The 71,707-nt window shown below is 37.5% G+C and overlaps 4 protein-coding genes and 2 non-coding genes across 7 annotated transcripts; 2 read left to right on the forward strand and 4 right to left on the reverse strand.

Annotated features, from left to right (window-relative positions):
- Positions 1-2,711: 2,711 nt before the first annotated feature.
- On the reverse strand, positions 2,712-10,177 carry LOC116900573 (olfactory receptor 4F3/4F16/4F29-like). Of its 2 annotated transcripts, XM_032902297.1 has the most exons (3): positions 9,902-10,177; position 9,567; positions 2,712-3,379 (listed from the first exon to the last, which is right to left on the reverse strand). In XM_032902297.1, the coding sequence occupies exons 1-3, from the start codon at positions 10,169-10,171 to the stop codon at positions 2,712-2,714; spliced, it is 939 nt and encodes a 312-aa protein (XP_032758188.1). In that variant the 5' UTR covers positions 10,172-10,177. The 2 variants fall into 2 exon arrangements, with proteins under 2 accessions (XP_032758188.1, XP_032758187.1); XM_032902296.1 differs by lacking the exon at position 9,567 and having other exon boundaries at positions 2,712-3,385; positions 9,907-10,171.
- Positions 10,178-18,607: 8,430 nt separating this feature from the next.
- Positions 18,608-18,738, forward strand: LOC116902605. Its single transcript, XR_004388192.1, has one exon. It is a non-coding gene; the product is annotated as a small nucleolar RNA SNORA17 (small nucleolar RNA).
- A 9,019-nt stretch (positions 18,739-27,757) lies between these two features.
- Positions 27,758-28,702, reverse strand: LOC116900575 (olfactory receptor 4F3/4F16/4F29). The gene has a single exon (XM_032902298.1). It carries the CDS (start codon positions 28,694-28,696, stop codon positions 27,758-27,760), a length of 939 nt encoding a protein of 312 aa, XP_032758189.1. The 5' UTR covers positions 28,697-28,702.
- A 9,036-nt stretch (positions 28,703-37,738) lies between these two features.
- Positions 37,739-37,866, forward strand: LOC116902585. Its single transcript, XR_004388177.1, has one exon. It is a non-coding gene; the product is annotated as a small nucleolar RNA SNORA17 (small nucleolar RNA).
- A 15,438-nt stretch (positions 37,867-53,304) lies between these two features.
- Positions 53,305-54,231, reverse strand: LOC116900576 (olfactory receptor 4F15-like). The gene has a single exon (XM_032902299.1). It carries the CDS (start codon positions 54,229-54,231, stop codon positions 53,305-53,307), a length of 927 nt encoding a protein of 308 aa, XP_032758190.1.
- A 14,879-nt stretch (positions 54,232-69,110) lies between these two features.
- Positions 69,111-70,058, reverse strand: LOC116900577 (olfactory receptor 4F3/4F16/4F29-like). Its single transcript, XM_032902300.1, has one exon. It carries the CDS (start codon positions 70,047-70,049, stop codon positions 69,111-69,113), a length of 939 nt encoding a protein of 312 aa, XP_032758191.1. The 5' UTR covers positions 70,050-70,058.
- Positions 70,059-71,707: the final 1,649 nt, after the last annotated feature.

The following is a 71,707-nucleotide window of genomic DNA, read 5'->3' on the forward strand; positions in this document are numbered from 1 at the left end:
GTTTCTCCTTGTGATTTTTTACTAGTAGTCTTCACATTTTCCAATGACGCCATCCCTGTCCCCTCCGGTTGTGGTTTCTCCCTTTAAATACCCTTTCTCCCAGCCTCTCAGGATCGAATTCCACTGCCCCTGCGTGGGATATGAGTCTTGACACCAGTGCACTGGTTCCTATTGATAAACCTCATGTGATTACAGCAAGGATGGTCTTGTGCGAGTTCTTGGGGGGTCGCGTCATCCTGAGACTTGAGTGAGGGTCTCCCTGCTCCGGGGGTCTTTCAGAAGCCAGCACCAAATAAATGCTGTTCTTTATAAGACTTGCCTTGGTCATGGTGTCTGTATTGAAACCCTAACTAGAACAGAAATTTGTACCAGGGACTGTGGTATTGTTGTGATAGGCCTGACCATGCTTTTGTTTGGAAGAACATAGATTTTGGAATTTTGGATTTGGATAGCAGTGGAATGCTTTAAATAGGGCTTAAAGAGCTATCCTAATAGGTAAGAACTTGCGTCTGAGAGTAATTTAAATTGTACAGACCTGGCCCAAAAGGTTTTGCTGGAGAATTTCAATATGTGGCAGAGACTGTTTTTATGGTATTTTGGTGAAGAATATGGTTATTTTTTGTCCTTATCTTAAGAGTCTGCCTGAGGCTAAGGTGAAGAGATTCAGATTAGTTGCATTGACAAAGGAAGTCTCAAAAAAGCCAAACAGAGACTTTGTCCTCTGGTTAAGTGTTATGAAGAACATTTTGAACAAGCATAGCAAGCTTAGAAAGGAAAAAAATATATATGGTTTGATTTTTAAAGGGGCACCAGAAATGAAGTCCATGTCCTAGGAGATAGATTAAGGAAGTGTGGTTTGGGGGAAATTTCTACCCATCTAAATTTTGATCGAGGCATGGTGGTACACACTTTTAATCCAAGCATATAAAGCCAAGCAGGTCTCTGAGTTCAAGGTCAGTCTGGGACAGAGCAAGTTCTAGGTGAAGAAAAGCTTAAGTCCAGGTGACACCTTTAATCCAGGAGACAGGCATGCATGGTGTCTGTAAACAGCAGTAAAATCCTAAAACAAAGATTTTGTTTTATTTTACAAAGTTTATTTTATTATGTTTTGTTACTACCTCTTAGAAGCCTCTTATTTGTAATGAGAGACAAAAAGGTAATGGACCCAGGTGGAAGAGGAGACAGTAAGGAACTGAAAGAAGTACATGGAGGAAAATGGTATATGAAACATATGAGAAAACAGTGTATTTTCAATAAAAAGTGAACAAATTAAAGAGACCTCATATTATTATCTTGACAGCACATCTGAAAACTCTAAAACAAGAAAGAAAGAAATCCAAAAGGAAAGAAAACAGGAATGAAGGCAGGAAGGCAGGAAGGCAGGAAGGCAGGAAGGCAGGAAAGGAAGGAAGGAAGGCAGGAAAGGAAGGAAGGAAGGAAGGCAGGCAGGAAGGCAGGAAGGAAGGAAAGGAAGGAAGGAAGGAAGGAAGGAAGGAAGGAAGGAAGGAAGGAAGGCAGGCAGGAAGGAAGGAATAACATCCAACAAAAGTAGATGACAAATAATCAAACTCAGGACATAAATCAATACAATAGAAACAGCAAAAATACAAAGATTCAATGAGATTAAAAGTTGGTTCTTTAAGAAAAATGAATGATACCGATAAACCTTTTTCCAAATTAACTAAATGTCAAAGAAATAAGATTCAAATTAATAAAATAAAATATAAAAAGGGTAGCATAGCAACAGAAAATTCAGTGGTTCATTAGGAAATACTTTATTTGGAGTTTTTTTTCCTTTTATTTTTCTTTTACTGAAAATACCTTCTTTTCTTATACAATATACCCTGGTTATAGGTTTCCCTCTTCTACCCCTCCAGTTTCTTTCCCAACTTCTCTTCTGTAAAACAAAAGGTTTGATTTTAAGTGTAAGCACTGAAATAATCTGGCAGTTGTATTACTTTATCCTAGTTAGTTCCCAATAATGACACTGAAAAACCAAGATTTATTTTAAATCTTCACTGTAATACCTGGGATAGCAGACATCACACAGCAGTGGTAACATGACCTAGCAGAGACAGCCAGGCCTCAGCATGAGTCAGCAACAGGACCAGCAAGGATGCCAGTTCTTAGCTGTGCCTCTCCAAACAAGGATCAGCAAATACACAAGACCAGGAAGTATTGTACAGTAAGCTCTACCTGTAGCCTCTCTCACAGTTCATTGAGTCCTATTTATTCTCCCTCCAAACATCAGATGATTTCCATGGGTCTTGTCTCATCAAGGGTCTTGGCTTGGTACATGAGTCTGTCTTAGCAAAAATCGACCTGAGTCTATATCAACTGACATCATTCAGACAATCAGCCCAAGTCTGCAGAAGTAGAAATTAGTTGCAAGAAATTGCTAGCACACCACCAAAAGTTTTTCCATGGAGTCAAAACAAGTAGAAATCAATAGTAAATGTAAGGCAAACCAATACAGGCCTGTCTTTAACAAAAAGACCTTCACCATGCATCCTTTCATGTGGTTGTTTTAGAGAAACAACCTTTCACTTGTGTCCACTTCAGGAGAAGACTCCACCAGCAAAATACCAGAACTCTTATGTTTTCACTTCAGTTAAAAAACATGAAACTCACTAATTATTCACACCACTGATTCCATTTCAAAAATGCCTCATACAACACATATTGTTATTCAAATAAAGATATTATACTATTTATGAAATATTTCTAAAAGTTAATAATGCTTTGAAAACTCTCTTTATTGCTACCTTCATCTCTTTATTTCTGAATGTATAGATGACTGGGTTCAGAAAAGGAGTAAGAACTGCATCAAAAAGAGCAAGAAATTTGTCTATCTGGGAGTGAGGATGGGGCCATGTATATATAAACAGAGTGGGACCAAAGAAAAGAAACACCACTGTGATGTGAGCTGAGAGAGTAGAAAGGGCTTTGGATGAACCACCTGAAGAATGTTTCCAGACACTGAACAGGATGAAGATGTAGGAGATGAGAAGCAACAAGAAAGAGCCAACACAGATGAACCCACTGTTGATGGTGACCATGAACTGCAACTTGTAGGTGTCTTTACAGACCAATCTGAGAAGTCTAGGAAGGTCACAGTAAAAGCTGTCCAGTACATTTGGACCACAGAAGGGTAAATCAATAAGGAAAGCCAGCTGGAACAGTGAGTGGCTAGTGCCTAGGCCCCAAGCAGCAGCCAGAAACAAAATACACACTCTTGGGCTCATGATGGTAAGGTAGTGCAGAGGCTTACAAATGGCCACATATCTGTCAAATGCCATGGCCACAAGGAGCACCATCTCCACTCCACCAACTAAATGAATGAAGAAGATCTGAGTGATACAGCCTCCAAAGGAGATGACTTTTTTTTTTTTTTTTTTTTTTTTTTTTTTTTTTTTTTTTTTTTTTTTTTTTTTTTTTTTTTTTTTATTAACTTGAGTATTTTATATACATTTCAAATGTTATTCCCTTTCCGGTTTCCGGCAAACATCCCCTCCCCTCCCCCTTCCTTATGGGTGTTCCCCTCCCACCCCTCCCCCCATTGCTGCCCTCTCCCCAACAGTCTAGTTCACTAGGGGTTCAGTCTTAGCAGGACCCATGGCTTCCCCTTCCACTGGTGCTCTTACTAGGATATTCATTGCAACCTACGAGGTCAGAGTCCAGGGTCAGTCCATGTATAGTCTTTGGGTAGTGGCTTAGTCCCTGGAAGCTCTGGTTGGTTGGCATTGCTGTATATATGGGGTCTCGAGCTCCTTCAAGCTCTTCCAGTTCTTTCTCTGATTCCTTCAACAGGGGTCCTGTTCTCAGTTCAGTGGTTTCCTGCTGGGCATACGCCTCTGTATTTGCTGTATTCTGGCTGTGTTCTCATGAGCGATCTGCATTCACATTTTGATCATCCGTCTTGAGTTTCATTTGTTCTAGGCATCTAGGGTAATTCAAGCATTTGGGCTAATAGCCACTTATCAATGAGTACATACCATGTATGTCTTTCTGTGATTGGGTTAGCTCACCAGGATGATAGTTTCAGTTCCAACCATTTGCCTACGAATTTCACAAAGCCATTGTTTTTGATAGCTGAGTAATATTCCATTGTGTAGATGTACCACATTTTCTGTATCCATTCCTCTGTTGAAGGGCATCTGGGTTCTTTCCAGCTTCTGGCTATTATAAATAAGGCTGCGATGAACATAGTGGAGCACGTGTCTTTTTTATAGGTTGGGGCATCTTTTGGGTATATGCCCAGGAGAGGTATAGCTGGATCCTCAGGCAGTTCAATGTCCAATTTTCTGAGGAACCTCCAGACTGATTTCCAGAATGGTTGCAGCAGTCTGCAACCCCACCAACAATGGAGGAGTGTTCTCTTTTCTCCACATCCTCGCCAGCATCTGCTGTCACCTGAGTTTTTGATCTTAGCCATTCTCACTGGTGTGAGGTGAAATCTCAGGGTTGTTTTGATTTGCATTTCCTTTATGACTAACGATGTTGAACATTTCTTTAGGTGTTTCTCAGCCATTCGGCATTCCTCAGCTGTGAATTCTCTGTTTAGCTCTGAACCCCATTTTTTAATAGGGTTATTTGCCTCCCTGCTGTCTAACTTCTTCAGTTCTTTGTATATTTTGGATATAAGCCCTCTATCTGTTGTAGGATTGGTAAAGATCTTTTCCCAATCTGTTGGTTGCCGTTTTGTCCTAACCACAGTGTCCTTTGCCTTACAGAAGCTTTGCAGTTTTATGAGATCCCATTTGTCGATTCTTGATCTTAGAGCATAAGCCATGGGTGTTTTGTTCAGGAAATTTTTTCCAGTGCCCATGTGTTCCAAAATGCTTCCTAGTTTTTTCTTCTATTAGTTTGAGTGTATCTGGTTTGATGTGGAGGTCCTTGATCCACTTGGACTTAAGCTTTGTACAGGGTGATAAGCATGGATCGATCTGCATTCTTCTACATGTTGACCTCCAGTTGAACCAGCACCATTTGCTGAAAATGCTATCTTTTTTCCATTGGATGGTTTTGGCCTTTGTCAAAAAAAATCAAGTGCCCATAGGTGTGTGGGTTCATTTCTGGTCTTCAATTCTGTTCCATTGGTCTATCTGTCTGTCTCTGTACCAATACCATGCAGTTTTTATCACTATTGCTCTGTAATACTGCTTGAGATCTGTGACAGTGATTGCCCCTGAAGTCCTTTTATTGTTGAGGATAGTTTTAGCTATCCTGGGTTTTTTGTTATTCCAGATGAATTTGCAAATTGTTCTGTCTAACTCTTTGAAGAATTGGATTGGTATTTTGATGGGGATTGCATTGAATCTGTAGATCGCTTTTGGTAGAATGGCCATTTTTATTATATTAATCCTGCCAATCCATGAGCATGGGAGATCTTTCCATTTTCTGAGATCTTCTTCAATTTCTTTCTTCAGAGTCTTGAAGTTCTTATTGTACAGATCTTTCCCTTGCTTGGTTAAAGTCACACCGAGGTACTTTATATTATTTGGATCTATTATGAAGGGTGTCATTTCCCTAATTTTTTTCTCGGCCTGTTTCTCTTTTTTGTAGAGGAAGGCTACTGATTTATTTGAGTTAATTTTATACCCAGCCACTTTGCTGAAGTTGTTTATCAGCTTTAGTAGTTCTCTGGTGGAACTTTTGGGATCACTTAAATATACTATCATATCATCTGCAAATAGTGATATTTTGACTTCTTCTTTTCCGATCTGTATCCCTTGACCTCCTTTTTGTTGTCTGATTGCTCTGGCTAGAACTTCAAGAACTATATTGAATAAGTAGGGAGAGAGGGCAGCCTTGTCTAGTCCCTGATTTTAGTGGGGATTGCTTCCAGTTTCTCTCCATTTAGTTTAATGTTAGCAACTGGTTTGCTGTATATGGCTTTTACTATGTTTAGGTATGGGCCTTGAATTCCTATTCTTTCCAGGACTTTTTTATCATGAAGGGGTGTTGAATTTTGTCAAATGCTTTCTCAGCATCTAATGAAATGATCATGTGGTTTTGTTCTTTCAGTTTGTTTATATAATGGATCACGTTGATGGTTTTTCCAGATATTGAACCATCCCTGCATGCCTGGGATGAAGCCTACTTGATCATGGTGAATGATTGTTTTGATGTGCTCTTGGATTCGGTTTGCCAGAATTTTATTGAGTATTTTTGCATCGATATTCATAAGGGAAATTGGTCTGAAGTTCTCTTTCTTTGTTGGGTCTTTGTGTGGTTTAGGTATAAGAGTAATTGTGGCTTCATAGAAGGAATTTGGTAGTGCTCCATCTGTTTCAATTTTGTGGAATAGTTTGATAATATTGGTACGAGGTCTTCTATGAAGGTCTGATAGAATTCTGCACTAAACCCGTCTGGACCTGGGCTCTTTTTTGGTTGGGAGACCTTTAATGACTGCTTCTATTTCCTTAGGGAGTTATGGGGTTGTTTAACTGGTTTATCTGTTCCTGATTTAACTTCGGTACCTGGTATCTGTCTAGGAAATTGTCCATTTCCTGCAGATTTTCAAGTTTTGTTGAATATAGGCTTTTATAGTAAGATCTGATGATTTTTTGAATTTCCTCTGAATCTGTAGTTATGTCTCCCTTTTCATTTCTGATTTTGTTAATTTGGACACACTCTCTGTGTCCTCTCGTTAGTCTGGCCAAGGGTTTATCTATCTTGTTGATTTTCTCAAAGAACCAACTTTTGGTTCTGTTGATTCTTTCTATGGTCCTTTTTGTTTCTACTTGGTTGATTTCGGCTCTGAGTTTGATTATTTCCTGCCTTCTACTCCTCCTGGGTGTATTTGCTTCTTTTTGTTCTAGAGCTTTTAGGTGTGCTGTCAAGCTGCTGACATATGCTCTTTCCTGTTTCTTTCTGCAGGCACTCAGCGCTATGAGTTTTCCTCTTAGCACAGCTTTCATTGTGTCCCATAAGTTTGGGTATGTTGTATCTTCATTTTCATTAAATTCTAAAAAGTTTTTAATTTCTTTCTTTATTTCTTCCTTGACCAGGTTATCATTGAGTAGAGCATTGTTCAATTTCCACGTATATGTGGGCATTCTTCCCTTACTGTTATTGAAGACCAGCTTTAGGCCGTGGTGGTCCGATAGCACGCATGGGATTATTTCTATCTTTCTGTATCTGTTGAGGCCTGTTTTTTGACCAATTATATGGTCAATTTTGGAGAAAGTACCATGAGGAGCTGAGAAGAAGGTATATCCTTTTGCTTTAGGGTAGAACGTTCTATAAATATCCGTTAAGTCCATTTGGCTCATGACTTCTCTTAGTCTGTCTACGTCTCTGTTTAGTTTCTGTTTCCATGATCTGTCCATTGATGAGAGTGGGGTGTTGAAATCTCCTACTATTATTGTGTGGGGTGCAATGTGTGTTTTGAGCTTTAGTAAGGTTTCTTTTACGTATGTAGGTGCCCTTGTATTTGGGGCATAGATATTTAGGATTGAGAGTTCATCTTGGTGGATTTTTCCTTTGATGAATATGAAGTGTCCTTCCTTATCTTTTTTGATGACTTTTAGTTGAAAATTGATTTTATCTGATATTAGAATGGCTACTCCAGCTTGCTTCTTCTGACCATTTGCTTGGAAAGTTGTTTTCCAGCCTTTCACTCTGAGGTAGTGTCTGTCTTTGTCTCTGAGGTGAGTTTCCTGTAGGCAGCAGAATGCAGGGTCCTCGTTGCGTATCCAGTTTGTTAATCTATGTCTTTTTATTGGGGAGTTGAGACCATTGATGTTGAGAGATATTAAGGAATAGTGATTATTGCTTCCGGTTGTATTCATATTTGGAAGTGAGGTTATGTTTTGTGCTTTTTCTTCTCTTTTGTTTTGTTGCTAAAGACGATTAGTTTCTTGCTTCTTCTAGGGTATAGCTGCCTCCTTATGTTGGGCTTTACCATTTATTATCCTTTTGTAGTGCTGGATTTGTAGAAAGATATTGTGTAAATTTGGTTTTGTCATGGAATATCTTGGTTTCTCCATCTATGCTGATTGAGAGTTTTGCAGGATACAGTAACCTGGGCTGGCATTTGTGTTCTCTTAGGGTCTGTATGACATCAGTCCAGGATCTTCTGGCCTTCATAGTTTCAGGCTTAAAAGTCTGGTGTGATTCTGATAGGTCTGCCTTTATATGTTACTTGACCTTTTTCCTTACTGCTTTTTAATATTCTTTCTTTATTTTGTGCGCTTGGTGTTTTGACTATTATGTGACGGGAGGTGTTTCTTTTCTGGTCCAATCTATTTGGAGTTCTGTAGGCTTTTTGTATGCCTATGGGTATCTCTTTTTTTTAGGTTAGGGAAGTTTTCTTCTATGATTTTGTTGAAGATATGTACTGGTCCTTTGAGCTGGGAGTCTTCACTCTCTTCTATACCTATTATCCTTAGGTTTGATCTTCTCATTGAGTCCTGGATTTCCTGTATGTTTTGGACCAGTAGCTTTTTCCGCTTTACATTATCTTTGACAGTTGAGTCAATGATTTCTATGGAATCTTCTGCTCCTGAGATTCTCTCTTCCATCTCTTGTATTCTGTTGGTGAAGCTTGTATCTACTGCTCCTTGTCTCTTCTTTTGGTTTTCTATATCCAGGGTTGTTTCCATGTGTTCTTTCTTGATTGCTTCTATTTCCATTTTTAATTCCTTCAACTGTTTGATTGTGTTTTCCTGGAATTCTTTCAGGGATTTTTGTGTCTCCTCTCTTGGGCTTTCTACTTGTTTATTTATGTTTTCCTGAATTCTTTCATGCATTTTTTTGCATTCTCTCTGTAGGCTTCTTTACTTGTTTATTTATGGAAGTTCATCATGTCTTTTCTTGAAGTCCTCCAACATCATGGTTAAATATGATTTTGAATCTAGATCTTGCTTTTTCTGGTGTGTTTGGATATTCCGTGTTTGCTTTGGTGGGAGAAGTGGGCTCCGATGATGCCATGTAGTCTTGGTTTCTGTTGCTTGGGTTCCTGCGCTTGCCTCTCGCCATCAGATTATCTCTAGTGTTACTTTGTTCTGCTATTTCTGACAGTGGCTAGACTGTCTTATAAGCCTGTGTTTCAGGAGTGCTGTAGACCTGTTTTCCTGTTTTCTTTCAGCCAGTTATGGGGACAGAGTGTTCTGCTTTCGGGCACATAGTTTTTCTTCTCTACAGGTCTTCAGCTGTTCCTGTGAGCCTGTATCTTGAGTTCACCAGGCAAGTTGTTTGTAGCAGAAAAGTTTGTCTTACCTGTGGTCCTCAGGCTCAGGTTTGTTCGCGGGGTGTTGCCTATGAGCTCTCCACGGCCTCAGCAGCCAGGAAGATCTCTGCCGCTTCTTTCCGGGAGGTTCCGTGCACCAGGGTTCCAGATAGCTTTTTGTTTCCCTCTGGGGTCAGTACTGTGTGCAGCGTGGCAGTCTCTTCTGGTTTCCCAGGCGGTCCGCCTTCTCTGAAGGTTTAGCTCTCCTCCCACGGGATTTGGGTGCAGAGAGCTGTTTATCCGGGTCGGTCCTTCAGGTGCGGTGTCTCAGACGCAGTGGAATCTGCTGCTCCTGGGCCTCCCACGGGTACCCAGAGGCCAGATACAGTACCCTCCTGGGCCAGGGATGTGGGCAGAGGTGGGCGGGCAAGCAGGGTCTCCCTCCGCCTGCTGCCTCAGGAGTGCCTGCCTGACCAGGCGGGGCAGAACTCCTCTCCAGGGGCCTGGGAGCAGGAGCTGCTGCAGGCCGGGATTCTCCGCTGGTCCGGGACTCTGGCCAAACACGGAAGTGTCCGCCCCAGAGGAACTCCGCCTGTGTACCCATGTAGATCACCAGGCAAGTCGTTTGTAGCAGAAAAGTTTGTCTTACCTGTGGTCCTCAGGCTCAGGTTTGTTCGCGGGGTGTTGCCTATGAGCTCTCCACGGCCTCAGCAGCCAGGAAGCGACTTTGTGCTTTCTAAACAAGTCATACACCATCTTGGGGGAAGTGACAGAACATGCTGCCAAATCAATGAAGGAGAGACCTGCTAGGAGGAAGTACATAGGAGAATGTAAGTGAGGGTCAATGGTCACAGAGAATACAATGAGGATGTTTCCACTCATGCTTAATATGTAGAGCACAGAGGAGAATACAAGGAGGAGGAGCTGAATCTCCCATGAGTGGGTGAGTCCCAGAAATACAATTTCAGACAGGACTGTGTGGTTCTTTCTATCCATTGATTCAGCCAGCTGAGTTACAGATACTCTTATGAGAACTAAGAAAATGATAAGAAAGTATAATTATTTGCAATGATAGTAATTTGATTATTTGTGTTCATATTATAAACAAAGCCACTTAATTATAAAATTAATCACAGACTTTTAATGGTACTAAATGATAATGAAGATAATAATACTGTATAACAAAAGTATATAAAAATTTCAATTAAAACTACTAATGATGCCCCTAATAGTCTAAAATTAATGAGGAAATTACACAAAACTAAAATTTTCATGGATATCCACACCAATAAATACAATATGCAAGCAAGTAATTGTGCTTGCTTACAAATACAAAAAGAATGCATGGGAAATGAAATTTTCTCCAAAGGTAAAGAAGACCAATGTTAGATATGTCCATGAAATACTAAATCATTTCTTCAATTTATTACAATTTTTATATTTCACATAAAAGTCATACAAAGACTGTTAAAGGGAAACATAAACTAAAAATTAATTGTTGGATCCCCATCCGAAAGAGAGAACTATGTAATACTTAACCTGAAATTTAATGTAAATGGTCCAGGCTAAATCATAAGATATTGTTTGGTATTAAATAAATGAAACTAATATAGTATATGAAGAGTAATGACTTTATGAATGGCAGAGTGTACATTCTTCGTCATGTTGACTAGGTTCCCAACTCTTGTAAGTCATCTCTTTTTTAAATGTGATTTTTAAAATAGGACATAAAATTGCCATCCTGACCAGTTTGGTAATGTGGGATATATTATATTATTGTGAAATAAATATTCCAAACTTCATCATATAACTTTGAAATGTTATGCCTATGAAGCAACTCTAAAGCATATAAGACCTTGTCTGGTTTCCAGTAAACATTCTACTTTCTGTGTCTGTCAATCTAACAACTTCATATGTTGACTACAATTGGAATCACATGGGACCTTGCTCTCTGTAGCTGTTTTGTCTATCTTACCATAATCTACTTCAAACTGGTCTATTGAAACTTTTTCTCTTCTGCTTCCAAGTTCCACACAGATTATAGCCAGCCTCTGTGGGCCATAGAACTATGAGGATTGATCTGGTACCTATTATCTGGTCCTGCAAGGTTTTTCTCTGGGCCAAAGAAATACAGATATTTAATTTTTCACAATCTCTTCCCCTAATATGCATGCCTATTTGATTACCTTGGATGACAAATACATCTGCAACCCCATTAAGTGTACACTTTTCCTAACACACTCATAGCTGTTCTTGTAAAAGAGGAAATGTTAATCTTTTTTCATCATTTTCCTATGTTTACCCATTATTTCCTTATGTGTTTGCTGGTTGGTTGGTTTTGTTTATTTGTTGCTTTAGTTTTTTTTCTCTCTTTAAAGTATTCAGATTTTGATTTTATGCTAACTGGTCTGGTATTTTATAACAACATCTCTGCTATATCTGACAGGATGGAGGTATATCATATGTTCAAAGCTTCAAAATTTTAACTCATTTTCAAATTAAAATGTCAAACTAGTAAGTAATCAATGATAGGACTAGAGATGTTTTACTTTGCTTTGATCATATATAACTAAATCCAGTACTGAACGACAACTGACACATTTTAATTTTTGAGTGTGTATGAATTTGAGGGAATTAAAAAATGATGACAATTAAGGTTAGTTCATACTGGGTTTGGGATCTAAAATTGTATTGCCTTAGAGGACACCGAGATGGAGAATCAGGTTTCTGACACCCTTCAATTGCAGACACAGCTTCAGAAACTGATGATACTGTCTTAATTTACCTCTTTGCCTCAAGCATGCCAGAAGCTTTCACCATGTCCTGGTCTTGTTGAGCTTATGACCTGTCAATCAAGTGTTTGCACACTCAATTAAGTCAAATGGCTAAAAGACATTTTCTGCTTTTTCATTCTCAGAAATGTGAGACTTTGGAGAAGGGAATTCCATATGCTCCCCTGTATGGGAAGAATAAACAGAATGAAGAGTCTGTTAAGAAGGAAACGTGGACAGAAACATATGAACAACTGATGCACTGAGGAGAGGGCTACGGATATTCTACTGATAAAAAGAAATCAAGGCTTTGAGTCAGAAAATATAATCACCTAGGAAACACCTAGAACTCTTTCATTATAGATTTACTATTAGTCAGTGAGAAAAATATGTGGGACTCAAGAGTATAAACTGAATATTCACACTATTAGCAGAACTAAGAAGCAGAGCCCAGGACTCTGGATTCTTGATCTATAAATTAAATATCCTGTAGGAAATTACCTAAGGAAAAAAGAGCCAAAATTTTAAATGTGACTTCTGTTTTAAAACTAAACATTTATATATATTTACCCAATTTTTCAGTTTTTTACACTAAAATATTTTGCATAATAAGTAAACAAAATATAAACTCTGAACAATAAGTATGAATAAAACCTTGAAAATATTTGTTATTATCATGCATAATTTTCACTTATTACTTTAGTGATAATTTGAAAAAAGAGTATTTTTTTCAATTTAAGAAATATTTATTATTAGAACATCTAGTCTGCCTCCAGATTTTTAATCTTCACAAAATGTTTAACATCCATGATCATCATTGATATGTAAATCAAAACTACATTGAAATGTCATTGTACCACAACCAAAATAGCTATCATAAGGAAAATAAACAAAATAAATGCTCATAAAATGCATGGGCAAAGGCTCTTAGGCACTACTGTACAAAATTAGTTGAGACACTATGCAAATAAGTGTGCAAGCTCCTCACAAAGTTACTCTATACCTTCCACAAACTCCAACAATATCATTGTTAGTTATATACCCACAGGGGAAAATATCACCATGCTACAAGGACACTTCAATGTTCATGTGCATTGTGTCGCTATTCACAATAACCACTGTAGAGCTGAGTTTGTGTCCATCAGCAAATTAATGGATAAATAGAATGTGTTAGGTATACACAGTTGACTTTTATTCATTCATAAAACAATTTTATATTTATTTCAATAATATTGATGAAACTAGAGATCATTGTGAGTAAAATAACCCAGACATAGAAGAAGAAACATTACAGTTTCTATCATGTTTTCAGCTAGGATGTAAAGCTAAAGGAAGGAGAACTTAAGGGTGTAGAAGAAGATTATAACAACGATGAGTCTTAATAAAATATGGGAGGGGGTAGATAGAGTCAACATACGTTATGGTAATCAATTCAAATGTCATAGTAAAACATTTTGTAAAATTAATAAACGCTGATGAAAAGCAATGAAAATTCACAATGCTTTTCTTTGCCATACCATGTGATGAAAGTCAGGATTTTGTCTACTCATGCTATCTAGAAAATACACTTATGGAGAAGATGGACTATTGTGGAAATGGATGATAATAAAATAAAACGCACCTTGGTCAACAATATGCGGATCTTTACTTGATACTCTACCTTTTCATTTCTGTTGCTCACATTTCACAATGGGCGTGAAAGTCAGTTAATAGTACTAAAGTAAAACACTGCTAACAATAAATACCTCATTTTTTTCCTGCCATGTCTTTAAACAGGATCTCTATACAATTTTTTTCATATCAAAATTGATATTTATCACAACTAATAGTCTATTCTTGAGCATCAGGTTCTGTACAAAACAATAGAATACATCTTGCATGGGCTCTTAGGTAGGTACACAATAACACTCAATTTTTAAATTTTAAGCAACAACCTGAGTAGTAGAAAGGAATGAGGAAGAAGGTAGAAAATGGAAGGAAAACAGTCACTGAAAATATGGAAATTGATTATGAGAGTGGATGGGTATAACCAGACAAAGGGGAAAGCTAGAAGTTCAGATAACAATGAGTATGATCATAAAATCCAATTCCAATTTCCAACCAAATGATCTAAAACTACTCCTGGCTCTGAGATTAAGGAAGAAAAAGTCCACGCTTTCTAGTACTTGATCAATTAGACTCACAATGTGTCTAACTGCCAATAAGATTATGGGTATAAAATTTGCTCTTTGTGTAATAGACATGTGAATGACCATAAATTATAATTGTCATACTCAATTGTCAAGAGTGTACTGAGCATGTGATCCTGTAATAGCATAGCAGACACATTGACCCAGTATGTGCAAATTTTAAATATCCAGAAACCCCTCCAAAATTTCTGCCTCTCTTCATGAACATCTCTAACAGGAGAAAATTTGATTATACATTTTAGTGTAGTACAGTAGAGTGATGATTGAAATCTGCCCACACTATTTCAATTTACTCTCCACTTCCTCTCTAAACGTGGGGATAAATTGATGGAATTTTTCAGAAATATATACAGCATAGGTATCTTATATTCATCTGCCGCTTACTATTTTTAGACATAGTCACATACAAATGAAGAGCACCCATATGCACAAATCAGGCAAATATAATAATCAGTAATGGATACAGAAGTCAAGTCAAGGCAAGTGTAAACGTAGTTCTCTTTGTATTTATTCAATGTAACATTTTATTAAATTAGTTTATCAATTAAAGTGTATCTACTGAGAATGTATGCTGTATTAAATGATTAAAAAGAGTTGCTATTAACATTAATATACATAGTAATAGTATGGGAAGTATTAGAGAAGCACCATAGACTATAAAATGCACAGGTAATGTAAAAGGAGATACCTGCAACAAGATGATCAGATAACAAAATGTTGAAAATGTGACGTTAATGACACTTTAACCAATAAAAAATATTTAAAGATAAAACTTGAGACATAATTTCAAGCAAAGATCCGTATTAGAATGGCAGTCCACTTTGAGGAACTCTGGGATAATGGCAAAGAATGCTGGTTGAAGTAGGGATAGAATTATTTAGAAGAGTGGAAAATAAAATGACAGTTGAATAGTGTTGCCTGGGGTTAGGCTATAAGATGACAAAGAACTGTTAAAAAATAAATTCAAGGTAATGACATAGGAGATAAGAATTAATGAAAACAGTACTCAAAATAGATGATTAGCTAATCAATGAGGTATGAGGAGGGGGAGGTAACTGCCTCAATTTAACAGGAAAAACAGTGAATACCTGAACAGAAAATTTTCATCATACAACTGAAAAAAGAAAAAAAAAAGCCTCCATCCTTAAAACAGAGAAACTTGAATTCTCTGATATTATAACTATTCCCCCTTCACCTACCTTTTGTTCAAAGGGACAAAAACAATTTCATTACAGATTGAGATGCAATCATTCTCAAAACATCAACTATACTCTGAGGATAATGTAGGGAAAAATAGCCCTACATTTGTTAGTATGGAAGCTAACGGAAGCTCTCAGAGGAAGTGACCACATAGTGCTGCAGAGATCTGGGATTTTCTGGGAAACTGAAATAACGTGGCCTGAAGAATATCCCACGGGAAAATTTGTTTTTCCCATGGTAGCCTAGTAGAGGTGTTGTTAATAGACCGAAATAGATTTGTAAGACCATTATGTGGAGACATTTTGCTCTTTATAAATATTTTGAATATTATTTCATTTGTTACAAATTTTCCTTTTCTATTCTTTGAGATTTTTATATGTATATGCAGTGCAATATATACAACCATAATTTCCAATTTTCTATTCATTCAAGGTTCACTTTAACATGTGCCTCTCCCAATTTTAGTTTATTTTCTTTTGTTCAATTAACCAATGAATCTACTTAATTCTGCTTATATGTACAAAGGTGTGAGGTCATGCTTTGGGCAAACTATCCATGGCCACAGTGTCAAAGAGTAACTCTCCCTTCCCCAGCAACTATCAACTGCCCACAGTTGCTTAGTTAAAGGTAGAGACTTGTGAGCACCTTCTCCATCCTGACTAGAATTTTGAAAGACTTCATCTCATGTAGATTCAAAACAGGTAATCACAGACTCTTTGAGTTCATTAGTGTGAAGGGTATGTCCATTGCACTCCTTCCCATCCTCCACTTCTTATGTTTGATCTGCTTTCACTTTCATGATGTTTGGCAAGCGATGGCTACACCTGTAAGGGATTCAGTAGCACTCCTTATATGACAACCCACAGCCACCACACTTTCCTAAGATCCAGAGAGAGGAACAGAAGCAAGGAATGGAATGCCCACCCAACAAAAACCAGAACAGATATCAACACCTATCATTCCAAACCAAGATGCTTAGACACCACTTCAAAAAGCACAATCATTAACACACAACACTGTATCTTCACTAGAGCCTAACAACCCTACTACAGTAGGCCCTGAGAAATGCAATATAGCTGAAGCTCAAGACAAGGACTTCAGAATAGCTATTATGAATGTGTTCATGGACCATAAAAACATTTAATAAGTCCATTTAATAAAGTATGTGAAAACAGTGAAATTAAATGATAAAAATTGTTCAAGACATAAAACTATAAATAGAATCAATAAAGAAAATGAAAACTGAGCTAACATTGGAAATGCAATGTTTAGGCATCAAATAAAAACCTCAGAGGTAATCCTCATCAACTGGCTACAAGACATAAAGACAGAATCTCAGGTATTGAGTAAAAGATATAAGAGATTTGTGCCTGAATGTTAAATATAAAACACAATCCAGGCATAAAACATCTAGGAAAACTGGGACATCGTGAATATACATATTCTATAACTAATAGGAATTTAAAACATACATGTTAATGGCACAAAAATATTTTCAACAGAATTTTTGAAGAAAGTTTCCCAACCTAAAAGATTATGTGCTTCTCAAGGTACAAACAACATATAAACAATCAAATAGACTCAACTAGAAAATAAATTCCCCATGGCATATAGTAAAAACACTAAACATACAAAGAAAGAATATTAAAAACAATAAGGGGATATAACAAGTAACATGTAAAGGCAGACATGTTAAAATAACATCTGACATCTCAATGAAGACTCTAAGAGCCTAAATGTCAGCACAGACTACTATACCCAAAAAATTATTTCAATCACAATAAACACAGAAAGGAAAACATTCCACAATAAAAAATTAAGCAGTATTTATCTTCAACTCCAGCTTTACAGAAGGCTCTAGGAAGAAAACTTCAACTGTGAAAAGGTTAACTATACCCAAGAAAATACAAGAAATAACCAGGCCAACTAATCCAAAAGGCAAGAGAAACCAATGCATATCAAAAATATTATAAGGAATCAGTAGACACTGCTCATTGATAATTCTCGGTTTTAAAATTCTAAATTAACAAATAAAAAGATAGGATTAGAAAACAGGATTCCCTGGCATTCCCCCACATCAGGGTAACGAGCCTTCACAGGACCAAGGACATTGCCTACTATTAATGCTGGATAATGCCATCCTCTACTACATATGTGGCTAGAGTCATGGGTCCCTCCATGTGTATGCATTGGTCAGTGTTTAGTCCCTGGGAGCTCTGGTGGGGTCTGGTTGATTGATACTGTTTTTCTTCCTAAGGGGTTACAAACCCCTTGTGAGTGGGAGCATCCTCATAGAAGCAGAGGGAGGGGAGGGGTATTGGAAAGGAGGGAAAGGGGATAACACTTGAAATGTAAACACATAAAATATACAAGAAAAATAAAATTTTTAAAAATTTTAAAAATTAAAAAAAATCACACACACACACACACACACACACACACACACACACACACACACACATGGATTCATTCTTCTGCTATACCCATGAAACACTCCACCATCAACGATGAAATCACTTCAGGCTGAAAGGCTGGAAATAGATATTGCAAACTAATGGACCCAAGAAGCAGGTGTAGCCATTTTCACATGGGTCAAAATAGATTTCAAATAAAAATTAATCATAAATAAAGAAGATTACTATATTAGCACAGTAAAACTCTACCAAGAAATGGTTGGAATTACAGTTATGCAAGAAATAAAAGAGCACCCACATTTGTAAAAGAAATACTACTAAGTCATATATAAACCCTCACACATAGATAATGGCAGATTTTAATACCCTACTCTCACCAATACACAGATCACCCAGACAGCAACTAAACAAAGACATTCTGGAGCTAAATGACTTCACAAATAAAATAGAACTAACATATTTACAAAACATTTTCCCTAAACACGAAAGAATGCACCTCCTTCTCAGAGGTTCATGGACCTTTATATAAAATTACATATTTGTACAAAACTCAAGGCTCAGATGAATAAAATAAAATTGAGAAAAAGACCCTGCATATTATCTAACCACCATAGGTTAAAGCTGTATATCAAGACCAACAGAAAGTGCACAAACTCCTGAGATCTAAACAACTTACTACTGAATAAAATAAGCCAAGACAAAGTTATGAAAAAAATAAAAAGCTTTTTAGAGTTGAATGTAAAGGAAAACACACATACCAAACATTATCAGAAACAGTGAAGGCAGTTTTACAAAGCAAATTCAGAGCACTATATTCTACAGAAAAACAAAAACAAAACAAAACAAAAATCAAAGAGTTCTGTATCTAAAGGCATTGTAGATGTGGTTGCTACATGTGTACATGTGTATCAGAAGGTGGCAAAAAGGAGAGTATGTCTATGCTCACTGTTCTGACCTATGAACATCTAAATGATAAGTAGCCTAACATTCCTGGGAAAAAAGCAACATACAATAAAGACACATGCTCCACTATGTTCATAGCAGTCTTATGTATAATAGGCAGAAGTTGGAAAGAACCCAGATACCTTCAACAGAAGAATGAATACAGAAAATGTGGTGTATCTACACAATGGAGTACTACACAGCTATCAAAAACAATGACTTCATGAAACCCATAGGCAAATGGATTGAACTAGAAAAAGTTATCCTGAGTGAGGTAGCCCAATCACACTAAAACACATATAGTATGCACTCACTGATAAGTGGATATTTGCCCAAAAGCTTGAATTCTCATGATAAAATCCACAGACCACTTGAAGCTCAAGAAGTGGGATGACCAAAGTGTGGATGCTTCAGTCCTTTTTAAAAGGGAGATCAAAAATATTCACAGGAGGGGATATGGAGACAAAGTTTGGAGCAGAGACTGAAGGAATGGCCATTCAGAGCCTGCGCCACCTGAGGACAGCCTATATATATATAGGCTGTATGTGTGTGTGTGTGTGTGTGTGCGCGCGCGCGCGCACGCAGACAGGAGTCCAATATGGCTGTCTTCTGAGAAGCTCTTCCAGAGCCTGACAAATACAGAGTTGGACTCTAGCAGCCAACCATTGAACTGAGAATGGGGACCCCACTGGAAGTGTTGAAGAAAGGACTGAAAGAGCTGAAGGGGCTTGCCACCCCAGAAGAACAATACCAACCAACCAGAGCTCTCAGGGAAAAAAACCACTACCTAAAGACTACACATGGACAGGCCCATGGTTCCAACTACATATGTAGCAGATGATGGCCTTGTTGGGCACCAATGGAAGGAAAAGCCCTTGGTCCTGCAAAGTCTGGACCCACCCAGTGTAGGGAATTGGCAGGGGGAGGTGGGAATAAGGGGTGGTTAATAAGGGGTGGTCTCAGGAGTGCCCACGTGTCTGGGCGGTGAGCTCTCTCGGCCAAAAAGTTTCTATGTATATTTTGTTTGGTTTGATTGTAGAATTAAAATTTGTTTGTTTGTTTCATTTTTTATTTTATTTTCCCTCCAAGAATAAAAAGATTTATTTTACCTCATAATTCTAGGTTTCATTCTGTCATTAAAGAACAACTAGGGAGGATCTTAAGCAATGGAAGTATAAGGTATGGAGAAAGCACTGCTTACTTACTTGCTTTCTTGCTCTCAGACCTATGCTTAGCTGCCATTCTAGGGGGAGGGGTGCTTTATTAATTTATTCTATCATTCTATCCCTACCACAGTTTCCCTTTCCTTTTCTTCTTCTACCCCTTCTTCTTCTTCTTATCCTTCTTCTCTTCTTCCTCCTCCTCCCTTCACCTCCTTCCTCCTTCCTCCTCCATATCCACTTTCTCCTCTATTTCTCTTCATAAAAGGGAATGCCTCCCGTGGACATCAATCAAACATGGTATATCAAGTTGCAATAAGACTAGGCACCTCCACTCATTTTAAGGCTGGATAGGCAACCCAATAGGAGAAAAGGGGCTACAAAAGCAGGCAAAAGCATCAGAAAAACCCTCTGCTCCCTCTGTTAGGATTCCCACAAAAACATCAAGTTACACAACTATAACACATACAGAGGGCCTAGATCAGATCCATGTGAGTTACTTGATTGTCAATTCAATCTCTGTGAACCACTAAGCTCAGGTTCATTGATTCTGCAAGTTTTCTTGTGGTATCCTTCATACTTCTTACTCCAACTATCCTCTTCCCCTTCTTTCATAATATTCACTGAGTTCCACCTAATGTTTGGGCACTCATAGACAGGAACCTGGCATAGTGCTCATCAAAGAGGCTTCATTCAGCAACTGATGGAAACAAATGCAACCAATCCATCCTCTTGAAGTTTTGCCTGGATATAGAAGACGATTGGTTCTGGCTCCATATCCTCCTTTACTAGGAGTCTTGGCTAGGGTCACCACAGTAGATTTCTTGGAGTTGCCATTTCAATAGGTTTCTATCTTGCCCCAGACAGTATCCAATTCCAGTTGTCTCTCCCAGTACTCTCTCCATCCATTCTTCCTTCACCTGATCCCTCCTGTTCTTGTCACCCCAGTCCACTACTGATGTCAAGTCTATTTGCCCTTCCTGGGAAATCCCTGCATCCTCCCTTGGACCCTACTTCTTAACACACCTATGGACGCCTAATTTTTAATAAGGAAGCCAGATTTATACAATGGAAAATAGACAGCATCTTCAACAATAGTGCTTGTGTCACTTGATGTATGCATGTAGAGTAATGCAAATAGAACCACTCTATCACCCTGCAAAATCTCAAGTCCAAGTGGATCAAAGATATCAACATAATATACTCATCCTGATAGAAGAGAAAATGGGGAGTACCTTGAACCCATTGACAAAGGAGACAACTTCCTGAACAGAAGACCAATAGCACAAGCACTAAGATCAATAATTACTAAATCAGACCTAATGAAACTGAAAAGCTTCTATAAAGGAAAAGCACCATCAATAAGAAAAAATAGAATCCTACAAAATGGGAAAAGAACTTGTACCAAGCTCACTTCTAACAGAAGGTCAATTTCCAAAGTATATAAGGAGCTCAAGAAACTACACATCAAAACACCAAATAATCCAATATATGTATTCTGAGACTCCACCTTCTCCCTGTCAGAATGACTAAGATTAAAAAATAAGTGACAGCTCATGCTAGCAAGGATGTGGAACAAGGAGAACATTACTCCATGGCTAGTGGTAGTTCAAACTTGTACATCCACTTGTAAATCAATGTGGTGTCTTCTTGGAAAATTGTGACTCTATTAACCTCAAGACCCAGCTATACCACCACTGGGAATATACCCAAAGGACACTCCATCCTACCACAAAGACATTTTCCCAATCATGTTCATAGCAGGTTTAATGGTGTTTTTTACATCTCAATTGCTGTCCTCCTCCCCAAACCCAGACAGAGTTCCTCCCACCATCCTCCCTCCACTTATCTTCTGAGAGGGTGGGAATCTCCTGGATATCCCCACAACCTGGTACATGAAGTATCTGCAGGCTCGTCCTCTCCCACTGAGGCCAAACAAACCAGCCCTGTTGGAGAACAGATTCCACAGACAGGCAACAACTTTAAGGACAGCTCCTATTGTTGGGGGACTTATATGGAGACTGAGCTGTACATCTGCTACGTATGTGCCAGGGACCTCTTTCCAGTCAGTGTATACATTTGGTTGGTGATGAGTCTCTGAGAGTCCCCAAGGGTCCAGGTTATTTGACTCTGTCTTCCTATGTAGTTCATATTCCCTTCTTGACCTTTAATCCTTCCTTTACCTTTTCCATATGAGTGCCCAAAATCTGCCCGGCATTGAGCTATGATGATCTGAATTTGTTTCAATCAGCTGCTGGTTGGAACCTCTTAGAGGACAGTTATACTAGGCTCCTACCTCCAAGCCTAACAGGGTATCATTAATAATGTCAGGAATTTGTTTTTACCTATGGAATGGTTCTCAAGGTGAGCAGGTTAATGGTTTGCCATTACCTTAGACTCTGCTCCATTTTTGCCCCTGCATTTCTTTTAAATAGGACATATTTTGGGTGGAAAGATTTGTGGATATGTTGGTGTACTTATACCTCCACTGAGGAATTGTTCCTGGCTCCAAGACGTGCTCTCTTCTGGTTCTATATGCTGTGTGGAACCCAGTGCTATGTGGCCACCCACATTGACTATGGAGTGCATCCCCATGTCAGGTTTCTGGTCCTTCTTAGAGACTCCCTCACTACCCCCCACCCTCTGAAGCTGAAGGTTGCTATTCATTCTCCTTGTTCTCTGCCTCTCTCTCCTGCTTCTACCTATACCTGACTTGGCCCCCTTCCCCTACCCATCCCTTCTCCCACCCAATTCCCTCCATCCCACCCTCTGCCTCCTATGACAATTTTATTCCCACTTCTAAGTAAAATTCAAGCATCCTCACTTGGGTCTTCTTTATTGTTTAGCTTCTTTGGGTCCATGGAGTATATTGTGGGTATCCTATACTTCATGGCTAATATCCACTTGTAAGTGATTGCATATCATGCGTATTCTTTTGGGTCTGGATTACCTCATTCAGTATGATACTAAACAGTTCCATCCATTTGCATGCAAAATTCATGCTGTCCTTGCTTTAATAGCTGAATAGTATTCCATTATGTAAATGAAATACTCTTCGTTTATCCATTCTTCAGTTAAGAAGCATCTAGGTTGTTTCCCATTTCTGACTATAAGCATAGTCTTTATGAGCATAGCACACTTGTCTTTGTGGTATAGAGGGACGTCTTTTGCCCAGGAGCAGTATAGCTGGGTTTTCAGGTTGAACTATTTCTAATTTTTTGAGACGCTGCCTTATTGTTTTCCAGAGTGGTTGTACAAGTTTGCACTCCCACCAACAATGGAAAAGTGTTCCCTTTCCTCCATATCCTTGCCAGCATGTAATCTTGCTTTTTTTTTTATCTTAGTCATTCTGATTGGTATAAGGTACATTTCTCTGATGACTAAAGATGGTGAACATGCCTTTAAGTGCTTCTCAGACATTCAAGATTGCTCTGTTAAGAATTCGTTTTTAGCTCTATATACTACATTTTTTAATTGGGTTATTTGGTCTGTTGGAGTCTAGCTTCTTGAGTTCTTCATAAATGTGGATATTAGCCCTCTGTCAGATATATGGTTAATGAAGATCTTTTCTCAATCTGTAGGCTGCTATTTTGTCCTGTTGACAGTATTCTTTGACTTATAGAAGCTTTTCAGTTCCATGAGGTCCCATTTATCAATTTTTAGTCTTAGAACCTGAGCCAATGGTGTTCTGTTCAAGAAATTGTCTCCTGTGCCAATGCATTTGAGACTATGCCCCATTTATTCTTCTATCACATTTAGTGTGTATCATTTTATTTTAAGGTCTTTAATCCACTTAGACTTGAGTTTTGTGCAGGGTCATGAATATGGATCTATTTTCATTCTCTTGTATGCTGACATCCAGTTAGATCAACACCATTTGTTGAAGATGCTTTTTCCCATTGTACAATTGTGGCTTCTTAGTCACAAAAATCAAAAATCCATATGTGTATGGGTTTATTTCTTGGTCTTCCACTCAATTCTATTTATCTACCAGTCTGTATCAGTACCAATATCATACAGAGTTTTTGTTTTGTTTTGTTTTGTTTGTTTGTTTGTTTGTTTTTCAATCACTATTGCTCCATTATACAGCTTGAGATCAGGGATGATGATTCCTTCAGAAGTTCTTTTATGTTCAGGGTCATTTCAGCTACCCTGAGTTTTTGTTTTCACATATGAAGTTTAGAATTGGTCTTTCAAGTTCTATAAAGAAAAAATGTGTTTGGATTTTGTTTGGAATTACATTCAATCTATAGATTACTTATGGTAAGTTAGTGATTTTCATAATATTAATATTACTAATACATGAGTATGAGATGTATTTCCATCTTCTGATATCTTCTTTAATTTCTTTATTGACAGAATTGGGGTTCTTATCATCCAGATCTCTCACTTGCTTGGTTAGTTATTCCAAGATCTTTGATTATTAGAGTTAACCCAAAATATTTAATATTATTTGTGACTATTGTGAAGGATGTTGTTTCCTCAATTTTTTCTTGACCTGCTTATCATTTGTATAAAGGAGGACTACTGATTTCTTTGAGTTAATTTTGTTTCTAGATCCTTTAGTAAAGGTATTTATTAACTGTGAGAGTTTTCTGGTAGATTCTTGGGAGTCACTTATGCGTACTATCACTGTCTGTGAATGATAATTTGACTTCTTCCTTTCCAATTTGTATCCCCTCAATCTCCTTTTGTTGTTGTACTGCTCTAGCTAGAACGTAAACTACTGTCAGAGGTGAGTGGCATTTGGTCCCCTGCACCCCATGCTCTTTGGTCCAGAGGAGTTCTGCAGGACCCCAAAAACATCCTTCCAGCCTATGAAAACCTTCAGGGTCCCCAAATCTAACCAGCTTGGACTACCTAACCAATTCAATCCCAGTTAGATCTTCCCACCATCCCAGTTGGTCCACCTGAGACACAGCCTGAAGAGTCAGATTTGCCTGTCGTCTCAGTTGGGTTTGACTGAAACACAGCATGTGAGTAGAGTCCTCCTAGGACACAGCCTGAAAAGTGGAGTCTGCCTGAGGCAGAGCTAGCTTCATTTTCTGGTCCACAGCTCCCCAAACATCCCAAGAAGTTCTGCCATCAGGATTATCAAGCCATCACCATGGAAAACCATATGTATGAAGGACAAAATCAGCAAGACCCAGGACAAGGTGGCAACACCAGAGCCCAGTTATCCTCCTGCAACACACCCTGGATTTCCTAATGAAACTGAAGAACAAGATGAGGATCATAAATTTAATTTTTTAAAGATGATAGTGGCCTTTAAGGAGACATGAATAAATCTCTTAAGGAAATACAAGAAAATACATCAAACAAGTTAAAGCATTAAAAGAGGAAGCAAATAAACATAAAAAGTTCAGGAAAAAAATCAAACAGGTGAAGGATATCAATTAAACTGTCCAAGACCTGAAAAGCAAAATATAATAAAGAAAACAAACTGAGGTAAACCTGGAAATGGAAAACATAGGAAAAAGAACAGTAACTATATACAACAGAATACAAAACATAGAAGATATAATCTCAGGTATATAAGATAGGATAAAAGAAATCAATATAACAAAGAAAATGCAAAATCAAAAATTTCATGACACAAAACATCCAGGAAATTTGGGACACTATGGACAGACCAAACCTAAGAATAATAGGAATAGAAGATCACCAGCTGAAAGACCCAGTAAACATCTTCAACACAATCATAGAAGAAAATTTCCCTTACCTAAAAAGAGATGCCTATAAAGGTAAAACAAGCTTACAGAATACCAAACAGATTGGAGCAGAAAAAAAAATCCTTCCACCACTTAATCATCGAAACAATAAATATACAGAACAAAGAAAGAAGTTTGAAGACAATAAGGAGAAAAGGCCAAGTAACATATAAAGGCAAACCTTTCAGAATTACACCAGATTCATTATAATTGTAGGGTTTTGTTTTGTACTTTAATTGAATTATTGAAAAGATTGGAACTTTTCATTTCATCTCCATTTCAGCTTGAGCTCTCTTCAATGTGTTTATCTCCTTATTGAATGCGGTTCTCAATTACTGCATCACCATCATTTCCACCAGACTTATGTTTGAATTTTCTTGGGTATCATTTGATCATTTATTCTCCATAAGTTCCTTCTCCTTAATTTCATTGATCTGTTTTTTCTGCCTTCTTTAAATTCCTTGAATTCTGTGATAAAGTTTATGATTGTTCCCTTAAAATCTGTGTCCTGCAATTCATCTAGGTAGTTTTCTTTGGCAAGTATTCTATAGAACTGGCATGTTTGTGGGAGAGATCAAGGCTTGATTTTGATTTTTCCAATGAGATTTAGTTATATGAACTTTTTTTGTTAGCTGTGTGTCTGATATGGACAGAGAAAGTTGGAGTAAAATGGAGAATTGTAAGTGGGCTCTGCCTAGATGGTGGAAAGCGCTCATGTGAAATTAAATTGGGTGGAAAAATGGAACTGGAAGAAAATGTGAATCCTGGCCCATATCTGGGTGTGGGGGTATATATGGCATGGAGTAGACTTGGATTTGGTATTGGAGGGAACTTTAAGTTGCAACGAAGGCAGGGTAGGTTCTGGCCAAAGTCTAGAGGTTGATTGTAGAGGAGTCAGGGATGATTAGAACAAAATAGAGACCTTGATTTGATACTGTGGCTTTATTTGCCAAGTTAAGAAGATTGTAATCAAGGAAGGGTCAGAGATACTCACTGAGACACACCCTGAGAAAAATGGTACAGAATCCAGCTCGGGGGAGAAGTTGGATGTGATGTGTCTGCCTAGAAATATTGAAGTAAAACATGATAGCTTGTAATAGGCATAAATTTTTTTGATAAGACAAGGATATTTTCTAACACTGAAAAATGAAGAAAATTGACCATCATTGTTGAAAATAAGAATATTCAGTGGCAGGTGAATAATTAGTATTTTAGTAAACATATAGCTTGAAAAATAATAACTAACTGATAATTTTGAAATAAAATCAAAACAACTTAAGCTAGGAACTGAGTATAAATAGTTGCTGCATATTTGTACACGCTATCTTAATCAAGATATACTTTTATTTGATTAATCATTCTTCATTGAATATACAAAAACATTATTAAGTGTAGCTTTAATTTTTCAATGCCTCCTTTTAATGATGGTTCTTAAACACTATAACCTCCTTTTTAGTCCACCATTCACCACAGTAGTGGAAAAGAAAAGATACAGGGAGAAATGAACCTGTTTAAAAATTATTCCTCAGAGCAAATACCATCTGCATTGACAGGAAATCAGCAGTTCAGTTCACGGGTCAGCAGCAGCAAGAATGTCAGAAGTTCAAAGTCGTGTCTCACCAAACAAAGCAAAGATCATCGAATAAACAAGGACAGGAAGTACTGCAGAGTAGCTCCACCTGTAGCCCCCTCCCAGTTCACTGAGTCCTATTTATTCTCGCTCCAAACATCATGTACCCTCCATGGGGCTTGCCTTACCAAGTGTCTTGCCTCAGCACGTGAATCTGTCTTAACAAAATTCCACATGAGTCTATATCATCAGACATCACTCTGATAATCAGCCCAAGTCTCGAGAAACAGAAATAAATGGCAAGAAATTGCCAACACACCACCAAAAGTTTCTCCATGGAGTCACAACAAATGGAACTCAACAATGAATGTAAGGCAAAAGAATACATGCCTGTCTTTAATGAAGAATCCTTTATCATGCATCCTTTCATGAGGTTGCTTTAGGGAAACATCCTTTCATTTGTGTCCACTTCAGGAGAAGACTCCACCAGCAAAATACCAGAACTCTTAAGTTTTCACTTCAGTTAAAAAACATGAAAGACTCACTAATTATTCACACCACTGATTCCATTTCAAAAATGCCTCATACAACACATATTATTATTCAAATAAAGATATTATACTATTTATGAAATGTTTCTAAAAGTTAATAATGCTTTGAAAACTCTCTTTATTGCTACCTTCATCTCTTTATTTCTGAATGTGTAGATGACTGGGTTCAGAAAAGGAGTAAGAACTGCATCAAAAAGAGCAAGAAATTTGTCTATCTGGGAGTGAGGGTGAGGCCATGTATATACAAACAGAGGGGGACCAAAGAAAAGAAACACCACTGTGATGTGAGCTGAGAGAGTAGAAAGGGCTTTGGATGAACCACCTGAGGAATGTTTCCAGACACTGAACAGGATGAAGATGTAGGAGATGAGAAGCAACAAGAAAGAGCCAACACAGATGAACCCACTGTTGATGGTGACCATGAACTGCAACTTGTAGGTGTCTTTACAGACCAATCTGAGAAGTCTAGGAAGGTCACAGTAAAAGCTGTCCAGTACATTTGGACCACAGAAGGGTAAATCAATAAGGAAAGCCAGCTGGAACAGTGAGTGGCTAGTGCCTAGGCCCCAAGCAGCAGCCAGAAACAAAATACACACTCTTGGGCTCATGATGGTAAGGTAGTGCAGAGGCTTACAAATGGCCACATATCTGTCAAATGCCATGGCCACAAGGAGCACCATCTCCACTCCACCAACTAAATGAATGAAGAAGATCTGAGTGATACAGCCTCCAAAGGAGATGACTTTGTGCTTCCTAAACAAGTCATACACCATCTTGGGGGAAGTGACAGAACATGCTGCCAAATCAATGAAGGAGAGACCTGCTAGGAGGAAGTACATAGGAGAATGTAAGTGAGGGTCAATGGTCACAGAAAATACAATGAGGATGTTTCCACTCATGCTTAATATGTACAGCACAGAAGAGACCACAAGAAGGAAGAGTTGAATTTCCCATGAGTGGGTGAGTCCAAGAAACACAAATTCAGACACGACTGTGTGGTTCTTTCTATCCATCGATTCAGTCAACTGGGTAACAGATACTCTTATGAGAACTAAGAAAAGGATAAGAAAGTATAATTGTTAGCAATGATAGTAATTTGATTATTTCTGTTCATATTATAAACAAACCCACTTAATTATAAAATTAATCACAGATGGAATTATAATGACACTAAATAATAATGAAGATTACAATAATACTATAATAAAAGCATAATTAAAATTTAATTAAAAACTACCAATGAAACATCTAACAGTCTAAAATTAATGAGGAAATTACACAAAACTAAAATTTTCACGGATATCTATACCAATAAATAGAATATGCAAGCAAGTAATTATGCTTGCTTACAAATACAAAAAGAATGCATGGGAAATATAATTTTGACCAAAGGTAAAGAAGACCAATGTTAGATATGTCCATGAAATACTAAATCATTTCTTCACTTTATTACAATTTTCATGCTTCACATAAAAGTCATACAAAGACTGTTAAAGGGAAACATAAACTAAAAATTAATTATTGAATTTCTATTCAAAAGTGACAACTATGTAATAATTTAGCTGGAATTGAATTTAAATGGCATAGGTAAATCATAAGATATTCTTTGACATTAAATAAATGAAACTAATATAGCATATGAAGAGTAATGACTTTATTAAAGGCAGAATGTACATTCTTTGTCATGTTGACTAGGCTCCCAAGTCTTGTAAGTCATCTCTTTTTTAAATGTGATTTTTAAAATAGGACATAAAATTGCCATCCTTGCCAGTTTGCACGTATAGTTTGGTAATGTAAAATATATTATTGTGAAATAAACATTCCAAACTTCATCATAACTTTGAAATGTTATGTCCATGAAGCAACTCTAAAGCATAACTCCTAAGACCTTGTCTGGTTTCCAGTAAACATTCTATTTTCTGTGTCTGTCAATCTAACAACTTCATATGTTGACTACAATTGGAATCACATGGGACCTTGCTCTCTGTAGCTGTTTTGTCTATCTTACCATAATCTACTTCAAACTGGTCTATTGAAACTTTTTCTCTTCTGCTTCCAAGTTCCACACAGATTATAGCCAGCCTCTGTGGGCCATAGAACTATGAGGATTGATCTGGTACCTATTATCTGGTCCTGCAAGGTTTTTCTCTGGGCCAAAGAAATACAGATATTTAATTTTTCACAATCTCTTCCCCTAATATGCATGCCTATTTGGTTACCTTGGATGACAAATACATCTGCAATCCCATTAAGTGTACACTTTTCCTAACACACTCATAGCTGTTCTTGTAAGAGAGGAAATGTTAATCTTTTCTCATCATTTTCCTATGGTTACCATCCTTTCCTTATGTGTTTGCTGGTTGGTTGGTTTTGTTTATTTGTTGCTTTAGTTTTTTTTTTCTTTTTAAAGTATTCAGATTTTGATTTTATGCTTACTGGTCTGGTATTTTATAACAACATCTCTGCTATATCTGACAGGATGGAGGTATATCATATGTTCAAAACTTCAAATTTTTAGCTCATTTTCAAATTAAAAAGTCAAACTAGTAAGTAATCAATGATAGGACTAAAGATGTTTTACTTTGCTTTGATCATATATAACTAAATCCAGTAATGAACGACAACTGACACATTTTAATCTGAGTGTGTATGAATTTGAGGGAATTAAAAAAGTTATGGGAATTGAAGTTAGTTCATAGTGGGTTTGGGGTCTAAAAATTATATTGCCTTAGAAGACACCAAGATGGAGAATCAGGTTTCTGACACCCTTCAATTGTAGACACAGCTTCAGAAACCGATGATACCGTCTTAATTTACCTCTTTGCCTCAAGCATGCCAGAAGCTTTCATCATGTCTTGGTCTTGTCGAGCTTATGACCTGTCAGTCAAGTGTTAGCACATTCAGTTAAGTCAAATGGCTTTGCTGTCATTTCCTGAACCACAGTCCATAGTTTACAAAAAGACATTTTCTTCTTTTTCATTCTTAGAAATGTGAGACTTTGGAGAAGGGAATTCCATGTGCTCCCCTGTATGGGAAGAATAAACAGAATGAAGAGTCTGTTAAGAAGGAAACGTGGACAGAAACATATGAACAACTGATGCACTGAGGAGAGGGCTACGGATATTCTACTGATAAAAAGAAATCAAGGCTTTGAGTCAGAAAATATAATCACCTAGGAAACACCTAGAACTATTTCACTATGGATTTACTATTAGTCAGTGAGAAAAAATGTGAGACTCAAGAGTATAAACTGAATATTCACACTATTAGCAGAACTAGGAAGCAGAGTCCAGAACTCTGGATTCTTGATCTATAAACTAAATATCCTGTAGAAAATTACCTAAGAAAAAAAGAACCAAAATTTTAAATGTGACTTCTGTTTTAAAACTAAGAATTTATATATATATATTTACCCATTTTTCTGTTATTTGCAATAAAATGTTTGCAAAATAATTAAACAAACTATAAAGTCTAATAGCTATGAATAAAACTTTGAAAATATTTGCTATTGTTACATATCATTTTCACTTATTTAGTGATAATTTGAAAAAACTCAGTATTTTTTTAATTTAAGGAATATTTATTATTAGAACATCTAGTATGCCCCCACATTTTGAATCTTCACAAAATGCTTAACATCCATGATCCTCATTTGTATGTAAATCAAAACTACATTGAAATGTTATTGCACCACAACCAAAATTGCTATCATAAGGAAAATAAACAAAATAAATGCTGATAAAATGCATGGGGAGAGGGACTTTTAGTCACTACTGTACAAAATTAGTTGAGACATTGCGTAAATAAGTATGCAAGCTTCTCACAATGCTAATCTATACCTTCCATAAACTCCAGCAATATCATTGTTAGTCATATACCCACAGGGGAAAATACCACCATGCTACAAGGAGACTTAAATGTTCATGTGCATTGTGTCGCTATTCACAATAACCACTCGGGGAGCTGAGTTAGGTGCCCATCAGCAAATTAATGGATAAATAGAATATGTTAGGTATACACAGTTGACTTTTACCCATTCATAAAATAATTTTATATTTATTTCAATAAAATTGATAAAACATGATCACTGTGAGTAAAATAATCCAGACATAGAAGGAGAAACATTGTACAGTTTCCATCATGTTTTCAGCCAGATGTAAAGCTAAAGAAGAACTTAAGGGTGTAGAAGAAGACTATAACAATGGTGAAATCTTAATAAAGTGTAGGAGGGGGTAAATAGAGTGAACATACATTATGATAATCAATTGAAATGTCATAGTAAAACATTTTGTAAAATTAATAAATGCTGACAAAAAGTAATGAAAATTCACAATGCTTTTCTTCACCATACCATATGATAAAAGTCAGGATTTTGTCTACAATCTGTAGATTCCAAGCTCAGTAAACCTGTTAGAAAAGCATAAATTTCACAGATAGTATCTGTAATATAAAACAATAGACAATGCATGATGTACAGAGAATATAGAATATATAAAAAATTTTGAAATAAACCACTCATGTTCCTTAAAAAAACATTTATGGAGAATTTGGACTATTGTGGAAATGAATGATAATAAGATAAAAAGCACCTTGGTCAACAATATGCAGATCCTTTACTTGATACTCTACCTTTTCATTTCTATTGCCCATGGTTCACAATGGGCATGAAAGTCAGTAAATAATACTAGAGTAAAACACTGCTAACACTACCTAATTTTCTTCCTGTCATGTCTTCAAATAGGATCTACAAGCAAATTTTTTCTCTTATCAAAATTGATAGTAATCAGAACTAGTAGTCTATTCTTGAGCATCGGTTTCTGTACAAAACAATAGAACACATTTTGCATGGGCTCTTAGGTAGGTACACAGTAACTCTCAATTTTTAAAATTTAAATAACAATCTGAGCAGTAGAAAGAAATGAGGAATAAGGTAGAAAATGGAAGGAAAACAGTCATAAAAACTAATGAAAGTGATTATGAGAGTGGGTGAGTATAACTAGACAAAGGGGAAAGCCAGAAGTTCAGATAGCAATGAGTATGATCATAAAATCCAATTTCAATTTCCAATTAAATTATCTAGAACTACTCCTGGCTCTGAGATTAAGGAAGAAAAAAGCCACCTTTTCTAATACTTGCTCAATTAGACTCACAATGTGTCTAACTGCCAATATGATAGTGGCTATAAAATTTGCTCTTTGTGTATAGACATGTGAATGACCATAAATTATAATTGTCATACTCATTTGAAGGTCCAGAGTGTACTGAGCATGTGATCCTGTAATAGGATAGCAGACATATTGAGCCAGTATGTGCAAATTTTAAATATCCAGAAACCCCTCCAAAATTTTTACCTCTCTTCATGAACATCTCTAACAAGAGAAATTTTAGAGTATTCATTTTAGTGTGGTGCAGTAGACTGATGAGTGACATGGGCTTTGAAATCTACCCAGACTATTTCAATTTACTCTCCACTTCCTCTCTAAGCATGGGAACATAGTGATGGAATTTTTCAGAAATATATACAGCATAGGTATCTTATACTCATCTGCCACTTACTATTTTTTAGACATAGTCACATACAAATGAAGAGCACCTATGCACAAATCAGGCAAATATAATAATCAATAATGGATACAGAAGTCCATGTAAACATAGTTCTCTTTGTTTTTATTCAGTGTAACATTTTCTTAAATTAGTTTATTAATTAAAGTGTATCTACTGAGAATGTACTTTGTATTAAATGATTAAAAACAGTTGCTATTAACATTAATACAAAGAGGAATAGTATGGAAAGTATTACAGAAGCACCATAGACTATATAATGCCTAAGTTACATAAAAGGAGATACCTGCAGCAAGATGATCAGATAACAAAATGTTGAAAATGTGGTATTGAATGACACTTTAACCAATTAAAATATTTAAAGATAAAACTTGAGACATGATTTCAAGCGAATGATTTATATAGGAATGGCAGGCCACTTTGAGGAACTCTGGGATAACGGCAAAGAATACAGGTTGAAGTAGGGATAGAATTATTTAGAAGAATGAAAAATAAAATGACAGTCGATATAGTGTTGCCTGAGGTTAGTCTATAAGAAGAAAAAGAACATTAATAAATAAATTCAAGGTAATAACACAGGAGATAATAATTAATGAGGACAATATTCAAGATACATGATCTGCTAATCAGTGTGGTATAAGGGGGGGGGGGTAATTGCCTCAATTTAACAGGAAAAACAGTGAATACCTGAACAGAAAATTTTCATCATACAACTGAAAAAAAGAAAAAAAAACACCATCCTTAAAACAGAGAAACTTGTATTCTCTGATATTGTAACTATTCCCCCTTAACCTACCTTTTGTTCAAAGGGACAAAAACAATTTCATTACAGATTGAAATGAAATCATTCTCAAAACATCAACTATACTCTGAGGATAATGTAGGGAAAAATAGCCCTACATTTGTTAGTATGGAAGCTAACGGAAGCTCTCAGAGGAAGTGACCACATAGTGCTGCAGAGATCTGGGATTTTCTGGGAGACTGAAATAACGTGGCCTGAAGAATATCCCATGGGAAATTTTGTTTTTCCCATGGTAGCCTAGTAGAGGTGTTGTTAATAGACCGAAATAGATTTGTAAGACCATTATGTGGAGACATTTTGCTATTTATAAATATTTTGAATATTATCACATGTTTTACAAATTTTCCTTTTCTATTCTTTGAGATTTTATATGTATATGCAATGCAATATATCCAACCATAATTTCCAGTTTTCAACTCATTCAAGGATCACTTTAACATGTGCCTCTCCCAATTTTAAGTTGTTTTTTTTTTTTTTTGTTCAATTAACCAATGAATCTACTTAATTCTGCTTATATGTACAAGGGTGTGAGCTCATGCTTTGGAGCACGGGCAAACTATCCATGGTCACAGTGTCAAAGAGTAACTCTCCCTTCCCCAGCAACTATCAACTGCCCACAGTTCCCTAGTTAAAGGTAGAGACTTGTGAGCACCTTCTCCCTCCTGACTAGAATTTTGAAAAACTTCATCTTTGTAGATACAAAGCAGTTAATCACAGACTCTCATTAGTGCAAAAGGTATGTCCATTGCACTCCTCCCCATCCTCCATTTCTTATGTTTGATCTGCTTTCACTTTCATGATGTTTGGAGAGCCTGGGCTACACATGTGAGGGAGTCAGTAGCACTCCTTATATGACAACCCACAGCCACCACACTTTCCTAAGATCCAGAGAGAGGAACAGAAGCAAGGAATGGAATGCCCACCCAACAAAAATCAGAACAGATATCAACACCTATCATTCCAAACCAAGATGCTTAGACACCACTTCAAAAAGCACAATCAACAACACACAACACAGTATCTTCACTAGAGCCTAACAACCCTACTACAGTAGGCCCTGAGAAATGCAATATAGCTGAAGCTCAAGACAAGGACTTCAGAATAGCTATTATGAATGTGTTCGTGGACCATAAAAACACTTAATAAATCCATTTAATAAAGTATGTAAAAACAGTGAAATTAAACGATAAAAATTGTTCAAGACATAAAACTATAAATAGAATCAATAAAGAAAATGAAAACTGAGCTAACATTGGAAATGTAATGCTTAGGAAGTCAAATAAAAACCTCAGAGGTAATCCTCATCAACTGGCTACAAGACATAAAGACAGAATCTTAGGTATTGAGGAAAAGATACAAGACATTTATACCTAAATCAAAGAAAATGTTAAATATAAAAAACACAATCTAGTCATAAAACATCTAGGAAAACTAGGACATTGTGATATACAAATTCTATAACTAATAGAAATTAAGAAAAAAAAACCAGGTCAATTGCACAAAAATATTTTCAACAACAGTTTGGAAGTTATTTTCCTTAACCTAAACGATGATGTGCTTCTCAAGGTATAATAACATACAGAAAATCAAATAGACTGGACTAGAAAATAAATTCCCTCTGGTATATAATAATAAAAACACTAAACATACAGAACAAAGGAAGAATATAAAAAGCAATAAGAGAATAGAACAAGTAACATGTAAAAACTGGCATGTTAGAGTAATACCTGACATCTCAATGAAGACTCTAAAAGTCTGAATGTCAGCACGGATTATTACATCCAAAAAAACTTTCAGTCACAACAGATGCAGAAAACAAAATATTCCACGATAAAATATTAAGCATTATTTATCCATAATTCCAGCTTTACAGAAGGCTCTAGAAAGGAAACTTCAACTTTAAAAGGTTAACTATACCCAAGAAATAACCAGACCAGTTAATTAAAAAGGTGAGAGGAACCAATACCATATCAACAAATTATAAGGAATCAATGAACACTGCTCATTGATAAAACTCTCAGTTTTAAATTCTCAATTACCAAATAAAAAGATAGGATTAGAAAATAGGTTTCCCTGGCATTCCCCTACATTGAGGAAATGAGCCTTCAGGACCAAGGGCATTTTCTCCTATTGATGCTGGACAATGCCATCCTCTGCTACATATGTGGCTGGAGTCATGTGTCCCTCCATGTGTACTCATTGGTTTAGTTCTTGGGAGCTCTGTTGGGGTCTGGTTGGTTGACACTGTTATTCTTCCTATGGCATTGCAAACCCCTTGGGAGTGGAAGCATCCTCATAGAAGCAGGGGGATGGGAGAGGTGCTATGGGAGAGGGGGGAAAGGGATAACATTTGAAATGTAAATACATAAAATATCCAAGAAAAATAAAATTTAAAAAATAAAATTACATGCAAAAGAAGGATTTATTGTTCTGCTATACCCATGAAACACACTTCACCATCTAGGACAAAATCACCTCCGGTTAAAAGGCTGGAAAAAGATATTGCAAACAAATGGACCCAAGAACCAGATGTAGCCATTTTCACATGCGACAAAATAGATTTCATATCAAAATTAATCATAGATAAGGAAAATTACTATATCATCACAGTAAAACTCTACCAAGAAATAATTAAAATTACAGTTATGCAAGAAATAAAAGAGCACCTGTTGAGACATAGAGATGCAGCTCCCAGGCAGGGACAAGTAAGGACTGGTGACAGGTGCAAATAGGGGCTGAAATGCCACCCTTGAGAAGAAAATGTTTTTCTCACTTGGCCTTAAACTATGTTCTGCTGTGTCCTGTTTTTGTGGAAGCAGTTCTCACACTCTCTTGGTAATAGTGAGTATATTTGGATAATAAGAAGAGGGGTGATTTGTCATGTGAATATTTTGAGAAGAAACCTTTGTTTAGTCGTATTTCTTTGTTTAGTCTTGCCTCAGTTGTTCCTGGTATCGTGAGAATAACGACCTTATGGTATCTTGCCAAAATGGAAATTGAGATAATGCATATTCATATCTATATAAGGATTAATAAAGCTTGCAACTGCGTGCAGTTGCTTCTGCCTTTGCTCTGCATCCTCTGTGTCCTGGTAATGTGAGACCATACCCAGGGCCCCCAATACACTAGACAATGACAAGCACCCACCTTTGTAAAAATCATATATTAACCCTTGCACAGAGATAATGGCAGATTTCAATACCCTACTCTCACCAGATCACCCAGACAGAAACTAAACAAAGACATGCTGTAGCTAAATGACTTCACAAATGAAATAGAACTAATGTATTTACAGAACATTTTCCCTAAACACAAAAGAATGTACCTTCTTCTCAGAGGTTCATGGACCTTTATACAAAATCACATATTTGGACAAAACTCAAGGCTCAAATGAATAAAATAAAATTGAGAAAAAGACCCTGCATATTATCTAACCACCATAGATTAAAGCTGTATATCAAGACCAACAATAAGTGCACAAACTCCTGAGATCTAAACAACTTATTACTGAATAAAAATAGGCCAAGACAGGAGTTATGAAAGAAATAAAAAGCTTATTAGAGTTGAATGTAAAGGAAAAGGCAACATACCAAAAACTATGGGAAACATTGAAGGCTGTTTTACAAGGCAAATTCAGAGCCCTATGTGCCTACAGAAAAACAAAAACAAAACAAAACAAAAATCAAAGAGTTCTGTATCTAAAGGCATTGTAGATGTGGTTGCTATGTCACATGTGTGTCAGTAGGTGGCAGAAAGGAGAGTATGTCTATGTTCACTGTTCTGACCTATGAACATCTAAATGATAAGTAGCCTAACATTCCGGGGGGGGGGGAAGGGGAGAAGCAAGCGTGAGACAACCACAAGTCCGGCACCAGGTTGACCTGGATGGATTCCCAGTATGGATCGCAAGCGAGAGACTAAAAACCTTACTTGGGTCCCACACAGGCTAGGGGGTCCGGGAGAACACATCCAAGATTACTCCTGCATAGTATCACAATGAACAATTGGAGCATAGCACTCCTGAGATCATTACTGAAATGATCCCATGCACTCTTAGACCCCAGGCACCACTAAGCGGAACAAGTAAGTGCTAGAGTAATGGAAGAGAAAGAGAAGGAAGTGAGCAAAATACAGAGAGGCAGAGAGGAGATTGAGAGTAGGGAGTAACAGCCTGATGTGAGTAGCTAGTGATACAAGCTGGGAACATGGTAGGGTTCTGGACTGTTCTGCCACAGGGGTTAGAGTGGGTAGTAGAGGTTGACGGGGCAAAAGCAGAGCAGCACAGGTCTGTCACCACCGAAGGCAAGGTAGATGACCTTAGTCTGCCACATCAGGACATGTAGATGTTTTAGAGCTGGGCAGAATGCTAACCCCACATATAGCCAGCTGCAGTACTTGGGAGAACTTCACATTGTCAAAGTCACAGGTAAGGTAGCCCTGAAGATACAAGTATGGAAGATCTGGCCCTAACGCTCATCTCCTGTGAGAAGACATGGATTAGCAGGGATACCTTCCTCTCTCCTTGTATCTCACCACTTCAGGCAGGTGAGAGACCTGGACCCTAGTGTCATGAGAGCAGGAGAGCTGTCCCTGCCCCTTGACAGATGCAGCACCTTGCCTGGAAAGCACAGTAGAGCTTACTCTAGTGGCAAGGGACTGAGGAACCAGTCCCAGAGTGTGAGCATAGGAAAGCTGGCCCTACCACCTGTCTATATCACAGTGACATGGTAAGGAAGATGAACTCTTTCCCTTTACCATCTTGGCAGGCCAAAGAGATGGTCTGGAACCACCAGGTCAGGAAAACTGGTCTTGCCTCTCACTTGTTGCAGCGTGCTGGAGAGCCGACCCTGCACCTCACCTAGTCAGCACAGCGGAGGTGACCCCAGTTGGGGTGGGAGGTGTTAGGGAGATTGGGTGTTTTGCTGGTGAGCCAGCCCTGAGGGCATGAAAGCAGGAACACCAGTACACTTACAGCTCAGATACTTCTAACGTCTAGATACAGAGCTCTGAATTAGTCTACTCCATGGATAAACTCCTGGAACATATGAAGGGGCCAGTTCTATATATCCAAAACTATAGACTCTCCATGACATGGGGCAACAACAGGATATCGGAAAGGAATCCCAGTGAGGTTCCAGAACTGTAGAATAGCATAAACCAGCCAGACGCCTTGTACCAATAAGTCATTGAAATGAACATTTACAAGCAAAGGGTGGACAAAAGTGTACACTGAGACACACTGCAACACACCACAACTTCTACAACAAGATTTTTATTTTTTTTCCTGTGGAGGGCAGGCATGAGAAGAAGGGGAGATGAGTGAGAACAGAGAGCATGCTGTGAAATTCACAAAGAACCAATAAAAAGTTTTCTTTTTTAAATCGAGAGAATAAGGGGGTAGAGGAGTAGAGGTGGAGTAAAAGGAAAAAATACAGGTCTCATAAGTGTGTGAATAAGTGAGTCTCTGATTCTTGTGCCTCCTTTTGAATCCTTTCCCTTCTGTTACTTTGCCATGTCCAACTTTGATATAATAGTATGATGGTTTGTTTATGATTGACCCAGGAAGTGGCATTATTAGAAAGTATGGCTCTGTTGGAGTAGGTATGGCACTGTGGTAGGTCTGCCACTAGCAGCCTTCAGATGAAGATGTAGAACTCTCAGCTCCTCCAGCACTATATCTGCCTGGATGTTGCCATGTTGCTGACTTGATGTTGATGGACTGAACCTCTGACCCTGTAAGCCAACCCCACTTAAACATGTTCCTTTACAAGATTTGCCTTGGTCATGGTGTCTGTAAACAGCAGTAAAACCCTAAGTAAGACGAAAGTTTGTACCAGAGACTGTGGTGTTGCTGTGATAGGCCTGACCATGCTTTTGTTTGGAAGAAAGTAGATTTTGGAACTTTGGATTTGGAAAGCAGTGGAATGCTTTAAAATGGGGCTTAATAGGCTATCCTAATAGGAATATGGAAGATTTTGCTACTGAGAATGAGTTAAATTGTATTGACCTGGCCCAAGAGGTTTCAGTGGAGAAACCTCTTCATGGTATTTGGTGAAGAATGTGGCTATTTTTTTTCCTTGTTTTAAGAATCTGCCTGAGGCTAAAGTGAAGAGATTCAGATTAGCTGCGTTGACAAAGGAAGTCTCAAAAAAGCTCAGCAGAGACTTTGTCCTCTGGTTAAGTGTTATGAAGAACATTTTGAACAAACATAGTAAGCTTAGAAAGAAAAAAATAAAAATAAAATACATGGTTTGAGTATTAAAGGGGCACCAGGAAGTGAAGTGGAGCCTGTGTTCCAGGAGATAACAGGTTAAGTAAGTGGGACTTGGGGGTAAGATTCTACCCAGCTAAATTTAGATCATAGCATGGACACCTTTAATCCAAGTTCAATGCCAGCCTGGGACAGAGCAAGTTCTAGGTGAAGAAAATCTTGTGGTGGTACATACCTTTAATCCCAGGAGACAGGTGTGCATGGTGTCTGTAAACAGCAGTAAAACCTTAACTAAGACAAAGGTTTTATTTTATTTTTAAATTTTATTTTATTATTTTTTCTATTTCTTCCTAGAAGCCTCTTTTTTGTAATGAGAGACAGAAAGACAATAGACCCAGGTGGGAGAGGAGACCATGAGGAACTGAAGGAGCCAGAGGTGGGGTCAGTCTAAGGCCCAGTGGGAAAGTTCCACTGCAAACCTCCAGGCACAAAGACCCTTCCCTTCCAGTAGGAGTAGAATTAATTCAGTTCCCAGAGCAACTGAAAACCAAACTGTCAAACAAAGCTACCTGTGACTCCCAAACAACCTCCTTGACTCCCAACCATACCTCCTAGAAAGTCCGTAACAGTACACTGATCACGAGTCAGCTTGGAGGTCACTTTGCCCCATCAAGAATACCATGCCTAGTTATCAATTGTTTGAATTCTGCCCCAATTGTTTGCAAGGTATATAACTCTCTGTCAGTCTGCTTGGTGTGGTCTCCCCTTGAAGAGGGAGGACCCCAACATGCCAGAGTTAAACTCCTCTTGCTATTGAATCAATTACTGCTTCCATGAGTCTCATTAAAAAGATCCTGGAAGAAGTAGATGGAGGGAAAATATTATATGAAACATATAAGAAAACAGTGTATTTTTAATAAAAAGAGAACAAATTAAAGCAATTTCACATTGTTATCTTGACAGCAAATCTGAAAACTTTAAAACAACAAGGAAAGAAAAATGAAAGGAAGGAAAACAAGAAGGAAGGAAGGAAGGAAGGAAGGAAGGAAGGAAGGAAGGAAGGAAGGAAGAACAACAAAAGTAGATGGTAAGAAATAATCAAACTCAGGGCATAAATCAATACAACAGAAACAACAACAAAAATACAAATACTCAAGGAAATGTAAAGTGTTGGTAGCCACCCGTACCAGCTGTTGTCTGTTAGTACAGGGCACAGCTGTTGTGCACCCCGAAGGACGCAGTGCGCATGAGCCAAGCACGTCACAGCCCGCTCTCAGGGCATGCAAATTGGGCATTGGGGCTTGCACCAATCGGGTAGCGACACGAGTCTCCTAAGCATATATAAGCAGTGCCTTTTCCTCCCTCGGGGTCCCCTGTCCCTGTTCAAGAGAGCTGTACAGTAAAGGCTTGTTCGCAGAAGAATCCTGTTGCCACGCGTTGTTCTTGCTGGCGAGACGTTGGGCGCGCGACAGTAAAGTTAGTTCTTTAAGAAAATCAATGATATTGATAAACCTTTATCCAAATTAACTAAAAGACAAAGGAATAATATCCAAATTAATAAAATTAGATATAAAAAGGATGGTAGAGCAACAGAAAAATCCAGTGATTTATTAGTAAATACTTTATTTGGTTTTTTCTTTTTCCTTTTCTTTTATTGAAAATAGATTCCTTTCTTGTACAATATATCCTGATTATATGTTCCTCTTCTTCCACTCCCTCCAGTTCCTTTCTAATTTCTACCCTGTAAAATTTGAACACTGAATTAATCTGGCAGTTGTATTACTTTATCCTAGCTAGTTCCAAATAATGACACTGAAAAACCAAGATTATTTTAAATCTTCACTGTAATACCTGGGTAGTATTGGTCTATTAGTCCTCTCAGCTAATAACTCCCAGTCAAATTCCCATAACTGCACTGTGTTATTGGTCTGGCACTTTGGGTTTAAGTTGTGCTTCCATGGACTCTCTCCAAACTCCTCCCTTGTGACTCAAACTGAAAATCCTCCCCCTCTCTCTTTCCTCTCACTGGAGAAGTCTCTCTTCTTCCCAACCATTAAGTGATCAGCATTTATTGACAAGGCAAAGAATAAATGATAAGAATTGTTCATACAAACTCAAGACAGTAAATTTTTGACGTAAACATTAAAATTCTGTGTCCAGATTAAAACAAGGTATGAGGGTAGAGAAATCAACATGTGAATAGCACAAGGATTGCCTTTACACAATTCACAAAAGCATTATGCCTAAACTTTCCTCTGGATACACTGCCTTTAAATCTTACATTAGAAAAGAACAGACTTCTAAGAAATAATAACAAAACATGTCAAAATAAAATATAATAAGATGAAGCAAAAACTTTCATATCAAAGACAGACATGGCAACCCAACAGTATGGTCCCAAGAGCAGCCACAAGAATAAGCTACCCACTCATTCTCGTAGTCAGGAGTCCCATGAAAATGCTAGGCTAATGGCTGTAACACATATGCAGAGGACCTGGTATAGACCCATATAGGGCTATGCTTGCTGTTTCAGTCTTTATGAGCTTATATCCACCTTGCTTAGTTGATTCATAAGACCTTGTTTTCCTGGTGTCCTCCATCCCCCTCTGCCTCTTACAGTCTTTCCATCTCTATCTTCCAAGAGATTCCCCAAGCTCTGTGGGAATAGGTTTGATGGAAGTCCCTAATTTACACTTTCTTTGCATAATGTCTAGCTGTGGGTCACTGAATCTGTTTCCGTGTGCTGCCAGGGGAAGTCTTTTTGATGATGACTAGATATGACCCTAGTCTATGAGTATAGAAGCATATCATTAGGAATCATTTTACTGATCTGATTCTTTATAAGCTGGTAGTGTTTGGTTTTACCCTGTATCGCTTGTCTAGCTAGCCTTTGATTCCTGGTTACCCAAGCAGTATTGAATGCGGGTTCCTTCTCATTGAGTAGTTTTTAGATAGATCAGACATTAGTTGGCTACTCGTCCAAGTTCTGTGCCACCATTACTCTAGAATATTTTGCAGGTATAACAGAATGTAAGTTTGTAGCTGGGCTGGTAATAAGGAGTACTTTTTTAAAATCTGTACTTTTCCAAATTGTAAAACCTAAAAGAAATGAATAAATTTATATATATATATATATATATATATATATATATATATATATATAACCACTTAAGTTCAAGACCACAATCAGATAATCAAGATCAGATAAGCAATTTAAACAGAACTATAACACATTGTTAAATAGAAACAATAAATAGAAATCTTTCAATCAAAACAAGTCTAGGACCAGATGGATTCAGCACAGAATTTTACCAGACTTGCAAAGAAGAGTTAATGCCAATATTCTTCGAGCTATTCCACAAAATAGAAATATAAAAAACATTCCCAATTGTTTTTTTTATTATTATTATTAACTTGAGTATTTCTTATATACATTTGAGTGTTATTCCTTTCCGGTTTCCGGTAAACATCCTCCCCTCCCTTCCTTATGGGTGTTCCCCTCCCAACCCTCCCCCATTGCTGCCTCTCCCAACAGTCTAGTTCACTGGGGGTTCAGTCTTAGCAGGACCCAGGGCTTCCCATTCCATTGGTGCTCTTACTAGGATATTCATTGCTACCTATGAGGTCAGAGTCCAGGGTCAGTCCATGTATAGTCTTTAGGTAGTGGCTTAGTCCCTGGAAGCTCTGGTTGCTTGGCATTGCTGTACATATGGGGTCTCGAGCTCCTTCAAGCTCTTCCAGTTCTTTCTCTGATTCCTTCAACGGGGGTCCTGTTCTCAGTTCAGTGGTTTCCTGCTGGCATACGCCTCTGTATTTGCTGTATTCTGGCTGTGTCTCTCAGGAGCGATCTGCATTCACATTTTGATCATCTGTCTTGAGTTTTCGGCTTTGTTCTAGGCATCTAGGGTAATTCAAGCATTTGGGCTAATAGCCACTTATCAATAGTACATACCATGTATGTCTTTCTGTGATTGGGTTAGTTTCACTCAGGATGATATTTTCCAGTTCAACCATTTGCCTGCAATTTCATAAAGTCATTGTTTTGATAGCTGAGTAATATTCCATTGTGTAGATGTACCACATTTTCTGTATCCATTCCTCTGTTGAAGGGCATCTGGGTTCTTTCCAGCTTCTGGCTATTATAAATAAGGCTGCGATGAACATAGTGGACACGTGTCTTTTTTATATGTTGGGCATCTTTTGGGTATATGCCCAGGAGAGGTATAGCTGGATCCTCAGGCAGTTCAATGTCCAATTTTCTGAGGAACCTCCAGACTGATTTCCAGAATGGTTGTACCAGTCTGCAATCCCACCAACAATGGAGGAGTGTTCCCCTTTCTCCACATCCTCGCCAGCATTTGCTGTCACCTGAGTTTTTGATCTTAGCCATTCTCACTGGTGTGAGGTGAAATCTCAGGGTTGTTTTGATTTGCATTTCCCTTATGACTAACGATGTTGAACATTTCTTTAGGTGTTTCTCGGCCATTCGGCATTCCTCAGCTGTGAATTCTTTGTTTATCTCTGAACCCCATTTTTTAATAGGGTTATTTGTCTCCCTGCTGTCTAACTTCTTGAGATCTTTGTATATTTTGGATATAAGCCCTCTATCTGTTGTAGGATTGGTAAAGATCTTTTCCCAATCTGTTGGTTGCCGTTTGTCCTAACCACAGTGTCCTTTCCTTTGCTAGAAGCTTTGCAGTTTTATGAGATCCCATTTGTCGATTCTTGATCTTAGAGCATAAGCCATTGGAGTGTTTTGTTCAGGAAATTTTTCCAGTGCCCATGTGTTCCAAATGCTTCCTAGTTTTTCTTCTATTACTTTGAGTGTATCTGGTTTGATGTGGAGGTCCTTGATCCACTTGGACTTAAGCTTTGTACAGGGTGATAAGCATGGATCGATCTCATTCTTCTACATGTTGACCTCCAGTTGAACCAGCACCATTTGCTGAAAAATGCTATCTTTTTCCATTGGATGGTTTTGGCTCCTTTGTCAAAATCAAGTGCCCATAGGTGTGTGGGTTCATTTCTGGGTCTACAATTCTGTTCCATTGGTCTATCTGTCTGTCTCTGTACCAATACCTTGCAGTTTTTATCACTATTGCTCTGTAATACTGCTTGAGTTCTGGGATAGTGATTCCCCTGAAGTCCTTTTATTGTTGAGGGATAGTTTTAGCTATCCTGGGTTTTTGTTATTCAGATGAATTTGCAAATTGTTCTGTCTAACTCTTTGAAGAATTGGATTGGTATTTTGATGGGGATTGCATTGAATCTGTAGATGGCTTTTGGCAGAATGGCCATTTTACTATATTAATCCTGCCAATCCATGAGCATGGGAGATCTTTCCATCTTCTGAGATCTTCTTCAATTTCTTTTCTTCAGAGTCTTGAAGTTCTTATTGTACAGATCTTTCCCTTGCTTGGTTAAAGTTACACCGAGGTACTTTATATTATTTGGATGTATTATGAAGGGTGTCATTTCCCTAATTTCTTTCTCGGCCTGTTTCTCTTTTGTGTAGAGGAAGGCTACTGATTTATTTGAGTTAATTTTATACCCAGCCACTTTGCTGAAGTTGTTTATCAGCTTTAGTAGTTCTCTGGTGGAACTTTTGGGATCACTTAAATATACTATCATATCATCTGCAAATAGTGGTATTTTGACTTCTTCTTTTCCGATCTGTATCCCCTTGACCTCCTTTTGTTGTCTGATTGCTCTGGCTAGAACTTCAAGAACTATATTGAATAAGTAGGGAGAGAGTGGGCAGCCTTGTCTAGTCCCTGATTTTAGTGGGATTGCTTCAAGTTTCTCTCCATTTAGTTTAATGTTAGCCACTGGTTTGCTGTATATGGCTTTACTATGTTTAGGTATGGGCCTTGAATTCCCTATTCTTTCCAGGACTTTTTATCATGAAGGGTGTTGAATTTTGTCAAATGCTTTCTCAGCATCTAATGAAATGATCATGTGGTTTTGTTCTTTCAGTTTGTTTATATAATGGATCACGTTGATGGTTTTCCGTGTATATTAAACCATCCCTGCATGCCTGGGATGAAACCTACTTGATCATGGTGGATGATTGTTTTGATGTGCTCTTGGATTGGTTTGCCAGAATTTTATTGAGTATTTTTGCATCGATATTCATAAGGAAATTGGTCTGAAGTTCTCTTTCTTTGTTGGGTCTTGTGTGGTTTAGGTATAAGAGTAATTGTGGCTTCATAGAAGGAATTCGGTAGTGCTCCATCTGTTTCAATTTTGTGGAATAGTTTAGATAATATTGGTACGAGGTCTTCTATGAAGGTCTGATAGAATTCTGCACTAAACCAGTCTGGACCTGGGCTCTTTTTGGTTGGGATTCCTTTAATGACTGCTTCTATTTCCTTAGGGGTTATGGGGTTGTTTAACTGGTTTATCTGTTCCTGATTTAACTTCGATTTACCTGGTATCTGTCTAGAAATTGTCCATTTCCTGCAGATTTTCAAGTTTTGTTGAATATAGGCTTTTATAGTAAAAGATCTGATGATTTTTTGAATTTCCTCTGAATCTGTAGTTATGTCTCCTTTTCATTTCTGATTTTGTTAATTTGGACACACTCTCTGTGTCCTCTCGTTAGTCTGGCTAAGGGTTTATCTATCTTGTTGATTTTCTCAAAGAACCAACTTTTGGTTCTGTTGATTCTTTCTATAGTCCTTTTTGTTTCTACTTGGTTGATTTCAGCTCTGAGTTTGATTATTTCCTGCCTTCTACTCCTCCTGGGTGTATTTGCTTCTTTTTGTTCTAGAGCTTTTAGGTGTGCTGTCAAGCTGCTGACATATGCTCTTTCCTGTTTCTTTCTGCAGGCACTCAGCGCTATGAGTTTTCCTCTTAGCACAGCTTTCATTGTGTCCCATAAGTTTGGGTATGTTGTACCTTCATTTTCATTAAATTCTAAAAAGTTTTTACTTTCTTTCTTTATTTCTTCCTTGACCAGGTTATCATCGAGTAGAGCATTGTTCAATTTCCACGTATATGTGGGCATTCTTCCCTTATTGTTATTGAAGACCAGTTTTAGGCCGTGGTGGTCTGATAGCACGCATGGGATTATTTCTATCTTTCTGTACCTGTTGAGGCCCGTTTTTTGACCAATTATATGGTCAATTTTGGAGAAAGTACCATGAGGAGCTGAGAAGAAGGTATATCATTTTGCTTTAGGATAGAATGTTCTATAAATATCTGTTAAGTCCATTTGGCTCATGACTTCTCTTAGTCTTTCTACGTCTCTGTTTAATTTCTGTTTCCATGATCTGTCCATTGATGAGAGTGGGGTGTTGAAATCTCCTACTATTATTGTGTGAGGTGTAATGTGTTTTGAGCTTTAGTAAGGTTTCTTTTTACGTATGTAGGTGCCCTTGTATTTGGGGCATAGATATTTAGGATTGAGAGTTCATCTTGGTGGATTTTTCCTTTGATGAATATGAAGTGTACTTCCTTATCTTTTTTGATGACTTTTAGTTGAAAATTGATTTTATCTGATATTAGAATGGCTACTCCAGCTTGCTTCTTCTGACCATTTGCCTGGAAAGTTGTTTTCCAGCCTTTCATTCTGAGGTAGTGTCTGTCTTTGTCTCTGAGGTGTGTTTCCTGTAGGCAGCAGAATGCAGGGTCCGTTCTATGTATCCAGTTTGTTAATCTATGTCTTTTTTATTGGGGAGTTGAGGCCATTGATGTTGAGAGATATTAAGGAATAGTGATTATTGCTTCCTGTTGTATTCCTATTTGGATGTGAGGTTATGTTTGTGTGCTTTTCTTCTCTTTGTTTTGTTGCCAAGACGATTAGTTTCTTGCTTCTTCTAGGGTATAGCTTGCCTCCTTATGTTGGGCTTTACCATTTATTATCCTTTGTAGTGCTGGATTTGTAGAAAGATATTGTGTAAATTTGGTTTTGTCATGGAATATCTTGGTTTCTCCATCTATGTTAATTGAGAGTTTTGCAGGATACAGTAACCTGGGCTGGCATTTGTGTTCTCTTAGGGTCTGTATGACATCAGTCCAGGATCTTCTGGCCTTCATAGTTTCTGGAAAAAGTCTGGTGTGATTCTGATAGGTCTGCCTTTATATGTTACTTGACCTTTTTCCTTACTGCTTTTAATATTCTTTCTTTATTTTGTGCGTTTGGTGTTTTGACTATTATGTGACGGGAGGTGTTTCTTTTCTGGTCCAATCTATTTGGAGTTCTGTAGGCTTCTTGTATGCCTATGGGTATCTCTTTTTTTAGGTTAGGGAAGTTTTCTTCTATGATTTTGTTGAAGATATTTACTGGTCCTTTGAGCTGGGAGTCTTCACTCTCTTCTATACCTATTATCCTTAGGTTTGATCTTCTCATTGAGTCCTGGATTTCCTGTATGTTTTGGACCAGTAGCTTTTTCTGCTTTACATTATCTTTGACAGTTGAGTCAATGATTTCTATGGAATCTTCTGCTCCTGAGATTCTCTCTTCCATCTCTTGTATTCTGTTGGTGAAGCTTGTATCTACAGCTCCTTGTCTCTTCTTTTGGTTTTCTATATCCAGGGTTGTTTCCATGTGTTCTTTCTTGATTGCTTCTATTTCCATTTTTAATTCCTTCAACTGTTTGATTGTGTTTTCCTGGAATTCTTTTCAGGGATTTTTTGTGACTCTCTCTATGGACTTCTACTTGTTTATTTATGTTTTCCTGAATTCTTTTAGGGATTTTGTGACTCCTCTCTATGGGCTTCTACTTGTTTATTTATATTTTCCTGAATTTTTAGAATTTTTTGATTCCTCTCTGTAGGCTTCTACTTGTTTATTTATGTTTTCCTGTGTTTCTCTAAGGGAGTTCTTCATGTCTTTCTTGAGGTCCTCCAACATCATGATCAAATAAGATTTTGAAACTAGATCTTGCTTTTCTGGTGTGTTTGGATATTCCGTGTTTGCTTTGGTGGGAGAATTGGGCTCCGATGATGCCATGTAGTCTTGGTTTCTGTTGCTTGGGTTCCTGCGCTTGCCTCACATTCCTGGTCTAAAAGGAACCTGCCTAGTGCATTCTGGATATAGGAACTTAGAAGCAGTAAGGGACAGGACCTCCCTGAGACCACACTTCTGGTTTTTGCTTGAGCCCAGAGCTTGAAAGCCAGTCACCAGAACACTGACACACCTAAAAGAAGTGGAAAAACCAACTATTCTGCTCCAAGTTACTGGCCTGGAAGCTTCAGGACACACAAAACCAGGAATAACTCTCTGGCTGATAGAAAACAGGTCTACAGGAGTACTGAAAGACAGGCTTACAGAAGAGACAAGCCACTGTCAGGGAGAGAAAGACAAGCCAACACCAGAGACAACCTGATGGAAAGAAGCAAGTGTAGGAACCTAAGCAACAGAAACCAAGACTACTTGGCATTATTAGAGCACAGTTCTTCCAACAAAGCAAATACTGGATATTCAAACACACCAGAGAAGCAAGATTTGGATTTAAAAATCACATCCCATGATGACGATGATAGAGGATTTTAAGAAGGACATAAATAACTCCCTTAAAGAAATACAGGACAACACAGGCAAACAAGTAGAAGCCCTTAAGGAGGAAACACAAAATTCCCTTAAAGAATTACAGAAAAGCACAACCAAACAGGTGAAGGAATTGAACAAAACAATCCAGGATTTAAAAATGGAAATAGAAACAATAAAGAAATCAGAAAGGGAGACAACCAGGGAGATAGAAAACCTAGGGAAGAGAAGAGGAGACATAGATGCAAGCATTACCAACAGAATACAAGAGATAGAAGAGAGAATCTCAGGAGCAGACGATACCATAGAAAACAACACCACCATAAAAGATAATGTAAAATGCAAAAAGCTCCTAACCAAAAATATCCAGGAAATGCATGACACAAAGAGAAGATCAAACCAAAGGATAATAGGTATAGAAGAGAGCTAAGATTCCCAACTTAAAGGGCATATAGATAGATAGATAGATAGATAGAGAGAGAGAGAGAGAGAGAGAATTATATTATATTATTAGCAAATTATAGAAGAAAACTTCCCTATTCTATAGAAAGATGCCTATAATAATACAAGAAACCTACAGAACTCCAAATAGATTGGATCAGAAAAGAAATTCCACCAACCACAAAGTAGTCAAAACACCATATGCACAAAACAAAGAACGAATATTAAAAGCAGTAAGGGAAAAAAGATCAAGTAACATATAAAGGCAGACCTATCAGAACTACACCAGACTTATCAACAGAGACTCTGAAAGACAGAAGATCTTGGGAGGATGTCACACAGACCCTAAGAGAACACTAATTACAGCCCAGGCCACTGTATCCAGCAAAACTCCCAATTACCATAGATGGATAAACCAAAATATCCCATGACAAAATCAAATTTACAAAATATCTTTCTACAAATCCAGCCCTATAAAGGATAATAGATGGAAAACTCCAACACAAGGAAGAAAGCTGCATCCTAGAAAAAGCAAGAAAGTAATCTTCTTGCAACAAACACAAAAGAAGAGAGAGATATACAAACAATTCCAAAACAAAAACTAATAACAAAAATGACAGGAAACAACAATCACTATTCCTTTAATATCTCTTAACATCAATGGACATGATTCCCCAATAAAAGGACATAGACTAGTAGCCTGGATACCTAACAAAGACCCAGCATTTGTTGCATACAGGAGACAGACATTAACTCAGAGTAAAAGGCTGGTTTGTTGTATACTGCTTTTAGTATATTTATGGGCCTTGAATTCCTGATCTTTCCAAGACTTTTAACATGAAGTGGTGTTGACTTTGGTCAAATGCTTTCTCAGCATCTAATGAGATGATCATGTGTTTTTTTTCCTTTGAGTTTGTTTGCATTGATGGATGTCTGTATATTGAATTATCCTTCCATTCCTGGGATGAAGCCTATTTGATAGTGGTGGATGATCATTTTGATGTGTTATTGTATTTAGTTTTTGAGAATTTTATTGAGTATTTTTGCATCAATATTCATAAGGGAAATTGGTCTGAAGTTCTCTTTGTTGGGTCTTTGTGTGGTTTAGGTATAAGAGTAACTGTGGCTTCATTGAAGGAATTGGGTAGTGATCCTACTGTTTCTATTTTGTGGAATAATTTTGATAGTATTGGTATGAGGCCTTCTATGAAAATCTGATAGAATTCAGCACAAAACCCTTCTGGTCCTGGGCTTTTTTTTGGTTGGGTACTTTTCATAACTGCTTCTATTTTTTTAAGAGTTATGGGGTTATTTAGATAGTTTATCTGATTCTGATTTACCTTTGGTACATAGTATCTGTCTAGAAAATTGTCCATTTCATCCAGATTTTCCTGTTTTGTTGAATATAGGCTTTTGTAGTAGGATCTGGTTATTTTTTCAAATTTTCTCTATTTCTGTTGTTAGAACATCTGATCTGGGCTGGAGAGATTGCTCAGTGGTTAGGAGCACTGACTGCTCTTCCAGAGGTCCTGAGTTCAATTCCCAGCAACCACATGGCATCTTATAGCCATCTGTAATGGGATCTGGTGCCCTCTTCTGATATGCCTGAAGATCTCTACAGTGTACTCATATACATAAAACAAATAAATTGATCTTTAAAAAAAAGCAAAACAAAAAACATCTGATCTATTTAATGAAAGTAATGTATAAAATATATTCCAACCTATGGAAGAGTATAAAATCAAGATACATTACTTAAAACAAGTAAATGATCAAAAATCTTAAAAGTTGTTGTCTGTTTCTGCTCATTTATAAGGCCAAGATCATAAAGGGAAACTGGGGGAAATTAATGTGGAATTCAACCAATAATAAGTAAACCATTGTGTATGACCTCAAGAACAGGTAATAATAGGCTACAGATGCTATAAACAGAAAATTGGGGAAACAGGATTCTTTAACTGGAGAGGGAAAAAGGAAAAGAAATAAATAACACTAAGGACATTCGTATAAATTACAAAGAATCATCTTGTTTTATATGGAGGGGGAGGGTGTTTGTGTGCCAGAAGGTGCTATATAGACAGCCAAAAGGAAAAAGTAACAAATAGTTCTACCCATGCTTAGAGATATCTACAACACAACTCCTACACCTAAGGCTGAGGAAGCATCAATAAAGTGGTGTCAGAATGATTGCAAGAGAATGAGGAGCAGGAAGTCCACTGCTATATGTTTCCTATATTTGGCAAAGAAACCGGATCCACAAACCCCACCATATGATTGCCTAAACAAGACCTAAGTAATGATAATGCCAACTGACATGCCAACATGGATAAGAGAGATCTCACAAGACTACATTCCCAAATATAAAACTAAACACAATTATTGATTTATGAGGAAGGATCAGTCTTCCATAAGAATGAGGACAATAACTTGCCATCCAATACCAAGTGACCACCCTAAAATCATATACAAATGATAAATACTACATAGATTCATCCCATTATATGTAAATGTCATTCATTAATATATGTGTAACAATAATATAGAATATATGTGTAACAATAATATAGAAAAAAGACCATAAATTTGAGAAATAAGATGGGCATTTGAAGAGTTGAGGATTTTATTTAAAAATAAATTTTCAAAATAAATACAATAAATAATTAAAATATAGATAGTTATAGATTTTTCAGCAGTTGACCTTTATTACCAAATTGTCTACCTGTCCTAGTTTTAAAATTAATATCTTTACATTAAAGGAAGAATCACAATGATAGTAGAACAGCTTAAAGCCAGTACATTTATTGTTAGAACCAAACCACCTTTGTTATAAACACATGTAAAAGTAATTGTTGGCACAGTTATTTAAGGATCAAAAAGTTAATACAATATTTGATTCCTATTTGTTTTATAGAAATACCTTCTTTTCTTCATGGAAAACATTACTCATTATTTCGTAGAAACAAAATACTCACCTAACAGGAGGTGATTGTCTGAATGTACTCAAAGGATCTCTAACACAACTCAAAGGATCTCTAACAGGGATTGACTGTTAGGAATTTCCAGTACTCACTTAAGAATTTTATATCTCAACCAAGCCAGCTATATTGATTTTCTATAAAGCCAAGCGCTGACAAAACACTTTCCTGATGGCAATCTTCATATCTCTGTTCCTCAATGTATAGATAACTGGATTTAGAAAGGGGGTCAAAACTGCATCAAATATAGCTAGAAATTTATCTACATGTGTTGAAGGAGCAGGCCACACATAGAAAAAAATCAATGGGCCAAAAAACAAAACTACGACTATAATATGAGCCAACAGAGTAGAAAGGGCCTTAGATGAACATCCTGAGGACTGCTTCTGGACAGTGGTGAGGAGAAAGACATAGGAGATGATGAGTAAAAAGAATGCAATCAAGGAAATGAACCCACTATTGGCAGCAATCATGAACTCCAGTTTATAAGTATCTGTGCATGCAAGCTTGATGAGTCGTGGCATGTCACAATAAAAGCTGTCTAGTACGTTAGGGCCACAAAATGGCAAGTTTATAACAAAAGCCAACTGGGTTGATGAATGAATGAGGCCAATGATCCAAGCAGCAACTAATATTAATAGGCACATTCGTGGGCTCATGATGCTCAGATAACGTAAAGGTTTGCATATGGCCACATACCTGTCAAAGGCCATGGCTATGAGCAGTACCATCTCAGTGCCTCCAACAGCATGACTGAAGAAGACCTGACTGATACAGCCTCTGAAAGAGATGACTTTCTGCTTTCTGAAAAGATCACAAATCATTTTGGGGGCTGCAATGGAACAAAATATAAGATCAATAATAGAGAGATTAGCCAGTAGAAAGTACATGGGTGAATGCAGGTACGGGTCAGAGGTGACTGTAACAACTATGATGAAGTTCCCTGTCAAACTGGACACATAGAACAGACAAGAAAAGAAAAAAAGGAAAACCTGGGCCTCCCAGGAATTTGAAAGCCCCAACAGCACAAATTCAGACACTGCAGAATGATTTGCTCCAAACATTGGCCCAAATCAGAGGTTTGCTTCAATGTTACCTGAAGGGAAAAATAAGAATATTCATATTCTAGCATTTTCATAATCACTGTGAAAAGGTAAATTAACTGTGGAAGGCAAATATTACCTGAGCATTTTATAAAATTTGAATGGTATTCTGTTGTCCACAAGTGTTTTTACTACAAATGACAAAGCATTGCTGGAAAGAAGAGTTGCTGTAGAGCTCTAACACAAACAATTGTAAGAAATCCAGTCGACTGGTGTTCATATCACACCTGATCAAACACAAAAGCAAGAGCAATGGAGGCTGATGCGCTGAGTTAGTGCATTGGATATGAACCACCCTCTCACTCAAGTCAGAACAACTGGTCTTAGCTACCACGTATACAGGACAGACAATGGCTCTTGCACAGAAGAAGCTCTGATTTTGTTGCTTGAGCAAGAAATCACCCTTCTCTGTATTGTAATTTCAAAGATATCATTCATTCTTTCATATTCAAATCAAATGGCAACTTACCTGTCACCTCCTCCTCATGACCAACCCATACCTTCACTCATTTTATATCTGGTACACTTTCATGACGTTTGATCATTTATTTATTTATTTATTTATTTATTTATTTATTTATTTATTTATTTATTTTATACTCCAGATGTTATTCCCCTCCTGGTTCACCCTCCAACTGGCCACATCGCTGGTTGATTTTTTAAAAAAGAGATTTTTTTAGTCGATTAATGATTTAATTGAAAGAGTTCGAATCTATGAATTTATTCCATTCATCACGTAGAAAGAAACATTTTACTTGCTAGTAAGTAGAGACAAAAACAAAACGTATTTTAAAGTATTTAATCTCCTAGATTTATATTTTCACACACACACACACACACACACACACACACACACACACACACACACACACACACAATTAAAAGTAGACACTTAAAAGACCAGATTTCAAATGCTGGTTTTCAAATATAGAAAATTTAAGCAAGGAACAGTATTGGGAATGTGATGCTAAAATGAGACTCATGACAGTTCTTGCTCATCATTCAAATAAAAAGGAACTTGAGAAAATAAACAAATGGTGAAGAAATCACTAAGTTATTTGGGGAGATATTTCATAGAGACACAACAGCAAGAGCAAGAACTCTAAGGTATGAACTTATTTGCAATGTCCAAAGAACCATAAGGAGGTTAAAGAGGGTAACTGTGCAGGAAATGAGGGTCATGTAGATGAGGTCTAAGTGACAACAGGATCAAACATCATTCAAGCTCTAATAGACCATAATAAAGGCACTCTATCCATCAAAAATACTGCAAAATACCATGGCTAAACAGGACCACACAGGCTTTTCCATAACAAAGGACAAATTTATCAACTTAAAAATATCAAAACTGTATAACAAAAGCAAAATAGCAGAAAAATAAGGTTGTTTTTCTAAGAGTAAAAATTCTCATGTCAAAATAACTTTTCTATGCATCAAAAACAATACAGCAATGGCTCCAAGGTTTCAGACAACAAAGAACAAATGTGTATTTTGTGGGTATGTATAAATTCTCTTTTCTGGATACTGTCTGAGAATAGCAGCAAGTGTTTGGGCAACTGAAATGCCCACGTTAGGAAGCAACACAGAGCCTGAGATAGCCATCAATTATGAAAAAGGGTAGAATAGAACCAAAGAAAGAATTAAAGAACCCCTCCCCTCAAAAATGGTGTTTACTATTGAGACAACTAATCTACAAAGGAAGGAAGTGAGACAAAGAACTGACCAAAAGACATGGAGATGCACAGGACTTGTGTCTTCTGTGTCTTGAGGACAAGAGTTGCTGCCTGGAGGGCTCAGTCATCTCAGAACCTCTTTTGCTCCATAAAACCCAAGCTTGAATTATTTTTGTCCTCCAGGATATCCATTGTCTATAATCATGCCTTCTTTATTTTCTTATTTAAAGGCCATAAAATTAGAAACCACCTCTCCAAGCTTTCCATTTCTAAAAATGATTCTATAGTGTAAATTTACATGAACTTTGTCTCCTAAAACAGATCCTTACCCATTTGAAGTTCAGAGCTAAAGAAAATAGAGGTATTGGTTGCCTCCATTATAAAATAAGAGAAGACAAATTTCTGGCCCTGGGCGCATCACGAAAATACTTAACTTTTACAAAACTACTCTATGTAAGAATACAATATTAATCTTTTAAGGCCATTCAGGTGCCCCATCATTTCAACAGCGCATATTTCTCTGCTCCCAGATGAATGTATCAGGTCAAATGTTTAACCTGTGTACATGTCCATTTTTCCACAACTGAAAAACTCACAAACAATATCAGAATTTCAGCTACTCATTTCTTTGCCATTTTTTGTTCGTTTTTTTGGTTATCTCACCAAGAGTTAAGCATTCCAGTTGTTACCCATTTGTTCTCATTTTTCATGTCAATACCTATGCTTCTAGATTCTGGTTTGTATTTTTCCATGTGTATTATATAAATGTATTTTATGTGTGATGACCCAAATTAGGAAGGAAATAAAAAATAATAAAAACCTCAGTAAACATAATTCATAGAAAATGCTTGATTTTCCCCCATTTAATAATAGTTTAGCCATTAAGTTTTTAATGTGTGTAAATTATAATATTCTGAAAATAGACATGCAGGAAATGTTTCAAAACAGCTAAGTTTATTCTATCTCTTTTTTCTTGCAGTTATTCTATCTCTAATTTTGTGTCTATCATTTGGTTTTTTTTTTCAAAACCAGCCACAGAAAACTATAATATATTAATTATTTCTAGGGAATTTGTCTGTGAGTATAGAAACAAATCAAAATAAGTAGTCCTAACTCCCAACTGCTTCAGGTTATATACCTACTTTGATTCTCAAAGTAGTTAATGACAAACCCTTTACTATCTAAGCTTCAAAAATCTTCATCTATACTTAAAACTTCAGATTTTCCTTAAACTAAAGGTGCAGGGGTTTTTTTGAACAAGGTAAAAATCAATGTCTCCTGCCCTCTGCTTTTCCCCACAATTTACAGTGTGCTATTTTCTTCTGATTATGATCTGCTCCATCTTCTCTACATTATAATCAAACTAATGGTTTTTTTTAAAAAAAAAAAAACTTACGTTATATCTACAGGTAAGAGTCTGCCACTTGGCTCCCTTACTGGAATTGAATTGAGACAGGTGTCCAGTTTGTTTTGTTGTGTTCCTTCCATCTTTCAGCTACCTATTTCCAAAAGGCAGCATCTTCCAGTCAGAGAATTCCCCAATAACTGAGTTTTGGCATACACCACTGTGATTATAGAAAAAAAGCTGATCAAATAAAAGAGGACATTAATTAGTGTGGAGATTAATGACCAGGTGCTGCTAGAAAGCCTAAATTTGCCAATTTTGTTCATATGACCCAGGGAATTGTCACTGAAATCCAATTGGTTTGGTGAGAATAACCAATGAAAATCTCCTAATTGGTCATTGGGGAGGAAGGAAAAGTGAAATAGCAAACTCTTAGACCACCACCACTGATGGTAGGATCTGTCAATTTGAACTTGATCACTGGTGACTTAAAATAAAGCAGAGTATCTGAGGAAGGGAGAAACGGTCAAGATCACATGAAACTCACTATATAGAGCACATAATCCAGAACAGTCCAAATTTTTTATTTCTTTTGCACTACAAAGTGGTCAACTATTCTATAATCTCCAAAATTACACCAGAAGTTACTTTCTTAATTTCCACTAGATTGTAAGTTCTTTGAAAGTAAATACCTGCACATGGAGTTTATTGACTCCTCTTGTTCTTCAAGTCCAAGGACCTTCAAGCCCCACAATACATACATGTAAGCACACACAGCATTTTAATATGTTCCAGATAACAGTGTTCCTAAAGGTGTGAACAGTATATAGGAGAGGAACAAAGAAAAAGACTGAGTAAGTCTACTGATGAGGCTATAGACAGACTTCCTGGACGAACCAGCACTTTAATAAAGACTAGAAACTGAGTCAGAGATGAGGGAAGTAAGGATTAATTCTAACAGCATATTGAAAGATCAGAGGATGTTGTGTTCAGCATTGTGTGTGTGTTGCTGTGTGTTTATTTTTATTATTGTATTTTAAATTATTTATGGAAGTATATAGTATATGCTCAGTATATTCACTTCTATACTCCCCTAGTCGCTCTTATCCTTACTTCTTCTCTTTCAATATTTCTTTTATTCTCCCTAGACATTTCAGTGTCATAAACACATATATGATTTTAAGAATCTGTATAAAGTCTAAGAACCACAAGTATTAGAAAATGGATATTTGTCTTAATGAATTAATTCAATTAATACGATTATTTCCAGTTATATTCATTTTCCTACAAATGACATATTTTTATTCCTTTTTATGGCTGAAAATTTTTCATTGTGTATATATACAATCTTTTTCTTATCCATTATTCTTTTGTGTAACACCTAGCTATTTTGAACAATGCTGCAAAAAAGCACTGACGTAGAAGTATCTCTGTGATGTATCATCTCCAAGTCTTCCAGGGGAATACACAAGAGTGGTCTATGTGTCTCAGTCTTACAGTACACACACACACACACACACACACACACACACACACACACAAGTTTTTTTTAAAGAAAACTTCCAATGTCTGGGCTAGTTTATGCCTTCCACCAGCATAAGTGTACAGGATCAGGAATTAATATTTATTAATATTTATTTTCTTTTTTCTAATCTTTATTAGTTTTTTGAGAATTTTGTAAAGTGTATTATAATTATATCCATTCCCTCCCCAGGTCGTCCCAGATCTACCTCCAGCTTCCTAACTTCCGAACCTTGTAACTTACCAAGTACAGTTGATGGTGCCCATATAGCTTCACGTGTGGCCTTCCACTGCAGGGTAGTCAACCCTCCAAGGTCGCACTACTAAGAAAACTAACTCTTCCCTTCCCAGCAGTGATCAATTGCCAACAGCTCTGAACTAGAGGTTGAATTAATGCCCACCTCCCCTTCTCCATGCTGGAATTTTCTCTGCCTTTTACTTGCTTGCTTTCCTTTCTTTCTTTCTTTCTTTCTTTCTTTCTTTCTTTCTTTCTTTCTTTCCTTCTTTCTTTTTCTTTCTTTCTTTGTTACTAATTAAATTTATTTATTTATTCACTTTGCATCCCAATATCATCCCCCTTTGTCCCCATTTCAATCTCCCCTTCTCCTTTATGAAGAGGGATCCCCCTTAGCTCCACCTCCAACCCACCCCACACCCCAATGCAAGACTAAGCAGACTAAGCATATGCTCTCCCAGACAAGACAGACCATTTTAAGGATCCAGTTCCACAGGCAAGAGGCAGACAACAGATTCAGGGACAGCTCCTGCCCCAGTTGTTGGGATACCTGCATGAAGATTAAGCTGCTCTTATGTTACATGTGCTACATATATGCAAGAGGCCTAGATGCAGCCTGTTTTTGGCTGGTGGTTCAGTCTGGAATACTCCAATGGTGAGGTGACTTTGTTGGTCCTTCTCCGGAGGTTTTGTCCTCTTTGGGTTCCTCAATCCCTCCTTCAACCCTTCTGTAGGACTCCCCAAGCTCCATCTACTGTTTAGCTGTGGGTCCCTGCATCTCTTTCCATTGGCTGCTGGGTGGAGCCTCTGAGAACAGGTAAACTAGCTCCTGTCTGCAAGTATAACAGAGTATCATTAATAGTGTCAGAGATAGGTTCTTGACCATGGCAAGGGTCTAAATTTAGGGCAGTCATTGGTTGCCCATATCCTCCATCTCTGTTCTGTCTTTGTCCCTAGACTTTCTGTAGGCAAGACACATTTCGGTTCAAAGGTTTGTGTGTGAATTACTATCCTTAACCCTACCCTAAGACTTCTACCTGGCTAGAGGAAGTGGCCACTCCTGGATCCATATCACCCACTGCTAGGAGTCTCAGCTAGAGTTGTCCCCATAGACTCCTGGGACTTCTACCCATCCCAAGTCTCTGGCACGTCCTAGATTACTCCACCCATCCTGACCACCTTTTTACCTTCACTCTACCTTGTTCTCCTTATATTTGGTCCCACCTCCTGCCCCTCTTCCCTCCCTATCCCCTCTCTCTCACAGTTCTTTCCTTCCATCCACCTCCTATGTATATTTTGTTCCCTGTTCTGAGAAAGAGATTCAACCATCCTTCCCTGGGTCTTTGCTGTTATTTGACTTCTTAGGGTCGGCTGATTATAGCATGGTTATCCTGTACTTTGTGGTTAATATCCACTTATAAGTGAGCACCGTACATGTGCCTTTGAGTCTGGGTTACCTCACTCAGAATGACATTTTCTCTTTTTTTCACTTTTGTTAAGGAATGATTTACTGTAGCAAGTGAGAATTCCAACCAAATCCATGGCTAAGGTATCAGGCGATGATGTAGGAGTTTCTAGTTGGAAACTTTCCTAGAATAAGCTGTGATTTGGGACCACTGAGTAAAGGTTCATTCCCTACTACACAAGTCTCTGCCTATAAGGCACGTGAACTATCCATATATTCCATAAAGGCAGCTATCTCTTGAAAAATCATTAGGTCCCATAGCACTCCTTTTGAAAAATACACAAATCTATTTCCTATATCTGCCATATCATTGATGAGATTCCAAATCAGGATTGTAATCAGGATTGTGGCTCAAGGGTATGAACCAGTTTCATGTGGTTTGGATCTTTTGCTCCATCTTAATCTTCAGCCTATGGAAGTTGAACCTTGATCTGAGAAGATCTCCCAACACTTGAATGTGGGTGAATTACATTAAGTGTTCAACAACTGGTGCTAAGGACTCTAATCCAAACAGAATCATAAATGTTGATGTCTTCCTGATGTATGCATCTGAGCTCTTTCCCTTAAGCTGCTGTTTAGGACTGTTGTAAAGGTAATTTGCATAAAGTTGGTCTGTCAACCAAATAACACATATGAAAAAGTTTGGAGGTAAAGTCCTAGAATGGCACAATATTTTTAACCATGTGGAACTTGGGAGATGGGGAGGTGGGTAGTAGCTGAGAAGTGAATGTTGTACAATTCATTTGATTTTATGGAAACCAGACGACACGGTTCATGGCCCACATTTACGCTATGACCACACCAAATGATTCTTAAATTAGTAGTCCAGTCCATGGATAATCCACCAGTAGTGTATTCATCAAAAACTTTGACATATATACTGATACTACCTGGCACCTAAGCTAGAAAATGGAAACAGAGAGACAAAGAACAGAGTAATAGATCAGGGATTGGACATCAATTCAGGACATTCCCAGAATAAGGAGCTTTTGTTCATAGTTCTGCTAGGAAATGCTGCCACTTTCCTAAGATAATAGGGATCCTGTAAAGTATGAGAAAGACTCAGGCAGTAGCTTTGTGAGGCACTGATTCAGGCATTTATATACTGTCTAAAATGAATTGTCTCTAACAGCTGCTATGTATTCTGCTGTGCCAGAAGGTCCCCAGGTCTGAGGAGTGGTAATACACATGTCTATTTTCCTGAGGCATGGGTATTATATGATCATATGAACTGGTTGTCTGCTTCATGATGACTGCTCAAGAATGAGGCCCTAGTGAGTAGACACAGTTAAGGAAAACAGACCATAAAACCTACCTACAGTGTTCTGGTTCCATCATCTGTCCTTAGCAAAATGTTTAGGTGTCTTGTCTTCACTCATCTAGAAACTTGAATGAAAATTGGTACCAAGTATCAGAAATCCCTGCACCATAAGAATGACATTCTCCAGTTCGTCCATTTGCCTGTAAAATTCATGATGTCCTTGTTTTTTAAGGCTGAGTAGCATTCCCTTGTGTAAATGAACCACATTTTCTTTATCCACTCTTCAGTTGAGGGACATCTGAGTTGTTTCTAGTTTCAGGGTATTACAAATAAGACTTTTGTGACCATAGTAGATAAAGTATCCTTCTGGGATGGTAGACCATCTTCTGGGTATATACCCAGAAGTGGTATAGCTGAGTCTTGATATGGAACTACTCCCAATTTTCTGAGAAACCCCCAAATTAATTTCAAGTGCACTTATACAAGTTTGCACTCCCACCAGCAGTGAAGAAGTGTTTCCTTTGTTCCACAACCTTGCTAGTATGTGCTCTCCCTTAAGTTTAATCATTCTGATGTCTGTAAGGTAGAATCTGAGAGTCAATTTTATTTCCACTTCCCTGATGACTAAGGATGATAAACATCTCTTTAGGTGCTTCTCAACCATTTGGGATTCCTTTGTTGAAATTCTATTTAGTTATGTACTCTACTTTTCTTTCTTTTTTTTTTTTACTTTTAATTTTATTTTTCGTGGATATCTTATTTTTCATTTCAAATGTTATCCCCTTTCCCCCTTCCCCCATTACCCCTACACCCTAACCCTCCTTCTATGAGGATGCTCTTACTCCAATCCATCTGCTTCAACCTCAATGCCCTGGGCATTACCCTACATTAGGGAATCAAACAGCACAGGACCAAGGGCTTTTCTTCCTATCAGTGCTAGATAATGCCATTCTCTGCTACATATGTGGCTGGAGTCATGGGTTCCTCCAAGTGTAGTCATTTGTTGGAAGTTTAGTCCCTGGGAGCTTTGGTGGGGTCTGGTTGGTGGATATTGTTGTTCTTCCCACAGTGTTGCAAACCCCTTGAACTCCTTCAGTCTTTTCTTTAACTCTTCCATTGAAGTCCTCTTGTTTGGTTCAACAGTTAGCTGCAACTATCATCATCTGTATCAGTAAGGCTCTGGAAGAGACTCTCAGGAGATACCCATATCTGGCTCCTGTCAGCAAGCACTTCTTGGCATCAGGAATAATTGACAGGGTTTGATGGCTGCATATGGGATGGATCCTCAGATGAAACAGTCTCTGGATGACCTTTTCTTCAGTTCTTACTCCACTCTGTCCCTGTACTTCCTCCCATGAGTATTTTGTTCTCCCTTATAAGAAGGAGTGAAACATCCACACTTTGGTCTTCCCTCTTCTTGAGCTTCATATTATGACCTGTGAATTTTTTCTGAGACATTCTAAATTTTTCAACTAATTTTCATTTATCAGTGAGTATATACCATGTGTGTTCTTTGTGACTAGGTTACCTTACTCAGGATGATACTTTCTAGTTCCATCTATTTGCCTGAGAATTTCATGTAGCCATTGTTTGTAACAGCTGAGTAGTACTCCATTGTGTAGATGTACCACATTGTCTGTTTCCATTCCTCTATTGAAGGACATCTGGGTTCTTTCCATCTCCTAGCTATTATAAATAAGACTGCTATGAACATAGTGGAGCATGTGTCCTTGTTATATGTTGGAGATTCTTTTGGGAGTATGCTCAGGAGTGGTATAGCTGGGTACTCAGGTAGTACTATGTTCAAATTTCAGAGGAACCTCCAGACTGACTTCCAGAGTGGTTGTAACAGCTTGCAACCCCACCAACAATGGAGTAGTGCTCCTATTTCTCCATATCCTCACCAGCTTCTACTGTGACCTGAGTTTTTGATCTTAGCCATTCTACCTGGTATGAGGTAGTATCTCAGGGTTGTTTTGATTGGATTTGCCTGATGATTAAGAATGTTGAACATATTTTAGATGCTTCTCAGCCATTTGGTATTTGTCAGTTGAGAATTCTTTGTTTAACTCTGTACCCCCTTTTTTATTAGGATTATTTGTTTCTCTGGAGTCTAACTTCTTGAGTTCTTTGTATATATTAGATATTAGCCATCTATCAGATGTAGGATTGGTAAAGACCTTTTCCCAATCTGTTGTTTGCAGTTTTGTTCTAATGACAGTGTCCTTTGCCTTACAGAAGCTCTGCAATTTTATGAGGTCCCATTTGTTGATCTTAGAGCATAAGCCAATGGTGTTCTGTTCAGGAAATTTTCTGTGCCTATGTGTTCAAGGCTCTTCCCCACTTTCTCTTCTATTAATTTCAGTGTATCTGGTTTTATGCCAAGGTCTTTCACCCACTTGGACTTGAGCTTTATAAAGGAGGTAAAAAATGGGTCATTTGCATTTTTCTACATGCTGAACTCCAGTTGAACCAGCACCATTTATTGAAAATGCTATCTTTTTTCTGTTGGAGAGTTATAGATCCTATGTCAAATATCAAGTGACCATAGGTGTGTGGGTTTATCACTGGGTATTCAGTTCTATTCCATTGATCTACCAGCCTGTCTCTGTACAAATACCATACAGTTATTATCACTATTGCTCTCGTATACAGCTTGAGGTCAAGGATCATAATTCCCCCAGAAGTTCCTTTATTGTTGAGGATACTTTTCTCTATCCTGGGGTTTTTGTTATTCCAGATGAATTTGCAAATTGCTTTTCTAACTCTATGAAGAATTGAGTTGGAATTTTGATGGAAATTGCATTGAATCTGTAGATTGCTTTCCACAAGATGGCCATTTTTACTATATTAATCTTGCCAATCCATGAGCACAGGAGATCTTTCCATCCTCTGAGATCTTTGATTTCTTTCTTCAGAGACTTGAAGTTCTTGTCTTACAGATCTTTCACTTGCTTGATTAGAGTCACACCAAGTTATTTTATATTGTTTGTCATTATTGTGAATTGTGTCATTTCCCTAATTTCTTTCTCAGCCTGTTTATCTTTTGAGTAGAGGAAGCCTACTGATTTGTTTAATTTAATTTTAGATGCAGCCACTATGTGAAAGTTATTTATCACCTGTAGGAGTTCTCTGATGGAATTTTTGGGGTCACTTAAGTGTACTATTATATCATCTTCAAATAGTGATATTTTAACTTCTTCCTTTCCAATTTCATTTGATCTCTTTTTGTTTTCTAATCACTCTGGCTAGGACTTCAAGTAATATACTGAATAGTAAAGAGAGAGAGAGAGAGAGAGAGAGAGAGAGAGAGAGAGAGAATAGACATCCTTGTTCAGTTCCTGATTTTAATGAGATTGCTTCAAGTTTCTCTCCATTTAGTTTGCTGTTGGGTACTGGTTTGCTATATATTGCTTTTGCTATGTTTAGGTATGGCCTTGAATTCCTAATCTTTCCAGGACTTTTATCATGAAGGGGTGTTGAATTTTGTCAAATGCTTTCTCAGAATCTAATGAAATGATCATATGGGTTTTGCCTTGAGTTTGTTTATATAGTGGATTCCATTGATGGATTTCCATATATTGAACTATCCCTGCATCCCTGGGATGAAGGCTACTTGATCATGGTAAATGAATCTTTTAATATGTTCTTGGATTTGGTTTGCAAGAATTTTATTGAATAATTTTGCATTGATATTCATGAGGGAAATTGATCTGAAGTTCTCTTTTTCATAGGGTCTATGTGTAGTTTAGGTATAAGTTTAATTGTGGGTTCAAATAATGAATTGAATAGTGTTCCTTCTGTTTCTACTTTGTGGAATTGTTTGAAGAGCATTGGTATTAGGTCTTCTTTGAAGGACTGATAGTATTGTGCACTAAACCCATCTGATCCTGGGCTCTTTTTGGTTGGGAGACTTTTAATAACTGCTTCTATTTCTTTAGAAATTATGGATTACAGCTCTAAGTTGATTATTTCTTGCCAGTAAACCTCTTCCTGAAACTCAAGCCAGTGAACCATTATAGAAATCAAAGGACAAAGAACAAACTTACAATACTTGTAGGAGCACTTGAAACACCTTAGTACCTATTGTCTGACTCAGTGAAACAAAATTAATGATGCAGATGATTCCTGATCTTGTGATTTTCATCACAGCATTGACACACTTGCACATGACTGGGATCCTCAGGAACTGAGCCACCAATGAGGTAGCATATTCTAGCTGGTAGAACCCCTTCTCCCCTAACACATATACAGCAGGGGACTGCCTGGTCTGGCTTCAGTGAGAGAAGTACCTAATTCTAAAGACACTTGAAGCACCATGGAGTGGGCAGACCTGGCTGGGTGAGGTAGGGGTGTAGAGGTGACATTCAAAGATGGGGAGGGGTAGGAATGGGATGAAGAACTGTTGGAGGGAAGACTGGGATGGAGATAATGACTAGAATATAAAAGAAGATTAAAGATGATTTTTTAAAAAGGGATGGATTTACTACCATATCACTGGGGTAAGCCAGAATACTAATAGCAGCACTTGAAGCACCTTAGTACATTCTATGCACAAACTCACAGTGTGAAAACAAGTGGTGCTTTGATTTCTCTTTCCAAATATTACAATTTTATTGAGTTTCACTCTAATGTAGAAATATTCAAAAAGAAAAGAGATCCTAATCACAGTGTCCCCCCTCCTCTCCTTCCACTTCCCCACTCTCACCTTACCTCAGTACCCCCACCCCCAATCCATCTATCCTTTTTTTTCCTCAGAAAAAAAGGAGGCCTCCTAAGGATATCAACCAGACTTGACAAACCAAGTTGCAGTAGGACTGGGTGTATCTTCAACAAATGAGGCTAAAAAAGGCAGCCGTGTTGTGGAAAGCTGATCCAAAGGCAGATAACAGAGTCAGAGATAGCCCTTGCTCATGATGTTAGGAGTCCCACATGAAGACCAAGTTGCACAACTGTTATATATGTGCAGAAGGTGTAAGTCAGTCACAGGCATGCTCTCTGGTTGGTTATTCAGTTTCTGTGAACTCCAATTGGCCCAGGTTAGTTGATTCTATAGGTTTTCTTATTGTGTCTTTGATGCTTGACCTCCTTAAATAACTCCCTCACCCCTTTTCCACAGAATTTCCCAAGCTCTGCCTAATGTTTGGCTGTTGTTCTCTGCATCTGTTTAATCAAAAAAAAAATGAATTGATAAAAACACAAACAAAGCAAAAAAGAAAAACAAATAAACAAAATGAAGGCCCAAATGGGGGGTACTTGAATCTCACTGAGGAGGAGAAATCAATTACACATCAGTGGATGATGGAGAGATGGGACTCAGTTATGGAATGGATGGGGATGGCCACAGGTGGGATCAGGTAGGGGGAGGATGGAAGAAGAGAGTGCTGGGATAGACAACTGTATTGGGGACTGGGATAGCATTTCCAGGACAAGCTAGACCTAGGATCATGGAAATTATCAGGAATCTATGAGGATGACCATAGATAAGACTCCTAGCAATGGGGAACCTGAATCAGCCATGTCCAGTAAAGAGGTAAGACTTCCAATGGAGGGATTAGGACACCAACCCAGGAAACCCTTAGACCCACAATTTGTCCTGCCTACAAGATATGCATGGGTAATGGTGAAGAAGAATTTGAAGAAAAGGCCAATGAATGAGACACCCAACTAGAGACTCATGCCATGAGAGAGAGTCCATACCCGACACTATTAATGGTATTCTGCTATACTTGCAGACAAGAGCCTAGCAAAACTGTTATCAGAGAGGCTTAAAACAGCAATTGTTGGAAACTGATGTAGAGACCCACAACAAATCATTAAATGGAATTTGAAAAATCCTGTAGAAGGAAGGAAGGAAGGATTGAAGGAGCCAGAGGGGTAAAAAAAAACCTACAGAATCAACTAACCTGGGCTTATTGGGGTTCTTAGAGACTAAACTGCCAACCAGAGAGCCTGCATGGGACTGACCTAGGCCCTCTGCATGCACGCACACACACACACACACACACACACACACACACACACACACATATGCCGGGATAGACAACTGTATTGTGGGCTGGTCTAGCATTTCCAGGACAAACTAAACCTAGGATCATGGAAACTCTCAGGACTCTATAAGGATGACCCTAGATAAGACCTTAGATATATATGCAGTTGCACAGATAGGACTTCATGTGGGACTGTAAAGCTGAAGCAAGGCCTGTCTCTAACTATATTGCCTACCTTTGCTTTCCATTCCTTTAATTGGGCTGCCTTGTCTAGCCTCAATGAAAGAAGTTGCTCCCAGTCTGAATGCAACTTAATATGCCAAGGCTGCTTTCTATCTACCTGAGGCCTCCCTTTTCTGAGGAGAAATGGAGGAGAGTAGGAGGGGTAGGCTGGGGTGGGGGTGGGATAGGACAGGAAACTGCAATCGGGATGTAAAGTAAATAAATAACTTAATCAATAAACCTATGAAAAAGAAATAAAATTTGAATGTATTTGAAGAGAGTCATACTAATCAAGCAGAAAAATTGTGAGTTTTTTCTTTTTCAGTTTCTTGTTAGTATTCCAAAATCGCTTTCAAATCTTCTACCTAAATATGCATCAATCATTCTCCTTTGTGTATTCTCTTGATACACACCTTGTGTCTCTTGGACACCCTTCTACAACTAAAAACCTCCAAACATGTATTTTGTACAGACTACAGGAGACAGACAAGTTAGTTTAGTAAGCCTTTAAGAGTGCACTAAAATCTATCCAGAAATTCCTGCATCTGACACAATTTATACTTTGATAGTTTATACAATCCTAAGGTTATCCTATAATACCTAAACAAATATACATATTAGCAACATTGAATGTATTCAGCATGGTTTATACTGATATATATATATATATAAATATATATATCACATATGTATATATAAGGTATATGTATGTGTGCTAATGTGTTCAGATATAACAATAATAATTAAGGAAACCATGAATAACAAAAGGAATGAAAGAGGCCAGGGATGACTTGAAGCAGAGAGACAATAGAAATTATTTTGAATACAATTTTCATGTGTGAAATACACACATTAAAAAAAAGAGAGAAACTTTCCTTGTTCTAGAGCACTTAATGCACCAGTTACGTCAAGTAAAAATCATTCCTTAGGAATGTAGTTTAAAGATTATTATAATCTTTGTTTTGTAAATATATGTGCTTCACTGTTTTGAGGAGAGTGTTCTTGCCTGAGTAGATGAAAAATATGTCTATATAATTGATACATGAAATATATATATGCAAAGATTTTTCTAAGTTTGATGAGCAATAAACATCTACATTCAATGACGACAGACAATATTACATCTATTTAGGAAGTTTTCCTATAACTAACTAGTTGTCTGCATACTCTCTTCATTGCTATCTTCATTTCTTGATTTCTAAATGTATAAATCACAGGGTTCAGAAAAGGAGTGATAACTGCATCAAATATGGCCAGATACTTATCCAGGTGTGTGGAGGGAGATGGCCAGGTATAGAAAAATATTAAAGGACCAAAGAATAAGACCACCACAGAGATGTGAGCTGAAAGAGTGGATAGAGCTTTAGAGGAACCACTTGAAGAATGTTTTTGCACAGTCATTATGATGACAATATATGAAATTATCAGTATGAAGAAGGAGCCCACAGAGATGAACCCACTGTTGGCTGTGACCATGAATTCCAGCTGGTAAGTGTCTATGCAGGCTAATTTGATAAACCGAGGAAGGTCACAGTAAAAGCTGTCTAACACATTTGGTCCACAGAATGGTAAGTTTACTACAAAAAACAGTTGAACCAGAGAATGCATAAGGCCAACCACCCAGGCAGTCACTGAAAAGAAGATGCACATCCTTGGGCTCATGATGATCAGGTAACGGAGAGGTTTACATATCGCCACATATCTGTCGAAGGCCATGGCTATGAGCAAAACCATCTCCACACCACCAATGACATGAATAAAAAATATTTGAGTAACACAACCTGTAAAGGAGATGACTTTGTGCTTTCTGAATAAATCATAAATCATCTTGGGGGAAGTAACAGAAGAAACACCTAAGTCAATGAAGGAGAGGTTAGCCAATAGAAAGTACATGGGAGAGTGTAGGTGAGGGTCAGATGCCACAGTGAATACGATGAGTGAGTTTCCCATCATGCTTGCCACATAAAACATGGAGGAGAACACAAAGAGCAATAGTTGAATACTCCAGGAGTTGGTGAGTCCCAGGAACACAAACTCTGACACCACAGACTGATTCACTCCTTCCATTGATTGTATTAGCAATGCTGCCTGGAGGAGGAAACAGGAGAAACTATAAATTACAATTTTATTAATGTAAAGTCCCGCGTATATATAAATAAGTGCTAAGCATCACTAGTAATCAAAGGAACATAACTTTAGATTTCAGTGAAATATCACCTCACATTTTCCATAAATAGCAAGGAAAGGTGAATGGGAAGCACTGAAAAAGGAAAAGGAAGCAAAAGATAGGAAAATGGGATGCTTGTAATTGAATTTAAAAGGTTTTTAATTGAGATTTTAAAAAAAGGTTGGATTTTAAAGGAGAGTATCCTTGTAAACTCTTGATGTGAATATAAATTAGTATTTTTAGGAAGCCTAAAATTTCTTGCAGGGTAGTTCAAAAATGTAAAACTACAGACTGGGTTGTTAGCCTAATGACTTAAAACTAAGGATGAATAAGGCCCTATGTTTGATCTTCAACACCACAGTTGATAAAGAGGTTGTACAGGTTTAAGTAGAGAAATAAAAAAGTAGAAATAAAAAGAAAAAAAGAAACCAGGCTAAAGATATGGCTTGATTAGTAAGAGTGCTTGCTGTGTGCTCAGATCCCAGAATCAAAAAAAAAAAAAATCTGATTGTGGCTGTGTATGTCTGTTCTCAGTGTTGTAAAAGGTGGAAATAGAAGGATGTCTTGAGCTTGTGGTCTGCCAGACTAGATCAAGGCTCAGCATAAGACCCTGTCTCATAGGAATAAACTGAGGAAGGCAAGAGAAGGAGCCCTATGTTGTCTTCTTGCCTCTAAGAAAATATGTCTGTGATTCTGCACATACACACACATGCACACACACACACACACACACACACACCATACACACACACGAACATACATGAACATCAAATGTATATAGACTAAATTCATATACCACAATTACACTTACATACAGAATTAAGAATAAAAGTAATTTTTAAATCTAAATCTCGAAATACCAGGTGATATACCAATGCTAAGTTAAGGAATATTTATCCACAAGAAATTATATTCACAAATAAAGATGAATATTATAAGACTTGTTAAATGTAGACTAGCAGATATCCATACACACATGCACACACACACACATGCACACACACACACACACACACACACACACGCTTGGACACACACACTATTCTTTGTCCCCTTCAAAGAAAAGAAATCCTATTTTTCTGTTAACATGAATAAGCCTAGAAATCTTTGTGCTAAGTGAAGTTAGAGAGGTACACAAAGTCAAATACTGAAATACCTCAGTTAAAGTGGACTTTAAAGATTCTATATTCATATAATCAAAGTATGACAGTTTGCCATGGGCAAATGGGATAGATTAAATGGAGATTTTTGACAAAGAGGGAAAATATACAATTAGACAGTATGGATAGATTCTGGAAATTCATTGTACTATATGTTGACTGTGTTTTTTTAAAAAAAAAAAAAAGTAGTGCCTACATGAAAACTTCTATGGGTAGAACTTTGACATTCATATTCTGAATAAGTATTGGTAGTCAGTATGCTAATTAGCTTGACTTAATCATCATACAACATTCACATATATTTACATGTTTTTACATTTTATATATGCACATATATAAAACAATTCATTATATACCATAAATGCATACAGCATCTATTTGGTAATTGTCCTTCATAA

Source organism: Rattus rattus, chromosome 5 (genome assembly GCF_011064425.1).
Source record: "Rattus rattus isolate New Zealand chromosome 5, Rrattus_CSIRO_v1, whole genome shotgun sequence".
Taxonomy (NCBI): Eukaryota; Metazoa; Chordata; class Mammalia; order Rodentia; family Muridae; genus Rattus; species Rattus rattus.

Coding starts and splice junctions, on each gene's coding strand:
- LOC116900573 (XM_032902297.1), bottom strand. CDS start 10,171: ATGGATAGAAAGAACCACACAGTCCTGTCTGAAATTGTATTTCTGGGA.
- LOC116900575 (XM_032902298.1), bottom strand. CDS start 28,696: ATGGATAGAAAGAACCACACAGTCGTGTCTGAATTTGTGTTTCTTGGA.
- LOC116900576 (XM_032902299.1), bottom strand. CDS start 54,231: ATGTTTGGAGCAAATCATTCTGCAGTGTCTGAATTTGTGCTGTTGGGG.
- LOC116900577 (XM_032902300.1), bottom strand. CDS start 70,049: ATGGAAGGAGTGAATCAGTCTGTGGTGTCAGAGTTTGTGTTCCTGGGA.